The following is a 61,000-nucleotide window of genomic DNA, read 5'->3' as shown; positions in this document are numbered from 1 at the left end:
CCCGCTGAGCCTCACGCCCCCACCTGAACCCTCCGCAGAAGTCCCTTGGGAGTATTTGACAAAGGCTGGAAGTGCTGCGGAAGTCCTCAGGAAGGAAGGGCAGGAGACAATCTTATGTTGCTCAACAACAATTTCTGCCAATTAAGGAATCATACTGAGGACCACCTAAGTGTATACCTTCACTGCATAGTTAACCTGGGCTCTTAGCTGGGGGTCCCCCTACTATACGCATATATAAAAATGTTTACCTTGGTTAATATGTGCTTTAAGCCCAGACTTGCTTAATCAGCAGTGGGTATAGGTTAAAGTGAAACCCAGGCCCTAAAGTAGTCTCTAACCTGCCTGCTCTGCAGCATGGACACCAGCTAAATCGCAAGGTAGAAAACTCAGGCTCCAATAGTCCTCCAATACTTTCCCATAATTCCAAGGACTCTACTTTGCTGCCCTTCTACCTACTACTCACTTCCTTTGAACCAGAAGTCACTTGCCACTTGACATACACTTAGTTGACATTTGAACATCTCGTTCCACGCAGCCTGCTCCATATGTGCTCAGCACTCAGACACTGCTTGAACAGAGATGACGCCCGGGAGATCATCGTCCCACTGGGAGGTTAGCTGGCAGAGGCTCACACCAGTGTTCTGGTGGACTACTGGTATGAGGTCAGTAGGGTCCACAATTTGGAGTGATGTACCTTACTGGTCTGGGTGATCCCCCAAACCTCACAGTGCCTGAAATCACCACCTGTCTGATAACATCACCAACAGCCTGTCAAAGAAAGGGATTAAGCTAATGGTGATTCAGTAGAGGGAGAGAAAAAACTTGAAATCCACATACCACAAGGCAAAAGACAACAGCAAGTCTGGAAACTCACTGTCAACCTGCTCCTGCTACAAGGAGTAGGACCAAGTGCTCAACACCACCCCAACCACACAACTCACTGTTGTGCCTGACGGGCTTTAGAGACTGAAGATGTTTATTTTTGGACTGCAGCCAGAGACCCATGGCAGCAGATAGGCATCCTCTGCCTGGAATCCACAGACCTGGTTTGCAGAAGGGGCCAGGGAACAGACCAGCGAAGAAACAGCAGTATAGCCACAGCTGGGTCAGAGGCCACTGCCATCTTTGCTATTGTTTGGGGGAAATTACAGCACGTGTGGGAAGGTTTTGCTGTGCTATGACCAATGCAATTATTGTTATGGAAGATATTATGTGCTGCGGGACAGCCTTTACTTCAATTGAGCACTGAAGCGATGCCATTTCCCGGGCCCTCCTTCCCTTCAGGACCACAAACAATCAAAAATGGATTCTAAGAAAATTTAAACATGCAACTAGTGATTTATTCTAGCTGGGATTTAATGAATTACTGCTAACAATTTATTCAAAAATGGGATTACAAAGTAAACAATGCTTGAAGATGCATGGATGTGTACGAATCAAGCTTCACTCTTTTTCTTATATGGGAACTAGCACTAAAACACAGTCATCTTAGATTATAAATCCCATTGTATAACCTGGGGCTGCATTAAGTGCAGAGCACTTCCAAGTCTCCTAGTACTGACAAATCCGCTGTCTGGGGGAGTGGAAGTGAGAGCTGAGAGGACATCTGTTGTAAACAAGCTTCTGCATCCTAATTCAGCATCTTGTTTATGTTGGCCCACATTTTTATCCATTGACTGATTAGGCTTGAGAACTCTTAGAACACGGGAAATACAAGACAGTCCATGAGATTCCTGGGCAATGTAATCCATGCCTCCTGCACCCTCCAATCTTACTAGTCCTCTCCAGACATCAATTTTCTGGTCAGTCACCAGTTAACAAAACATCTCCTAACATATATACATGGTCTTCTACCAGAGGTCTTGAAAAATTGTTCCCTCTTCCAGTTTTGTAATCTCCATCCAATTAACATCTTCCAAAGCCACCACTGCTTGAAACAAGGTTAAAACCATCATTGGTAAAAGATCCCTGGCTTGTACCGCAGGCCAAAACATGTCTTGCATTTATTATTTAATAAAACATATGAAATATTTACCACGGTCTTGGCACGCTGGTGACCCGAGATGCGGGGCTTCTGACCAGGTGACTGGAGAGAGACAATAAAGGCATACTACCCAAGCAGAAAAAAGTTGCAAACTGATGTCCTTTTTTTCTTCTCCGGACAAACAAACAAAACCAAACCCCAAAACAACTCTTTCATTGCCTTTGCAGGCATTCTACCTTGTTTGGACCAAGGCACCCACCCAGGCCTCTTGGGAGAGGACCCTCAACCAGTAGAGGAAAAGAAAAAGGATCAGGGACAATCAACTGCAGGACATGCAGAAGGATACTGACTGCAGGTTGGACCAGCACCTAGAGATCCAGAGGCAAATGATGGAACACAGGAAGAGGGAGGCGATAATGGTGGCAGAGTACTTCAAGCACAACAGGGTGTTGTGGGAGCAGAACTGACAGCAGCAGAGGGAACTGAGCATCTCTGCCTGTTAGCCAGAAAGCAACAGACCCCCAGCACCTGAACGTATGGACTTTCCTCTATGTTACCACGTTCTGAAGCCAGCACAGTCACTAGAAAATTCTGGAGGAGATGTATGGACTGAGCCAACTGATGCATTAGTGGAATGGAAGTGTACCTGGGCAGATGTAACCCGTTCACTCTACCTGACATGCAACGGCTACACTGGGGTTTGCAATTCTATTACCAGTGACACTGCACCGACTGGAGTTATTGTTGGTTTAATTTGCATGCTGCGGTCTTCATTTTTATTAACATTTATACTATGTCATGGCAGCTGAAATGCTTGTGTTTTTAGCTATTTCTTTGCACAATTAATCAGTGTGCGAGTGCTTGGGAAACAAAAAAGAGACAGGAAATATCCTTTCAATAAAGTCTCAAATAACTGATGGCGAATCACCTTGCTCCACATTTCCCCATGGAAAGCCAGGAGGTGGTCACACAGCGTAGCCATTGCTCTTCTAGACCCAGCCCAATTATCAGAAGGGCACTTTCTGGTTGTCTGTACCATGCTTGTAAACCAGCACTGTCTTCCACCAAGTCCTGGTAAAAGTTCTCCCCCTTATTTACACATACACTGTGCAGTGCACTGCACACCCCAATAACATGAATGGCACTGGACACACTGACATCCAAACAGATCTGCAGGCAGTGCCTTCTTGTCCAAACAGGTGAACACCCGATCTCCTGAGCACCCTAGCGTCATACACTCTGTAAGTGCATCCCCTTTTGGGGTTCACGAACCTCCCTCTATGGTTGTCCATAATGAGTGAGTAGCATCTTTTCTGGGTGACATATTCATGTGCACTTGTGGGGTGACCTGACGGGGACACAGACAATGGCCACGTGTCATTAATGGCCCCAGCACAGTTCAGGAACCCCATCTCCCAAAGCCAGCTATTATTTTGGGGACATTAGCAATTGTCATCACACCTGGGTAGGGCCCTACCAAATTCACAGCCATGAAAAACATGCCACGAACCGTGAAATCTGGTCTCCCCCCGTGAAATCTGGTCTTTTGTGTGCTTTTAGCCTATACTATACAGGTATTATGGGGGAGACCAGCGTTTCTCAAATCGGGGATCCTGACCCAAAATGGAGTTGCAGGGGGGTCACAAGGTTATTTTAGGAGGGTCACGGTATTGTCACCCTTACTTCTGTGCTGCTGCCTTCAGAGCTGGACAGACGAAGAGTGGTGGCTGTTGGCCAGATGCCCAGCTCTGAAGGCGGTGCCCCAGCAGCAACAGCACAGGAGTGGCAATACTATACCATGCCACCCTTATTTCTGTGCTGCTGTTGGCAGAGGCTCTGCTTTCAGAGCTGGGCTCCTAGCCAGCAGCCACTGTTCTCCAGCTGCCCAGCTCTGAAGGCAGCGCTGCCACCCACCGCAGCGCATAAGTAAGGGTAGCAGTACCGTAACCCGCCTCTACAATAACCTTGTGCAGTGGTGAATTTAGAGTTAGTGGGGCCCTGTGCACAGCTTCATTTTCGGGAGCCCCTCTTCAGGACCCAGCCAAGAAAAAGAACATTCTTTTTTTCTTCCTCCTCCTCCTATATTATAAGTAAAAGGAAGCAAATGAAAATAAAATGAGGTACCTTGATTGGGGTGGGAGTTGGGGTGCAGGAGAATGTGCAGGGCTCAGGCTCGGGGAGGGAGTTTCGGTGCAGGCTCTGGGCTGGGGCAGGGGGTTGGGGTGTGAGAGGGGTCAGGTGGCCAGCGCTTACCTTGGGCGGCGCAGCTCCCAAAGCGACCGGCACACCCCTCTGGCAGCAGCTCCTAGGCGAGGAGAGGGGCAGGGGGTCTCTGTGCACCGCTGCCCGCAGGTGCCGCCCCCACAGCTCTCACTGGCTGCAGTTCCCAGCCAATGGGAGCTGCAGAGTCGGCACTTGGGGCGGGGGCAATGCGCAGAGACACTCCCCCCCCAGGGCTGCAGGGACATGCCGGCTACTTCCAGGAGCGGCACGGCGCGGAGGGAGGGAGGCAGCGCAGAGAGGGAGCCGCCTTAGCCCTGCTGTGCTGCTGCTGGCATGTCTCTGCGCACCCCTTGGGGGGAGGGGGGCAGTGGGTCTCTGTGCACTGCCTGGGGCAGGGGCAGTACACGGAGCCGCTTCCCCCCGCATCAGGAGCACACAGAGACATGCCAGCAGCCAGACGCTTCCGGGAGCAGCGTGGGGTCCCCGGCCACGGAATGCAGGCAGTCGCCTGCCGGAGCTCTACTGCGCCACCAGCCGGGATTCAGGGGCAGGTTGTCAGATTAGATTTGTCTTGCATTTTGGGGGGCCCCTGTCATTGGGAGCCCCGTGCCACCGCACTGTTAGTTTCATGGTAAATCTGCCTCTGACCTTCTGACCACCCCACACCTCCTTTTTGAATCTAGAGCCCTACAATTACAACACTGTGAAATTTCAGATTTAAACAGCTGAAATCATGAAATTTACAATTTTAAAAATCCTATGACCGTGAAATTGATCAAAATGGACCCTGAATTTGCTAGGGCCCTACACATGGGTAAACCACAACAATAGCTGCCTCCCAAACCTCAACCGCCACTGCACCTACAGCTGACTTGACAACACCAAACTGGTTAGTCACTTACTGCGAGCAGTCTGGGGTAGCAAGCTTCCAGATGGCAATAGCAGCCTACTTCTGGACTGGCATAGCCTCCCTCATCAATGTGTCCTGGTGCTGGAGGGTCAGGGCAAGCCCCTCACATAAGACCATGAAGTTCTCCTTCCTCATGCAGTAGTTCTGGAGCCAGTGCTGGTCATCCCAAGGTCTGCAGGACGATGCAATCACACTACTCTGTGCTCGTGGCCCTGCTCCAGACCAACCGGTCAGCAAAGAGGAGATTCCACAGCTATTACAACCTGAATCAGCTGTCTCCACTTCATCACATTTTCATGCAGCCCTCCTCATCAAGGCATGTCACCCTGAGAAGTGGTGACAAGATGCTGCCAAAATGTCATCCATTGTGTCTCAAACACTCTGCTTCTACTTGCAGAAATGGGCATTGCATTAACTATGCCAAAAGTCCTGAGCTGGATCCATGCCTGGGCACCATCTAGAATGGAGGTTGCAGGCAGAAATGAGAAGTGTGCCAAGCCAGAAGTTCAGTAGTTAACTGTGTTGATAAGCTAAGATCATTTCAGCACAGGGGCCCAGGAAGGACAGACCATAACGTGAAACAATTCGTAGAGCAGCATAGCTTACTGCAGTGCTCAGAATCATGGAACATGCCCCCTGAAACCCTAGCACCTAACCCAGGTTACTGCAGCAGCAGTGTGAATGCTGCTCCATGGGTATGACTTGAGTGTGGCTTTGCAGCACACATGCTCGCAGCTGGGCTTGGTTAGCCCAGGTTCCTGGGGCGGCGAGTTATATGGGCCCATGGTGCCAGTGAGCCATGAAATTCAGGGCCCAGGGGCCCGGCTCCACCAATGTTCGGGGCCTGGTCTCTCCCCCAGCCCCACCTGCTGCCACTGCGTGCCTGCCCCAGAGTGTTCCTGCTTGTCCTGGGCAGTGGGCAGGGAGCCACCACCTGCGGAGGGAGGAGGCGCACATGTGATGGCAGCCCTCCCCCCCACCCGGCACCTACCACAGGGGAGGCGAAGGGGCTTCCTGGACATGAAAGCAGCCCGGCCCCTAGGAGCATGTGCGGTGACTGTGCCGGGTGAGTATGCTGCCGGGGGGGAGAGGGCTGGGGGACTGTGGAGTCCTCCTCCTCTCTGGCCCCAGCCCCGGGGCAGCCTGCCTGTGCCCCAAACTCCTCATCACAGCCCCACCCCAGAGCCTGCATGCCCAGCCAGAGCCCTCACCCCCCACTGCACCCCAACCCTCTGCCTAGCCCTGAGCCCCCTCCTGCACCCTTTACCTCTCATCCCCGGCCCCACCCCACAGCCCTCACTCCCCACCCCACATTGTGCAATATAGGGAAACTGTGAAACACTTACTGTTTCCAGTCCATTTTTACATTATTTTAAAATATATATATCAGCTTACAAGGCAGGTGGGGGGGGGCAGGGGGGAGAGAGAGAGAGAGAGAGAGGGGAGACTTGGACCTGTTCTGGGCACCACCAAAAATTATACAAACCTGTCACCCCTGCAGGTTCCCACACCCAGGTAAATTCTGCAGTTAAGATATATCATAAATAAACCAGACCCACCATCCTTCTAGCTGATAGATGGAGTGTGATGAAGAATCTCAAAGTGCTAGATGTGTGAAGTAGAGGAAAATACAACATGATGGTGATCAGGAATACACCTCTACCCCGATAAAACGCTGTCCTCGGGAGCCAAAAAATCTTACCGCATTATAGGTGAAACCGCGTTATATTGTACTTGCTTTGATCCGCTGGAGTGCGCATCCCCGCCCCCCCCAGAGCACTGCTTTACCGCGTTATATCCGAATTCATGTTATATCGGGTCACGTTATATCGAGGTAGAGGTATATTTGGGAAACAAGACAAAATGACTGAAAAAAAAGATAACTACCACAGAATCCCCTTTGGAGGCACAGTAGCTACACATGCCAAGAGAGCTCATAAAAGGTGCATTAGTGGATCCACTGTCCTTAAATCTATTATTAGTAGAGACTGCTACTCATACAAGGACTAAGTTTTCTCCTCAACTACTAGGACAAAACTAATCCATTAAAAAAAAGTCTAATTAGCAATTAACTCCTCTCTCTGCCAGTTAATGTGAGCTGACTAGTGTTGGACGTGTGACTAGATTTAACAGCATCAGTCTTTTACAGGTGATGTTTTGGCACACAGAAGTTTTTGTCTGAGCTGTCTCCATGCCTTGGTGACACATCCAATTCAATAATTTTTTCCTTCCTCACTGTAGATGACTTGTAAATGAGAACCAAAATATATTTAACAGGGACATTACTGCCCCCCAAATGTAGATTTTGTAAAATAAGGTTTTACAAAGCACAATATTAAAATAAATGCTATTAGGCTTTACAAAATTCCATTGAATACAGTTGGTTTGGATTTATTCTGCAGCATTTACAACCTAAAAAAGTGCAGCATTTCTAGGGCATAAGAACCAGAAAATGAAGATGGCCAGTCTGTTTACTTCTTTTTTGCCTACATTATTTTGCTTAGTTCAGGCATTAACAAAGAGCAAAACCGGCCAGAAGTGAAATGAAAAACATTTATAATCTCAGGAGTTATAAATGAGACAGGTGAGGATTTTTTTTTTTTTTACCCTGACAGTTCTTTTTAACTGATGTGACACAGTTCCTCCTCTATCTTGGTGGGTCCTGCGCTTATTGGCGGATTTTCTTGCCTCAGAGATTCACCATGTGGGTTGGGGAACAGCCCAGAGACCTTCCCCTCTGGAAGAACCCACAATCCAGGTCAATTGGGAGGTTTGGGGGGAACCCGGGCCCGCCCTCTACTCCGGGTTCCAGCCCAGGGCTCTGTGGACTGCAGCTGTCTATAGTGCCTCCTGTAACAGCTGCATGACAGCTACAACTCCCTGAGCTACTTCCCCATGGCTTCCTCCAAACACCTTCCTTATTCTCACCACAGGACCTTCCTCCTGGTGTCTGATAACGCTTGTGCTCCTCAGTCCTCCAGCAGCACACCCTCTTGCTCCCAGCTCCTCACACCCCCACCACAAACTGAAGTGAGCTCCTTTTTGAAACCCAGGTGCCCTGATTAGCCTGCCTTAATTGATTCTAGCAGCTTCTTCTTAATTGGCTCCAGGTGTCCTAATTAGCCTGCCTGCCTTAACTGGTTCTAGCAGGTTCCTGATTACTCTAGTGCAGCCCCTTCTCTGGTCACTCAGGGAACAGAAAACTACTCATCCAGTGACCAGTATATTTGCCCTCTACCAGACTCCTGTACCCCACTGGTCTGGGTCTGTCACACTGAATATAAGCACTGAGAACCAGTAAGATACCAGAACACTAGTTTCAATTCCTTGCATGCTGAATGGTCCAGAAAATAACTAAGTAGTACAGGGATTAGCAATAAAGTTTTTTTTTTTTTAAGCTCTAAACCACTAGTGTATGTCCAGCACAGGTCAATAAGGATAAAAAATAATCAAACAGTTTTTTAGTTGCTCATGTAAAATGAATCTGTGATCTCTGTTTACAGTACAATTCTTAGTCTTAGCAAAGGGTTGAATGAATTAGATAAATGTTTATCAGGGATGGTCTAGACAGTATTTGGTCCTGTATGAGGGCAGGGGACTGGATTCAATGACCTCTCGAGGTCCCTTCCAGTCCTAGAATCTATGAATTCTTCGGCAACCATCAAGCTTTTTCCTCACTACTGGTAAAGTTTAGGGTGATGATTTTTATTTATTTATTTTTAAACAGCAATCTCATCTCTCCAAAGCAAAAAGATTTCTTCTCCTTAGAGGAATGCCTGAGAAAACAGATAAATCTTGCTTTGCAGAGTACCTTGAAGACTGCACTGGAGCGCCACTGGACTCAGGGTGGATGTGGAACATGCAGATTTTAGAGTCAAGGACACTCTGAGGAGCATACCCTGCATTAAGCACCTAGATGTACAATTCTGTAGTCTGTTAACTCGATTGCCCTGCTAATCTCATCTACCATACGAACAGAAAATTTCCCCAGCCATCCTCAAAAAATGTAACTAAATGTATTCTCTTAAACAATAAAAGGAGATGCAAGTATATTAATGTGCTTTAGCGGCAGACATCTAGTATTCTTAAACAACTGCTTTATGTCAGGAATATAATCTCAAATCTACAGATTCTTTACTCGAGGGGGTAAATAATTCAGCTGAAAGCACATTTTTGCTTGTTACCCAAGACCACACCTTTTTTGCACAGAACATTTTATGAAGCTCCCTCCAGACAAAAGTTTTTAATTAGAAGTGTGTCAGAAAACCGTGCCTCAAGCTGTCTAAAATTTTCAAGCATTACTCTTTGGATCTCAAGGTACAAACTATTTCTTGAAATTTAGAAAAAGAACATTAAAAGCAGTACCTGTATCTGGATTAGTAATGACAGACAGAAACACAGCCTGAAACTATTAGTTTCATCTGGGCAGGAAGGAATCTCAGTGTAGAAATTTCTAGCTGGAGCTGTTTTCAACAAGACAATTAAACATTGTCCCACTATAAAGTGTAAGCTGTCTGTGCTGATCACTGCAACATAGTATTCAGGAGGGGAAAAGTTGTATCAGTGCTGCAAATATTTGAATAAAATATGGATTTTTTAAAAAACATGTGGAGTATAAAACACTCTAGTGCTAGACGTGTGAAGTAGAGGGAAATACAATAGGATAGTGATGAGGAATATTTGGGAAACAAAACAAAATGACTGAAAAAAAGATAACTACCACAGAATCCCCTTTAGAGGCACAGTAGCTACACATGCCAAGAAAGCTTATAAAAGGTGCATTAGTCCATCCACTCTCCTTAAATCTATTATTAGTAGAGACTGCTACTCATACAAGGACTAAAAACTCTAGTACCAAAGACTACGTGAAAGTAGTTGGAGTGTCCTGATTTTAATTCATGAAACTTAATTTTCAAGCTGTAAATCTCAAATCTCTGAAAACAGCATGTCTTTACAAATTAAACAACTTTATTACGATATGGAAATATTTCCCCACTAATTTAAGTCTGTTTTTTAAATTTAGCTCTCATAACCTAGGCAGCTGCCCTCGTTTTTTAAAGTAGCAACTGATAAAGTAGGACAGGACAGGGATACCAAATAGAAATGCTGATTTGGTTAGGTGAGTAGCAAAGCACTTTTACTGTACATCTGATATCTCCCTTCCATCTCAAGATATATGCATAACAGGGTATTTCCAGCAAATATTTTTCCTGTTTTATTTCTGAACATGAAAGTAAAAAATGCTACTGTGAAAGAATCTATCGTTTAAGTTTACAGAAATTACGAACTACTTCTCTTCAGACCTTGCACTTAAAATATCAAAGCAAGGCAGTTAATGGCAAGGAACAATAAAAATTCAAGTCAGAGCACTAACAAATCTGATCTAAACATTTCTGCAAACATTGAAAGAAATACATTTACTAACATTGCAATGATCACAGCTCATAAAACTTATAAACATGACTTCTGATTCAGAATGTTTTGTTTGGAGTTTGTGACCATTTAACTGTAAGGTTGCATTCATATTCAGGTGTCTAAACAGGTTGGATAATTAGTTTACCCTGGAGACTATTCTCCCATTAACAAGCTAAGCATTTATAGTCATAAAACTCTTGTCAGCATTATATGCAGTTAAAACCCACACACGTTGATGGGACAACAGACCCCCTTTGTCTACAAAGGTCTCTATCTGCCACAGAAATACAACTCCGTTCAGAGGTGCTGCAAAGGTCTAGATTTTCTACACACATATCCAGCGCAACTCCTTGTAAATAAGCCATGTGATGCAAATGTAACCAAAAATGTTAACAATATCGTGCTAAATGCCTGCAACAGAATAATAAGGCCAATGAGTTGCTTTTATGATTAAACAAAAACTACAGTTAAAGTGAAAAATAAATAAATAAATACAGGTAAAGTGAGGCAACTGTATATTTGGGTATTTAGGTGCTAAATGATTATATAGAGGGAGAGCAATGAAAGCATCCCTCTGTATATAGTTCGTTAAGTATACAAAGTAAAAAAGTTTTTAGGTATTATAATCTTGGATATTACTTGAAACACTAGTAGGCAAACATTTCAAGTAGAACTGTGATTAAGACGATGTCCCTTGAAATGTGTTTTCTTTTAATTTAATTCGGTGTCTTCTTGATAACACTGACATTTCTGCAGACTCACCATTTTGTTGCAATTCCTACACATTGTATTTGCCAAGACTAAAGACAAGCAGTTATTTCTGATTTAAAAAAAAAAAAAAAAAACCACAGGATTAAGGGCTGTGAAATGCAGCCAGAGATCTGATTCCTATATAGTCTGCACCTGTGACATGGTCATGATTCAATGGTTGAAATTAAGCAGCAGCATGACAGGGACACACAGTGTTGAAGCAATACATACTTTTCTACACTTCCCTGCTTTACCATCATGTGAAAAATGCCAGTTACTGGACACTTGAGAAGGCTGAAGTTACTTGTGAACTTGGGATGCAAAAAAACTCACCAAGCTTCCTCAACCAAAACCACGCTGAGATGCCAGAGACTGGCTCCGTGTAACAAACTCTTGACAATCAATGTAATTACAAATTGCATTTGAAAAAATGAACACTCACATTAAGATTTCAAAGCCAAGCTAGGAAATGAAGAATTGAGGTTGCCAATGCAACCTTAATTTGAGCCTCTTTTGCATGTGCATTACGATACAGTCTTTAGTTAAATGATCACTAGCATGTTTGCCACAGGACCCTTGCTTCATTCATTTCACAGGATGGACAGTGCTCAATGAATGGGTTGCTATCTAATATTTATTTTTATCTTTATCATTCAATGTGCGCCCTCTTGCCATATTTACAGCACTCTCTTCAGACACTGCTCTAAAGACTGAACTGCTAATTTCCTCATGGGCTTATTTATGGTGTTCATCACCATAGGATCTGAGTGTTTCACAAACACTAATGAATTTAGCTTCACAATTCCCCCGTGAGGTATTGTGGTATTAATATCCCCATTTTAAGGATGGGTAACTGAGGCAGAGAGAGACTAAGATCAAAAATGAGCTTTAATTTTGGGTGTCTGACGTGAGTGTCCAGTAGCTGGAATGCATCTACCAATCAGACTTATGCCCTGATTCTTCACAATATTTTGCAGTTGGCACTTTTTTGGTTCAGAGCACAGGTCCCATTGACTTCAGTTACCCTTATGAGTGTTCAGCACTTCTGTAAACTGGCCCCAGCATCTGAAGGTGGGCACCCAGAAAGAGAGAAACACACAATTAGTAACTCCCTGTAAAAAAAAAAGTTTGGTTTCAGTGACTTTCCTAGAATCATACACAACCCTAATTTATTCCCTGAGCACTATCCATCCTGTGTACTGAATAAGGCAGAGTGTCAGAGTGTCTTGTGGGGGGGAAGGGGCGGAGCATATATCATACTGCATATGCAGAAGGGGTTGGACCTTAATTAATCCCCTTGTGCATATGCATAAGGGGATGCAGTCTTAATTCTAGCTCTTCCTAGTTTGAGTTCTTGATTTTGCAACAGTAACGTTCTTTGAACATATTGATCCCCATGTCAGTCATCAGCACAGTTGAAACCTTTAGATCTATACCACAGATCTCTGCCTCTTGTGCCAACAGAGCAACTGATGGCAGTAGGTTCCCATCTTATATGTGGGATGGGGGCCATCCTCTAAAGCGAGATCACATTTTGCCAGGGAGTTTCACAGCTATTTCCTGACAGCTAGGGACTGTTGAGAATGTAAAAGGAAAAATACCCTACTAAATCAAAAAATGGAGCATATTTCAGAGGAAAGATTAAGGATTATAAAGTATACATTTGTTAAAATCTTTTACTATTTGGCAAGTTTTATTCAATTAAACTAGTTGTGAACAGTCAGACAAGCATATGGGCCCAGCCTTCCTCTGTTCATGGAGAGGTTACCGCAATACAGTTCTTCAGAAGGAGCTGATGTAAATCAAAGTGCTCTGTTGGCAAACACAAGCACTTTCTTCTATGAAGAAGTGCAATGAGTGCCACAGGATATCAAACTAATTTAGTTTTCTACATAAGAATTTCTCCTCATTTGGCGAAGGTAGGAATCTACGATAGACGTTTTCTTGGAGTGCTTCATGAGGCAAATTTTCTCTTTTTTTCTGCAGTCCCATTTCTGTAGGTCTCACTACACTTAAAATGCCTTTGAAGAATTAACTGTAGCTACTGCCAGGTAGTGACAGAAGGAAAGTGCTATTCAAGCGAGGTCCAGAGCAAAAATACCCATATTCTTGGCATGCCTATGGATTAAGATCCTTAGCAGACAATATTTATTGAAAGTTTTATTGCTGTGCTCCTGGACTTGAAAGATAATATTTAGGTATGTATCATTTACAACCTACATAATTTATACAATGCACTTAGGAGTAAACTTAGCAGAAGGCCAAATCCCAGTCAAACTCAGAGTTGTCCTATTTTACTAAACTGACTATGAGAATTGTTCAGAAGAAGAGATTAGAGAACAGAGACTATAGAAGTAAAAGTTAATTTTCCATATGATCCCGATAACCAAGGCAAAAGAAACGACCTTGAAGGAGTGATATAGGTCTTTCTGCACTAAGGAATCCACTGTTACATGTGCTTTTTGCATGTATCCTATATTAAGAGTGTGTTTTCTAGAACCACACATATCAGGAGATTTTAAGAATGATTTTTGGGGGGGGGGGGAGGGGCGGGGAAATCAGAGAATTCTCTTGTTTTGCAATTACTCCATGCGCTATTTGTCAAAACTGTTTCAATGCAACTCTCATGACTGCATGCTTTGGCTGTTTTTACTACTATTAATGCCACAAATGCTCATTATCAGATCTTATTCTTAATTTTCTGATGTTTTATTATCTGCTGGGATATTCTATTTTCCGATCAATAGGTAGACATCCATTTTAGCATCTAGGCGAACTGGCAAGAGTGCTTTACAACAACATTTATCTGATTACACTTTTTGGACTTAAGTACCATCTCCACACCAATTACACACAAATCTCTACCTGTCCACTCCTGACCTGTATCCTTCCAATCCCACATCTGGACCTGACTTCAGGGCCAGATTAAGAAAGTTTGGGATCCTAGACACATCATGACACTGCACCCCATCCCCCCGCCCAATGGCTCTGCTCTTTGCTTGATATGATATTAACAGGGGGTCCCCTTCCTTTCCAAAGGGGCAGGGGGCAGCAGAATGGTGCCCTCTTCTCTTTTTCATGAGAGGCAAAGGCTCTCCGCCCTGCCGGAGAAGCAGAAAGGCAGAAGTGGCAGCAAGGGAGACCCCAGCAGGTCAGCGTCAGAGTCAGGAATAGAGCCCAGATTATCTGAGTGACAGACCACTGTTCTCAGCAGGTCTGTTCTCAGTTCCCCATCCAGAGGGAAGGGCTTCTCCAAATGCTAGCTCGGAAGGGGGCCACAGGAAAGGAGAGGAGCTCTGACCCCACCCCCCAAGGACAAGCCCCCCTCCTCCCCGCCAGATCTCACAAGAGGGGAAGGGAAATCAGAAACCCCCAGAACAGTAACCCTTCCCCAGATCTTGGTTCCCACATAGGGAGGAACAGAAAGAGGGGGGCAGATCACCCAAGCATAAGGCCTTCCAACCCACTCACATGAGACAGACAGGGAGAAGGACTCACACACCTCCAGGGCCGCCCCTCCCCCAGATCCCAGTACACCTATGGGAGGGGAGAATATGGGGTTGACAGGTGGCCTCCATTCCAATCCCTCCCACTGACCCTGTCACCCCTGCCCCCCATGTCAACCCCCAGTGCCCCTCTGTTCCCACTCCCTTAATCCCCACCACCTCTGCCAGGCTAACCCCCGCCCCCAGACTTCCCCACTAACACCCTTTTATTCACACACACCCCCACTGCTGCCTCAAATTCTTCTCTCCCTATTCCCCTGATTCCTCTGCTCCCTAATTCCCACTCCCCTCCCAGCAAGAACTAACATGTGTAATTTTTTTCCCTTTTTCAAAAAGAAGTGGAGCACGTTCTGAACTTTCTGCTATACTCAGATTATATTTCCCCAAAGTAAAATAAAACACCCTACCACAGAGGCAGATTGTAGCAAGATGCCCCCTTTTTTTTACTTCAGATTTCTACCATGGGTTGGATTTGAATTCTCAGTGCCTAGGTGGTGCACAGATTTGATGACTATAGCATTCCCTCAGAGCTAGGTAGAGTCCTGTGACTCATAAGTGCCTTTCATCACTCTTGGGCTCTCTGCTCACACCTCAGTGATTGCACTGAGAGTGTGAGTAGAGAGCCCAAGAGTGATGAAAGGCACTTATGTTGGCTTCCAAGCATTAGGTTATGTATGAAGCTAAACTCTCTTTTGAATATCATTTTCAGTTTTGGTCAAGTGACTCCAAATTCGGATTGCTAACCCTACACCGCATCTCCTTGAGGCACAGCAAATTTCAAAAATAAATCCCAATGACCACGTGGGAACTTGGAGCATTTAGAAGAATCTACCTTTAAACAAAAAGCTGTTCTTAACCCCACTATATACTGTGCCAACTATTTAGGCCAATGTATGGAATAAGTGGAACTCTGGCTTCTAGACCTCTATGCATTCCTCCAGATCACATGACCTCTAGGCGAGCACTAGCTCCACTTTATGTATTTTAATTAGGCCATGTCTACACTAGCGAGCTTACAATGGCATAGCTGTACCGATGCAGTTGTGACACTGTAAGATCGCTCAGGTAGCCACTATGCCAACAGGAGAGAGCTCTCCTGTCGACATAATAAAACTGCTTCCACAAATGGCAGAACCTATGTTGGTTTGAGAAGCTCTCCCGCCAACAAAGTGCTGTCCACACCGGCACCTCTGTCAGTGTAATTTATGTCACTCAGGGGGGTGTTTTTTCACACCCCTGAGTGAACTAAGTTATACCGACAAAAGTTGTAATCTAGACATGGCCTTAGTCTGTCCCCACGTGAAAGCTGACTGAACCGTCATACTGCACATCTCTATGCCATGTACTAGTTGGGGACTTTGTATACCACAGCAGGTCCGAGAGCTTTCTAAGGCATGCAAAGCAGCTGTTTCATGTGGAGACCCTCAGGTGTGCACAATACCATTGTACATTTCTGGACTCTCACATCCAGCTAGTGCTGATTTCTTAAGACAGCATGTGACACTAAGAATTTCACAGGGATCATAACATACACAAGTTGGTTTAATATCTAAATTCCAACAGGAAAACACTCAAAAGTAGTCAAGGATACCAATCTTCTCCAAGACAGATTAAAACAAACACAGGGTTTCAAGGCCAAGCTGTTTGGGGGCTATAATAAATCAAAACACTCCAAACAATTAAAATCATCTCCCAAACGCGGTCAGAGTTGCCTCAACGTCTCCAGAAAAATTCTACCATGATGTGTAAAAAACAAGTCTGATGTTTAAGGCAGACTGTTCTAGCTTTGGCAAAACTAGAGCATCTAAAAATCAGATTTAGACTTATAATGGAAAACAATTTTCTCCAACTAGACACAGAGGATAAGAGATGTTCTACATTTACAAAAGGTAAGTTGTAAATACTGTTCTAGAGTGAAGAAAGCTTGTAGTGGGGAAGGAACTCGAGATCAAAATATTTTATGCTTGTGTAACTCAAAGCAAGCTTACAAGTGTGTAGAGAAAAGCATCTAGAAATAAACTGTACATTTTAAATTACTAACCAATTAAGATCATTTGTCTCGGATCATTTGCAATTCCTGACAAATCTGGGTTTGCTGACAACATCATATATCCCACAAGGCTGGGGTGAAGGAAAGCCACAGACCTATTATGGCGATGAGATATGTAACCTACAAGGTTAGAACTGCTTGTTAGGAAATTGTCTACAGCCCCTTGAATTGTGATCACTGAAGGCATTTCCTTAATTCACAGGATTTCTTAGATGAAAGAATCACTTTGTATAAAACATGTGGCTTCATGTATACTAAAAGGAGAGATTCAGCACCACTGTGGAGGATTTGAAGGGTACCAGAATTACGTATGTTCTGTTAGTCAAAGAAATAGACCTGTTTCAATGGCATAGTATGCTAGTTCAGAGACCATATCTTAGTTAAGACAGAGTTTTTCCTTATTTGGTCCAAGTTGTTTCCTTTTTAATTCCAAATGCAAGTTCCTACTGGGTCAAGCCCCAAGCAACATTCACTCTTGAAGTTTAAATCAAAGAGCAAATCAATTTAAGGAAGAAACCAACCATTACAATAATAAACAGAAATAATCCATGGCCTATGTACGTTTCCCAAAACATTATCTGGGTCTATCTAAGTATAAATATAGCCTCTAAGGGAATGTCTACACTGCCATTAAAACCTTGCGGCAGGCCAGCTGACTTGGGCTCACTGTGCTTGGGTGAAGGGACTATTTAACTGCGGTCTAGACGTTCGAGCTCAGGCTCAGAGCTCATGCTGCAGCATAAGCTTGAATGTCTACCCCGCTAGGCCAGCCACAGGTGTCTAATTACACTGTAGACATACCAGAGCCACTGCCTTCCCGGTCTGCATATCCTCTCCATCCCTGCTCTTTAAGCAGGGCAAACACCAACTAGCCAGCAGTGGAGAAAGAGCCACACCCATTAAACTTTCACTACTATGGATGGCTTTCTCTACACTATCACTTTTGTTGGTCCGGGAGGGAGGGGCGTGTTGCGGGGGGGGGAGAGAGATATGTTTTTCCACATACAGCTTAAGTTTCACTGACAAAAGTGCTGGTGTGGACAGCGCTATGTCAGGAGGAGAGGCTCTCCTGTCAACATAACTAACATTGCTCAGATGGGGTGGTTTAAATTATATACAAGAGCGGCTACACAGGAGAGCTTTCAGCGGTACAGCTGTGCCACTGTAAGGTCTGTAGTGTAGATATAGCCTAGGTCATGCCTTCAGTTATCTGCTCTGTACTTAATTAGATGGTTGTCAGTCATCATTACCTCACTCGCACTCACCCAAGTGGTTTGTACCCTATCAGCTGCCTGACTGATTAAGAGCAGGTTCAATAGGCAACGATCAATTGATTCTCTCTGCTAAACTGATTATTTATCATATTTAATCTGGCCCAACTTTTTTTGCTTAGTTGTTTGATCAGCACTTAATCAACTGATTGTCTTGCTAATTAATCAAATTACCTGCCATTACATTGACCTTGTTACTTGATTTGTTTCCTCTCTGCATTTTTAGCTTTGTACCTGTTCTCCCCACACTTCGACTGTAAGCTTCTTGGGGCAGTAACCATGTCTTTTTAAAATATCTGTGTTAAGTGCCATGCAAAATGATGGTGCTACAAAAATGTAATACTTGCATTTCTTCAGCTGTTAAATTCCACAGCCATACAAAGTTTTACTTTCTTTTACAAAGAGACTGCTATCTAGCAAAAACTGCTGAATGTTCAACTAAGGACAAATCAATGAAATCTACCTGAACTTGTTTCAAACCGCATATTAGAAGAACACATTCTAATATACCAGAAAATTTGAAAGATCATGATCCAGAGGTGAATTTTTGCACTGAACTACTTTGGGTTTGACACAGTGCTCTGATGTTCTACTGATTGTGGGAACAACACATACATGGTATGAATATAAAACCTTCAGTAAAGGAAGAGTACCTTCATTTGGACACTGTAGTTAGTTGACTTATGAGAAATTGAGAGTAAAAAAAAAATTAGAATAAAAATCATCCCAACTATATTTAACTTTACAACATAAATGAAGAGTGATTATATTTTCAACTAGAAGGTAAATACTAAAATAACTATGTATTTGAATCTAATTCTTCCAAATTAAAGGATGTGGAGGCATTAGTATGCAACATTTGTCCCTTCCATACTTTCAATAGGGGATATTGACTTTTTTCACAGATTCATAGATTCTAAGGCCAAAAGGGACCATTCTGATCATCTACTCTGACCTCCTGTACGACACGGGCCATAGAACTTCCCTAAAATAATTCCTAGACCGTATCTTTTAGAAAAACATCCAATCTTGATTTAAAAATTGTCAGTGATGGAGAAACCATCACAGCCCTTGGTAAATTCTTTCAGTGGTTACTCTGTTAAAAATTTACACCTTATTTCTAATGTGAATTTGTCGCTAGCTTCAACTTCCAGTCACTGGATTGTGTTATATCTTTTTCTGCTAGATTGAAGAGCCCATTATTAAACGTTTGTTCCCTGTGTAGATTCTTATATACTGTAATTAAGTCACCCCTTAACCTTCTCTTTGTTAAACTAAATAGAATGAGCTTCTTGTGCTTAATCCATGTTGATTGCAGAATTTTGATGCACTCTCCACAGGCTTTATGAGAAGCTATAAAAATCAGTTCACAATAACCAGTGATAACACAGACAAGCATTTTGCCAAGGGAGAGCAAGTTTGGATTCTCCTTAATTAACTCAAACTCTTGGGACTAGATCAGTTTTGGATTATTTCACATTATTTCTTTAAATGTTTGAATTCAGAGTTCCAAAGAAACACACACTTCTTATAAGCAGAAATCCACTTTCAACTAAATGAATGAATACCACATTTCTATATTTTTCTGTACATAACTGCATATTCCCCTTAAGAAAAAGTTACACAGCCTTTACAAACTGGGTACATGAGAAACAAAGAGTACAATACAATTCAAAGACACCAGGAAAAGAAACAATGGTTCAACCATGTATAAAAGTTGCAAAACGGTCATGCAGTATAACTTAGGGCTTGTCAAACCTACAATGCTATAGTGGCACAGCTGTGCTGCTGCACCACTGCACTGTTTCAGTGTAGAAACTACCTACACCGATGGGAGGGATTCTCCTGTCGGTATAGGTCATCCATCTCCCCGAGAGGCAGTAGCTATGTTGACAGAAGAATTCCTCTGTCGACCTAGTGCGGTCTACTCTACACCAGCGTGTAGATGCACCAGCAAGCAGTGTGTGGATTTTTCGTGCTCCTGAGAGATGTAGCTATATCGATGTAGACCAGGCCTGACTGTAGATCAGTTTGGCAGCAGCCATCCTCATATAACAAGGCATGATGAACATTTAAAAAAAAAATCAAGTCTAATCATATAAATTGTGAACGTGCCATGAAGATTTCATGAGCTATCCAGACATTCAACCATACTAATGTTACTTCTACTTATTCATACCATATGGGTTTCTGCAAGAGCTTTTTTGTGTTTAGTCAGAAGCAGGGTTACATCATTTTGTCAGTTTCATCACTTTATAGCTCAATATATTCACACGTCCACTTATAATCCAAATAAATGACAATATAGTATTTAGTAATTCCATGTAGATAAAGGAAAACTGCTGTGTTTCATTTTAATACCTTAGGGTTACATTTTCCTTTACAATGCATATTACTGGCTATTCCACTCCCCCGGCATGTGTCAAAATCCCTCAGTGAGTTCATCAGGAGTTTCAACAACACAGGAAGAGTCGAACAGATACCAGGAAAAGCACTGCATGCATTAAAGAAGGAATTTAGCTCTTAGATTGTTAAGGAGGAAGTCTGGATGGTTCACATTAAGGGGATGTGGAGCTTTTTGACTCCAGAACAATCTGTATCCAGTCCTAATCTGTAGTGACTCATAGTTACAACCCTCTTAATGGCCTATAAGAAGCTAGTTCATTCCAGTTTTTAGTGGACCTATATCCATATTAGAATACACACGTAAAAGCCATAAACCTCACACCATTACCCTAATAAGCACTCTTAGTAACAATCTCAGCACAGAGACCAAGGACTGAGTAAGCATAAAACTGAACTAACTTTTCCCGCTGGCCCTCTAGGTCAGGGCTAACCAGTTGGGGCAGTCATGCTTCTACTGCTGGACCTGCAGAAAACCTATGGCTATCAATCCAAAATCTGTCTGAAATCTGACAATCATGATTTTCAAAATGGTTTCTACAAATACACGTTACTGTCTGGTATCTCTGCAACAGTGAATGCTGGTCCTGTCTCAGGGCTTGTCTACACTTAAAATCTACAGTGGCTCAGCTGTACCACGGTAGTGTTTCAGCATAGACACTACCTATGCCGGTGGGAGGATTTCTCGCGTTGGCACAGGTAATCTACCTCCCCGAAAGGCAACCTACCATGGTCTACACAGGGACTTAGAATGGCTTAACAATGCCACTAGGGGTATGGATTTTTCACATCCCTGACAGACAGTTAAACCGACCTAATTTTCTAGACCAGGCCTCGCACTCCACTACCATTTTACTGCTTTTCCCAGCAGCAAACTAGTCTGCAGTGCTAACAGTTTTGGATGAAATGCTTCTCAGCATTTGAGAATGAATAAGAAAGAGCTGAAGCTTCATCTACTTTAAGTTAAGTTCTAGAAAGATTTGCAGAGAAAATAGATACTGTTCGTGTTATGCCCTATTAAAATAGAATTTGCCCTAGAACAGCTTTGAAAAATGTCCTGCTTCTCCTGTGCATATTCAGCAGCTGAATATTTCCTTAGTCATAGAGCAAATATAACTCCCTGGTTCATTAGCCATTTTTATTTTATTCGTTTTTTTTTTCAAATCCGTTTACATTTTTCATAATATAAATCATAAATATTAAAATAAAGTAGCTTGTCTTCTTTATAAGCAAGTTCAGCAAATCCTATCTTTTACCAGCTTCATTTGTTAAGTCTTAAAATGCTTTCCAATTCTGGGGCAGCTTAAAGTTTTGGGAGCCTTTATACAACTATCCAAAAAACACCTCATAAGAAGTGTAATGTCCCTTTAAAAGAGTTATTTGTATTACAGCATGATTATGTCACTGTCTGTTTTGTGGATAATTTCTTATTTCACTTTATAAATGCAAGTGTTATTGTAATTGTTTTCCTCTGTTCCTCCCCTCCCAAATCTCAACATATCATAACACTACACAACGTAATCTTTTGCACTTTAAAAATCCAACATCTTGCTTGGAAACAGCTTTGAAAAGTTGGCATCTGGCCAACTTGCAACTGATACTAGTTTAAATACCTTCCCAGCAAAGTTGCACATTAACTTCAAAATACTCTGGGATCAGCCATTAAAATGTTTTTGTTTCAGTTACAACACTAATGAAAACCAAATGTCTGAATATATTTTAAGCTGGTCTAATGCACTAGGGATTTCACTTAAAAGAGAAAGGTCTGAATCAACTTCCATTTACCCAAATGAACACAGATTAGTCAGTACTACACTATGCAGATATATGGCCAACACTTGGAGTAAGATTAAATAATTATAAAGAACATTTCAACCACAGATTAAATGAAGAAAGTCTGAGTAATTGGCTGAATTTGATTCTTCTCCTAAATCTTTTAGTTACAGTCTGCTAAAGCTATTGAGCTGCAAGCTTACAAAATCCCATTTACAGGTGGATTCAGGACCCTAAACCTCTGCTTTGCTAATGTCTAAGCCAGTGGTTCCCAAACTTGTTCCGCCGCTTGTGCAGGGAAAGCCCCTGGTGGACCGGGCCAGTTTGTTTACCTGCCATGTCGCAGATTCAGCCAATCGTGGCTCCCAGTGGCCGCGGTTCGCTGCTCCAGGCCAATTGGAGCTGCTGGAATCGGCGACCAGTATGTCCCTCGGCCCACACCGCTTCCAGCAGCTCCCACTGGCCTGGAGCAGCGAACCGCGGCCACTGGGAGCCGCGATCGGCCGAACCTGTGGACGTAGCAGGTAAACAAACCGGCCTGGTCTGCCAGGGGCTTTCCCTGCACAAGCAGTGGAACAAGTTTGGGAACCACTGGTCTAAGCCTTTGCAAAATACATATTTTCACCTATCCAGGTAAGGAACATCTACTGATCTTGCTCTGTAAATTTAAGCAAACCCTAAATATTTGCTTTCACAACAAAGACCTAACAGCTTTGAAGGAACCTATACATTCTACCAGAAAAAAAAAATTGTCTAAGCTGACCTCTTTATAGGAATGATTTCAAATACTGAATTTTAAGAAGTCCGACAGCGAGGACAACCATAAAATTAGGATGTACCCCTAAAAGAGTGATTTTATGTACTGGATTATGAACCAGTAAAAGGAAAAGAAACAATTTTAACTTTAGGATTCTGGACTTGTGAGTTTCTACCAGAACTTCTTCAAAATAATTATTTTGACAAGTTCCTATTAAGTGTTTAAAGGGTAGAGGGTAGTCTTGTGGTTAAGGCATAGGACTGGATTTAGGAGATTCATTTCCTTGCTTTGCCAGTGACTTCCTGATGACCTTGGCATATCACTTTATATCCAAAACTCAGTACTCTGTGTGTAAAATAAAGTTAATTCTTCCCTACTTCAGAAAGGTTTTATGAGGATTAATGTTTAAGAATCTCAGATATCATGGTGAAGAGGGCTTCGTAAACAGATTACCCAATTTACTTAAGGCCATACCCATATTTCTGAATATCAGTCCTCTCAGGCTACAGCAGAATTTCTCATCGTTGTCCAAATTACTTCCAATCTAATTCTACCTTTGAATTTTTACTTTAAATTAATGTATTTGTTGCATTCATTTCTTCAAGGTCATTCCCCGCAGCCAAAAGAGAACTCTTTAATCCCCCCAAAAGAGAACTGTTTAATTGTCCAGTGATTGTTATTATTGCAGTCTTGTGGCTAATTAAAGAGAGCATTAGACTGAGAATACAGAGTTAGCTTCTAGCATGTTCATCATATTTTGATGTGCCACACCTTTATCGAAGCCTCAAGAGTTACCAGGTTTGAAGAGACATTTTAAATAACAATGAAATTAAACATAAGCTATAGGAATAAAGAAGAAAAATTCAGTCCTGAGTAACACTACAGAAGGTCACATGCATAAAAGAATTCTCTTTCTTTAGCAAAATGAACCGCTCTGTCGTTGAAACTAATTAAAAAACCCAGACCTTTAAAAAGTCAACTAATTAATGAAGAGCTACATTTCCATTAACTTTTTAAAAAATAGTCAAGTAATTTAAAAAAGAAGAGTACTTCTCACCATTGTATCAATGCATCTCCAAAAGTCAACCTAAAAATTGCATTCCGTAAACAATGAATACTTTGTGTAGGAGATTTAGCACAAGCTATGAAATGCAAGTTACAAAATAGCTTTTTTTAGCCAAGAATCAAGACAACCTGTTGACAATTTATTTCTTTAATAATTAAATTAGAAATTCTAACCTATTTCAATGCAAGCTATAATGATAATTGGATATGAATCGTAAAGCAATTTTTTTTCCCTGAAGAAATACATTGTAGAAAACCCTGCAGTAAATACTTTACACTTCTCTGAAAGAACCAAAAACTCAGCACAAGCTATCCCAGGACTTATACCAATATCTAATTTTTCATGACATGCTCTGACAACTTTGTTGACTATGGTCCATATTTCAGAAGTTTAGTACATAGACCACCTGTTTCCGACTAGCATTCAAACTGTTTCTATTGTACAATCAACAACAGCTGCTGAAGGGTCTAAAATATCAAGGATTAGGAATGGACAATTATTAATGGCTATATTATACTAAGATAGGTCAAAAAAATTTCTGCTAAAGATGCATTTCACAAATGCATCAATACTTTCTGTAAACATATATGTACATTTCACACTGCTTTCTTCATTTTGTTCTTAAGACCACTTACTGTAATTCAAACTTTAGGGTTGTTTTACCTGCAAGCACAGCAAATAGTAGTGCCACTCTGATTGTGCGAGGGACAGCAGAGGAGGTGAGTTGTGCAGAACCCTGCATGTAAGCTTCCAGATCACTGCATGGTTAAGAAGTTCTTAACAGGGGATTTTCAAATTCTCGTGTGTGTAAATTAATACTTGTTAGTCATCCAAGAGGCTGTAGAATATCTTACTGTTGGAACATTTTTGTGGAGAGATTAAAAAGTCTGCAGCGACAACAGGAACTGTCTCACCCAAGCAGAGATGCTAAGCATGCACATTCCAAGCCAAGAAGGAAACCAAAGATGCAGGCAAGTGAAAGTTGACAATTTAATCAAGTAAAATCTGGAAAGTAGAATCTGGCAAGAATTAAAGCAAGAATTTTGATGTCATTTATCAAGTGGTTAATTGTTTAAAAATAAAGTTTAAGACCTAACTAGTGCTTTGCTTAAAACGCAAAGCATATTTATAAACTGATATATTCCCATCAGACTTTCAGAAGTGTGATGAACCATAAGGGCTTGTCTCCAGGTCAAATTTGTTGTGGATCAACTTGAAATGTTTCTCATTAAAACATCTTACAGCCATATGCAAAATGTTTTGTTACAAATCTTGCTCTTTAATGCATGTTATAAAACCCACTTTGGAGGTGGGTTTACTTAGATGCAGGAGGAGCTTAATAGCTCCACAGCAAAATATATGTGGATACATCTGCATCCTGTACCATGTGTTGCACATCTATCAAGTCCTCCCACCAGTATCCCATACTGCTTTGCTGTCTACCTTGGTCTCCTATAGACCTCATTCTGCTCTGGGGTCATTCTGACCGGATGTCACCTCACTGTTTAAAAGGTCATCCTGAGCCAGGTGCCATCCTTTGTGATTCCATCATGAGGAGTTCATACATAGCAGTGTTATTCTTGTAATAACTCTCTAGTAATACCTCATGCTGCTGTTTGGTGATCCCATACTATGATTCTGGCTTTTTAGACCTCTTGGGATAGGAGCTTTATCTAGCCCGGCTGGCTGGCAGTAAGCCGATATGCAAGCATCATGGCAACTGTTCAGTCAGGAGCACAACCAGAACACTTTCCAGTGCTGCAGTATAACAGAGGAGCTCCAGCTGGGACTACAGACATTCAAAGTACTATTTGTCTGAATAGAGAGTGGCACAGTCTGATCTTACTATGCGGACTTTGACTGTTCTTTGCTACATGTGTCACCATTGTACCAGTGTTTGTTGTGAACAGTCTGACTGATCCACAATGACCTAGGTGAACCCTGAGCCAGTCAGTCATGAAGGTCCCACCACCTCTATTTAGAGCAGAAGGATGAGTCTGAACCATAAACAGAGACCCATACTGTGGATAGCATCAATTCCTGGAAGTATTAAAATGATACCTCAAAAGACAACACAATGAGAGGGCAAGTTACATATGTTGGGTACTGCAAGGATGTCTCCATGTTGGCATAACTTTTCACTGATTCATGGGCTTTTAAACTCCATCCCCAATGCTTAACGCAAAGGTGGTACTGGAGACTGCACAAACTCATTTATAGTAATAAAATACCCACAGAAACACTGTGTAACCTTCCTATCTCCTGTCCCATACCCCCATCGCAGGGCTTATTAGTCTTTCCCCCTCCACACAGTCACCTCCCCTTCCTTCACAAAAACAGTGGAATTGCATAGCTTAACAAGAAAGGAGATTCTTACTGAAAATTATCTTTTTTATTTATTTTTTATTTTTCAGCATGTCAGCAGGATCAGGAAGAGAAGAAAAAGACACAAAGCACCTTGGACTATGGAGAGGCAGACTATGTTCCTAGAGCAGATGGCCTACTAACTTTGCACAGCAGTGCAGCAGCTCAATAAAATTTTAAAATGCTTATAAAGTTCATCTTCATTTATTATTTGTATTATTTACAAAAATAATCTGAAAGTGTGTTTTCATTCATGTTTGAATCTTAGACCTTCCTTTCTATTGCAAAGCATCCAGTTAAAACCACCTAACTGGTACAGTAATTCCATCAAAACAAGTACTATACTAAAAGCATTGCTTTACAAACTGCACATACAATGCATTAAGAACAAAGAAATATGTGTAGTAATGTTATGACATGCCTTACACAACATACGCATTTCTCATGAGTAGGAGCAAAACATATCCATCACAATTATTCTACACATCGGCCTCCTCCCTCGCTGTTCAAAATGTTCACCACGTGTGCACATCCCACTCCCATCATGTGCAATGCTCTCCCTTGCTCTCACAAAGATTATATCTGGTTGCTGTGTTTTGTACAATCAGAAGATGTCCCTCATCAGCATCCAGACTTGACATCAGGATCCTCCATCTACTTTTCAGTCTTCCAAATGCACATTCCAGTGTCTTTCTGCAACTACTCAGGGTATAACTAAGCAGTTCCTTTTGCCTCTCCAGTGACAGGCTTCCTAGGCCAGGAGAGCAGAGAGTAAACTATCTCCTAGAATGACTGGAGGAATGGCAATGTCATTAATGTTCATATAGACCATCAGTGCAAAAGTTCCATTTGTCATTACATGAAAGTGTCCAAACCTTCTAAAAATCATGGTGTCGTAGACATTTCCAGACGACCCCACATACATATTAGTGAATGTTCCACACTGATCAACCAAGCCATGCAGCACCACGGAGAAATAATCCTTTCTGTTGATGAACCCTGAAGCCTGATGTGGGAGGCAAAGAATGGGCACATGGGTCCCATCAATGTCCCCTATGCAATTAAGAAACCCCAATCATGCAAAGCCATTAATAGCTACCTGCACATTGCCTAGAATTATGACCTAGAAGGACACCACCTTGATTGTGGTGCACACCTCCATGGCAACAGCCTGATGTTTGATCCACCAACATCAAACTGGCTACTAACTGATCAGTAGCAGCCAGGGGTGAAAAGCTTCCAGATGGCAATAGCCACATGCTTCTCTATGCTGAGGGAAGCTCTCATGTACATGGTCTACCACTGCAGCTCCAGGGGCAAGCTCTGCACAAAGTTCTAGGAAAGTGGCTTTTGACATCTTGAAGTTATGCCACCACTGCTGGTCATCTCAGGTCTTTCCCACCAGTCAGTACTACATGGCAAAACCAAAAAAGCAGTGTTCTGAGTGAGCCAAGGAAGTGTGATTATTTTCAGTCTCCTCCTTCTCAGGTTCCCTTATTATTCTGGTTGTACAGCCATTGCACAACTTGAGATGATATACCAGCAGTCTTTATATGTATGACAACAAGGATTGCAGTGCTCAACAACACTTCCTCCATGCTGTCTGACAGTGCTTTAAAAGTGTCACTGGATCAGAGAAACAAGGAGGCTGATGCGGTGAAACAAGATGAAAAATAAAAGTTATTCTGTTTGACCACAAACCCCAGAATTCCATTGCTTTCTGGTACAAAAAACTCAAAATGTAGAGTGCAAAAAAAAAAAAAAAATCCCAGAAGGCATGAAACAGCGTGGCAGAACAATGATGCGATGTCTGACCAGAATGCTGAGTGCTCATTGCAAAATAGTACTGTAAATGGCCACAAAGATATGAAGCAACATTAACTATTTACTCCGGGGGGGATTCTGTGCCAAAAAGTTAAAAATTCTGCCAAATTCTGCATATTTTATTTGTCAAAACAACACTATATAATCATGCCAGTTTCAATTATTTTGGTAATTTATTTCAAAATACCTGTCAGCAAGTATGTCTGTAACAATACAGACGCACACAAAACCTCCCCCAGGAGTAGAGAGTTAAAGAAACCCCTATGACAACCCAGTACCTATTTCTCTGCCCCCTGTTCCCCCCCAGAGCCCAGCTGTGCCCCCCCAGCCCAGACACCTGCACCTCCACCCACCCCAGAACCCAGCCATACCCCTTCTCCCCCAGAGCCCAGCTGCAGGCCCCCCCAGCCTAGACACCCACACCCCTCCTCCCCCAGAGCCCATCTGCGGGCTCCCCCCCAGCCCAGACACCTACACCGCTCCCCCCCCAGAACCCAGACATGGGGCACCCAGACACTTGCATCCCTCTCCCACAGAGTCCAGGGATCAAGAGGGAGAAACAGCCTGATACTAGGTCCCGGGCTTGCGTGGAGTTTCCTGCATGCTGCTTTTCTTTCTTCAGGGCAGGCCAGGAATTGCAGCTGTCAGGAACCCTCCAACTCCCTCTACCTTCCCCCAGCAGCGTCTTCAATTTGCGAGCTGGACTCTGAAGGGTCCCGCTGCCCCTAGTGGCTGCCAGCAGCTCTGCAGCCCATTTCGGGGGAGGGAGGAAGGGAATTCTGCGTGCACATTAATTTCTGTGCAAATTCTGCATGTGCAGTGGTGCAGAATTCCCCCAAGAGTAATTTAACTTGATTGCAGGATAACAATGCAGGGTGTAGAAATTAATTGTGCAACAGTTGTTGCGAATCACTTAACATGGATAAACAAAATCTGCACCAAGTTAAAAATGTAGACATACTCTCAGTTGCTTTCTCTCTTCTGTAGCCCTCCTGCATTCTAAACATAGTTAGAAGCTGCAATAGTCATAACAAAAGGCCATTTTTGTTTTTTTCAGAAGGTTCCAGGTCACATTTACTAAAAATCTAGAAGTTATCTTGCACTTACTGCTAACAGTTGTGTCACTGTGCTCACAACAATCCAATCAATTTAATTTGTTTGTATAGTTTAGCTTTTCTCCTCCATCAAAGCCAGAAGATAGAATTTCAATATTGAACTTAATGTAAAAACATTTAGCAGCTGTTTTATCTCCCAAAGGGAGCAAAAGGAGAACGACAGCGAACAGGTGAAATTTTCTAGTGTTGATACATGTGAACACCTTGTCACATCTTACAAAGAACAATTCGTGCTGCAAGAACATTGAAAACTTTTTACAGTGTCACACACATTAAGAAGTTGAGCCTGGGTTATTGTGACTTTTTAGCCAGATGCCAATCATCTCTACCCTCACTACAGACACCAGTTAAAGGAACTTCAAACTTCTAGCTACACTTCTACCAATAGAAGTAGCAAGTGTCATTAAGAAGCTAAGTTGGTTGCAGCATGAAACTAGTACTCCTCCATCCCAAACATGTCACCTCTAAAACACACTTGCTGTCCACCACTCTAAGGAAAGGAAGACCCAATACATTTCTTAATTGTGTAATAAGTTTGAACAGTAACTATACAAGACAATAAAAGCCACAGAGACTCAGTGTACCGTAGTATGATTCTACAACTACCCCACCTCCCCAAAAAGATTCTGTGCACCCAAAACCATTACAAAGTCACTTCTAAGTTTCAGTTCTCTGAAAACCTGAAGACATACTAACAAAACACTCAGATAGTTTTAACTAGACAAAAGGTCCTTGATTAATGATCCCACCCCACTGCGTGAATGTCTTCAATTCCCATTAAGGAAGTTTAACTGCGCTTCGTATGCCAACGCTTAACATTTAGAATGGGACTGGGAAAATACTTATTTTGTACATTCCCTGTAGGATGCCAATATGAAGCATTTTGGGTTAAATGAGTAGTCTTCCCAAAGGTTAGTCTAGTTAAATAGGTCACTGCACTGACTCAGGGAGAGAGGGGAGGGGGAAAAAGCACAACAGAACTAAGAACGGCCATACTGGGTCAGACCAATGGTCCGTCTAGCCCAGTATCCTGTCTTCCAACAGTTGCTAGTGCCAAAGTCTTCAGAGAGAATGAACAAAACAGGGCAACTTTCAAGTGATCCATCCCCTGTTGTCCAGTCCCAGCTTCTGGCAGTTGGAGGCTTAGGGATATCTAAGGGCAAGAGGTTACATTCCCAGACCTTCCTGGCTAATAGCCATTTCTGGATCTATACTCCATGAACATATCTAATTATTTTTTTAAACAAGCCCCGGTATACCTTTAGCATTCACAAAAGCCTTGGCAATGAGTTCCACTGGTTGGCTGTGCGTTGTGTGAAGAAGTATTTCCTTGTTTGTTTTAAACGTGCTCCCTATTAATGTCACTGGGTGACCCCTGGTTCTTTTGTTGTGTGAAAGGGTAAATAACACTTCCTTATTAAATTTTCTCCACACCAGTCAACATTTGATAGACCTCTGTCATATTCTCCTTAGTTGTCTCTTTTCTAAGCTTAACAGTCACAGTCTCTCTCCCCGCCCATCGGGAAGCTGTTCCATACCCCTATTCATTTTTGTTGCCCTTCTCTATACCTGTTTCAATTCTAATATATATTTTTTGAGATATGGCAACCAGAAACGAACACAATATTTAAGGCGTGGGTGTACCATGGATTTATATAGTGGCACTGTGATATTTTCTGTCTTATCTATTCCTTTCCTAATGGTTCCTAACATTCTATTGGCTTTTTTGACTGCTGCTGTAGTTTGAGCAGATGTTTTCAGAGAACTATCCTTAATGACTCCAAGATCTCTTTCTTGAGTGGTAACAGCTAATTTAGAACCATCATTTTGTATGTATAGCTCGGATTATGTTTTCCAATGTTCATTACTTTGAATTATCAACAATGAATTTCATCTGCCCTTTTGTTGCCTAGTCTCCCAGTTTTGCGAGATCCCTTTGTAACTCTTCTCAGGCAGCTTTAGACTTAACTGTCTTAAATAATTTTGTATCATCTGCAAACTTTGCCACCTCACTGTTTACCCCCCTTTCCAGATCATTTATGAGAATGTTAAATGGCATTGGTCCCAGGACAGATCCTTGGGAGACCCTGCTATTTACCTCTCTCCATTATGAGAGCTGACCATTTATTCCTACCCTTTGTTTCCTATCTTTTAACCAGTTACTGAGCCAGGAAAGGACCTTCCCTCTTATCCCACAACTGTTTACTTTGCTTAAGAGCCTTTGGTGAAGGACCCTGTCAAAGGCTCTTTGAAAGTCCAAGTGCACTAGATCAATGGGATCCCCCTTGTCCACAAGCTTGTTGACACCCTGGAAGAATTCTAATAGATTGGGGAGGTATGGATTTCCCTTTACAAAAGCCATGTTGACTCTTCCCCAACATAGAGTGTTCATCTATTGTTGAAACTATAGTGAACAACAGACTATCAAACTGCCTGGTATTGAAGTTAGGCTTTTCAGCTTGTAATTGCCACATCACTCTGCAGTAGTTTTTAAAAATTGGGCTTACATTAGTTATCCTCCGAGAGTCCTCGGGTACAAGGGGCTGATTTTAGGGATAGGTTACATACCACAGTTAGTAGATCTGCAATTTCATATTTGAATTCATTCACAACTCTTGGCTGAATACCATCTGGTCCTGGCGACTTATTACAGTTTAATATATCAAGCTGTTTCAAAACCTCCTCTACTGACACCTCAATCTGGGACAGTTCCTCAGATCTGTCACTTTAAAATGGTTCAGGTGTGAGAATCTCCCTCACATCCTCTGCAGTGAAAACGGATTAATAGAATTTGTTTAGCTTTTCCACAGTGGTTTTGTCTTCCTTGAGCGCTCTTTTAGCGCTTCTTCATCCAGTGATCCCCACTAATTGTCTGGCAGGCTTTCTGCTTTTGATGGAATTAAAACATTTTGCTGTTAGTTTGTGTTTTTTGCTAGTTGCTCTTCACATTCTTTTTGGCCTGCCTAATTATATTTTTATACACCTCTACCCCGATACAACGCTGTCCTCGGGAGCCAAAAAAAAAAAAAAAATCTTACAGCATTATAGGTGAAACCGCGCTATATCAAACTTGCTTTGATCTGCCAGAGTGCGCAGTCCCGCCCCCCCCAGAGCACTGCTTTACCACGTTCTATCTGAATTCATGTTATATCGGGTCGCGTTATATCGGGGTAGCGGTATACTTGACTTGCCAGAGTTTATGCTCCTTTCTACTTTCCTCAGTACAATTTGACTTCCAATTTTTAAAGGACGTCTTTTTGCCTTTAACTGCCTCTTTTACTTTGTTGGTTAGCCATGGTGGCTTTTTTTTTAAAAATTTGGGATATACATTTAGCTTGAAGGCAATTCATTCTTGTGACTGTTCCTTTTAATTTATGTTCAATTAGCATCATCATTTTTGTGTAGTTCGCCTTTCTGAAGTTAAATGCTATTGTGGTGGGTTTCATTAGTATTTTGCCCCTACAAGGGGGAATTTAATTACGTGATGGTTGCTTTTAATAAGCAGTTCAGCTACAGTCACCTCTTGGATCAGCTCCTGTGCTGCACTTAGGACTCTCCCCTTGTGGGTTCCAGGAGCGACTGCTCTAAGAAGCAGTAATGAACAATGTCTAGAAATTTTATTTCGTGTCCTTCTATCTTGCATCCCTTCCTCAAGTGACATATATCCAATCAATATGGGGATAGTTGAAATCCCACATTAATGTTGGGGTTTCTGTTTTTGTAGCCTGTCTAATCTCCCTGAGCATTTCACAATCACCATACTGATCAGGTGGTCAGTAGTATATTCCTTCCGCTATATTCTAATTATTTAAGCATGGAATTTCTATCCACAGAGATTCAATGATCTAGTTTGATTAATTTAAGATTTTTGCTACGTTTGACTCTATGATTTCTTTCACAGGTAATGCCACTCCCCCCCTGAGTATGATCTATTCTGTCATTCCCACATATTTTGTACCCTGGAATCACCATGTCCCATTGAGTATCATCATTTCACCAAGTTTCTGTGATGCCTATTATATCAATATTCTCATTCACAACCAGGCACTCAAGTTCACCCATCTTAGTATTTAGACTTCTAGCATTTGTGAATAAGCAATTATAAAGTTTGTCAATATTTAGTTGTCTGCCTTCATGTGATGTAATTGAAGGAGATTCTTTCATTTGACTGTTTCGCTTCATTTCCCATCTGTACTTTATCAGTTTCTATCCTCTCCTCTTTTCTAGAGTATTCCCTTTAATAAATCCTCCCTTAAGGGATGTCTTTGTCCCAACAGTGTGCTCCTCCACTCCTGCTTTCCCCCAGCCCTTAGTTTAAAAAGTGCTCTACAAACTTTTTAATTTTACATGCCAGCAACCTGATTCCATTTTGATTTAGGTGGAGCCAACCCTTCCTGTATAGGCACCTCCTTTCCCAAAAGGTTCCCCAGTTCCTGACAAACTTAAATCCCTCCTCTGAATACCTGTCTTATCCACACATTGAGACCCTGCAGTTGTTTGTGTGTCTAACTGGTCCTGCAGATGGAACTGGGAGCATTGCAGAAAATGCTACAATAGAGGTCCTGGACTTTAATCTCTTACCTAGCAGATTAAATTTGGCCTCCAGCACCTCTTTCCTACCTTTCCCTATTATCGGTGCCTACATGTACCACAACCACTGGCTTCTCTCCAGCATTGCCCATATGTCTATATAGATGTCTCAAGAGGTCTGCACCCACCAGACAATTCACCGTGTGGCTCTCCTCATCATCACAAACCCAACTATCTAATATTTCTAATAATTTAATCCCCCATGATTATTAACGGTCTCTTCCTAATAACTGGGGTTCCTTCCCCTAGATGGGTATCCTCAGTGCAAGAGGATATCATGACATCTGGAAGGAGGGTCCCAACTATGCGATCATTTCCCTGCGCTACAGCTTCATGTTCTCCTTCCCCAACACTGTCATCCTCAACTGTGTCCCTGAAAGTTTCATCCGTCTACCTCTGTCTTCCTTAGTTCCTCCAGCTTAGCTACTCTGGTCTCCAGGGCCTGTACTCAGTCTCTGAGGTTCATGAGCTGATTGCACCAAATGTACATATTTGCCATGTGCCCACAGGCAGGTAATCGATCATAAATGCTGCATTCAATACAACAAACTGGATAGCCCCCAGTCTGCTGCTGGACTTCTGCCCGAGTTATTTTTACTCTTGCAGGGGTTTTTGTTTGTTCGTGCTACGATTTGTTTGTTTGTTTGTTTTGGGGGGGCATCACTGGCCTAAGTTTAGAGTATGTTTGTTAGGTCTATCTGGCTCTCACACTCCTTCTCTAAACTCCCCTGTTTCCTAGCTCCTCTGGGTGCTTAGAAGCTGGTTTTTTAAATCCCTGTTCTCCCTGATTTAGCCCCGCCCTCAAGGATAGCAGACTAGAGCCTCATTAGGAAGCTTTCAGCCTAGCCTAGCAGGAATCTAGGCTCAGCACACAGCCCCCCAAAAGAGACCACACTATAAAATTCAATCAAGCAGGCACATGGCAAGAAAGCACATAACAAAAAACTAAGACAACAAACTCACTCCAAGGATCACATAGTTGCTCCTCTTTCACCTGGAGCACTCCTTCACAAAACTCCCATTTGTTGCTCCTGTTTGCTAGCTAACTGTCATGTATTGCTTCTAGCCCAATCAGGTAGTGCATGGGTGCAGACCCTGGACTTTCAAAAGACCCATTTTTTCCTCAACTGAGAGTACAAAGACATCTGCAACCAACTAAATTATTCCAAATACTCAAATATGGGCTTATTCCTTTCATGCAAAAGGTACCCCTGAAAAAAGGGAGGCAACTATAGAAGAGTCAGATTAATAATACAAATTAAAAATACCTCCAAAATATTGGATCTGTGCCCAAGCTGGCTCACTGAAGCAGTTTATCTGGTTTTCTGGCTTAGATAAGGAGTCACCATGGGAACTATAAAATGAAGAGGGACTAAAAGGGGGAAATAAAATTTATAAAGCGACAATGAAATTCTCTTCAGCATAACAGACTGATTTGATTTTTTTTCATTTCTATAACAGCTCTGTCACTTTAACAATCTGATAGATCCATAGGAATTGTGTTACAGGAACCACAAGAACCCTCGCACAACCATTTTCCTATTATCAGTTGCTCCAAGCAGGGTTTGTTCAATTAACTAACACCACTGTGGGGAGGGGGAAGCAGATTTGAATGCAAGCCACAGTGGAAGTCTATATTTAAAAACATTTGGACAAAGAAAGCTACATAGACAGTAACAGGCATGCTTGAATTTGAAAACAAGGACTTCCTGCCCCTTTCAGGACCCTGCAAACACTGGAAGTTCAGCACTAAGACCTTGTCTACCTGGAAAAGTTTTAGCAGTTATATTGGTAAAACCACCACCCCAGACACTTCCTATTACAGTATACGAGTGGCTTTTTTTTTTTTTTTTTTTTAATTTAGCTTAAGTCCCTACCCAAGCAACAAGAGCTAAACCGAAAAAAGCAACTATTGCACATACAGGGGTTACACCAATACAACTATATCAGCTTAAATACACATCCTAACTTATACTGGTATGAATCTCACATGTAGACAAGCCCTAAATGTGACAGAACGGTAGCTCTTCAAATATTCTGTTGCAATCTTTACATAGATTTTTGTATATATTGCCATAGTCAGCCAACTGAAAATATGCACTGCATTCTGCAGAAGTTTTTTTTTTTTCAAAGTAACAAGGGAAATATCCTGGAGCAAATTTTTTTTTTTTTTTATCACCACCATTTAAAAAAAAAGCAAAAACAGGTAAAGATAATTAGAAAAACGTGTGCCATCATGGTAAATGTTACAACTGTAGTGGTTTTTAGCTAGCAAAACCTTAACTACCGGTACTCATTCTCTGCAACTAAAAAGCCAAAGAAGGAAGTCTCAAATATGCTTAGTCAGTCTCAAGTGAAGGGCTCTGGTTTTCACTATGTTAGATATTAATTCATTTTTTCTGCATAAAAAGGTTTATTGGGGGACTTCTAATCTTTAAAGAGCTGGACAAAATTAATTCTCAGGGCACCCATCTGAGGCATTAGCCACATTCTATAGGCGAAGAGAGGCAGATAAATTAAAGGACTTGCCTAAGGCCACTCAGTAATTTAAGATCAGAGTTGAGATTAGATTTCAGGGGGTTCTGTCTCCCAGGCCTAGTCTCCCTCCAGTGATCCATACTGTCTCTTATTTTTGCATCTTTTACTTTTAACTGTTAGTCCAAGATAAAAAGACCAGCATTTGCAAATTAAGAGATTGAGATATGAAATATAACAACTCCAAATAGAGCAATAAGTAAATCAGACTAGAACCTTGAAATTTGATAGATTGTACCCAACATAATTTGATAAGAGATGTGATTTTTCAAAGGCAGCTCTGGGGGTAAACTTGCTCTGGGGGTCTACAGTGCAGCAGCAATGTGTACCTCACTGATTGATCCCAAGATATCATTTGTTTGTGGCAACAGTTTCAGTAAAAGGTTCTTGTCCTGTCCTCCTAGCTGGAGGAAAGATGCAGTAGTTCTCTTTGAGAAGGAGGGAGTAGGAATACCAGATATATAATAAAGATGTGACACTTATTCAGATACCCGAGGCCCAACATCATCACAAGAGGAGAAAATGCATGATGAGGACCTGAGATTAACAATCACCACTGTATCCTTTTTATTTATATTTGTTGCAATGAGCCGTATTCTGATTCTATGTACAGTGAAATAGAAGAAAAGGCCTTGTGCTCAAAGAGTGCATCATAATGTGCCCATTGAATTCAGATATAGCGAACCTTGATTTAGAGTGAAGTCGGCCAGTGAAAAAAGAAAATTGATTTCAAGACAAAAGAGTCACTGAAACTTGAGATGTCTATTAAATACCTGTTTTATTGCATAATGAATTCCAGCATACAATATTTAAACCAGATCAAGATTAAACCTTAAATTTTCTGAAGAAGGGAACTTTCAGAATTCTGCATGACCTACCTTTAGATCAATGTCACAGCTCCGATCTCAGCTGAAATTGCTATTTCCCAACGTCGTAAAACACACCCTCTAAGATAGTTAAGAGTACAAAGCCAAGATCCTGTGCCAATTGCTTTTAGATACCTAAAAGGGAAAACAGTATACATTTAGTCATACAATTGTACACAAGAGGCCCTTGATTGTTACTTCTTATAGTACTAAAAAATTATATCTGAAGGTTTTTCCCCCTCCAAAGTATGCACAAAACCAGTCAGAATCTACAGGTATACAGTGACTCAAGTTGTGTGGGAAATGATTTTGCCATCCCGGGAAATTTTTTAATATTGCAAAAAGTTTTCCCTTTCCAAATTGGGACAAGATCAAAATCTTGAAAAATTTTAAACTGAAACTAAAAAAACCCCACAGTTCGTTCAAACATTATTTCATTTAAATACTTTTGAAATGTTTTGTTTGACTTTTATTATTATTTAAATTTCACTACAAATTAAATTTCAAAACAAAAGGTATTTCAAACGAAAAGATGGAACTTCTGCTTTGAAAGTGCCCAAAAAGGACAGAACACCAAACATTGAAAAACTTTTGACATGGAAATGTTTAGTTGAAGAATTCCCAACCAGCTCTACTTATGACAACTGTTCATCTGGTCATCTGCTTCGTAGTAAACTGAGTGCTCAACAGCATGCAGTCTTCATATGCGACCAGTCGACTTTGGTACAAGGAACTTGTTAAATAAAGTTGCTAAAAATATTTGGCCCTGCCTGAATACTGTAATAGTACATTTCTGTTCTACAACTCATACTAACTAAAGGACTGAGTTTAGGTTACATCACTAAACTGAACAGCATGGGTATCAGTTTCTAAATAATAACCGGCCTCCTGCGCAGGAGGAAGCATGTGCAGTCAGACTATAACATGGAAACATTATTAGTATTAATTAATAAATAACAATAATAAATAATAATAGCTAAAGTTACTTGATTTTAACTGACTGAAGATTTATGAATTAATAACCAATGCAGATTCAAATACATAAAGAAGGGCGAGGGGATGAGAAGTGGAAGAGTTAAAACTACAAAAAGGGAAAAAAATGCTGCATAATTTTCCTATTGAGTGAAACGGTGCAAGCAATACTGGTACAGGTTAGTCTTTTCCCATGTGTGTTAATTAAACATGAAACCAAAGCTCTTTCCTCCCACCCCCAACTGGGACAAGCTCAAATAAGGCAACTTCAAAATAATTAATGCCCAGTACGAAACAGTTACCTTTAGTTTCACAATTGAGATTACATTGTAACACAACACAGTTTTCTTTTGCATAATTTTATTATTGATACAACACTCGTCATACGAGTCCACAATAATAAAAGAAAGAAAATTTGTCACAGAAGTATGAAATAAAGGAAGACCTACACACAGTCAGTCTTGGTACTAAGTCTAGCTGGGGACCTTAGCAAAGCCACATAACCTTCTTGGTGACATAGTTCAGTCTTAAAAGAACTAGTCAACGTTAGTACCATTATCAGTTAATATAGTGAACTACTGAAGCAGCTGTTCACATAACCCTGCTTACAAAAAAAGAAAGAACAACACTGCAAGACAGAGTGAACAGACAGGAACTTTGTTGGCCAAGTTTATATACTGCTAAACATCACTGGACTCCCAGAGCAGAGAGATGTCTTAGGGCTTTCAACACTTAAAATGCTACAGCAGCACAGCTGCACCACTACAGTTGCAATGCTTCAGTTGTAAACACCGCTTACACTGACAAGAGGGTTCTCCCGTTGGTGTAGGTAATGCACGTCCCTGAGAGGCAGTAGCTAGGTCAACGGAAGAATTCTTCCATTTACTCAGCTCTGTCTACATGGGGATTTAGGTCATCTTAATGCCACTCAGAGGTATGGATTTTTCATGTCCCTGACCAACATAGTTAAACTGACCTAATTTTCTAGTGTAGACCAGGCATTAGTCTTGTCATCCCATCATCATAGCTTTAGCCTGGGCTTCTTACAGCACAAGAAGTCAAAGTCACAACTGCACCAGGAAGCTCTAGACAAACAATATATCCAGACCATCTCTCTTTAGGGCTAGTGGGGAAGAAGATAATTCCAAAAAGAAACCCTGAGATCATAAGCTCACAGATGCTATGTTACTTGTACATACTTGAATGATAGCCAAATACCAGCCCCACTGTTGAATTTTTCTGAAACTCAACCTATTATCTTTGTTGTTAAGTGTGTTGATCGGAAAAGTCAATATAAAAAGCATTGTGGTAATTTCTGCAAGGTAACTGTTTTTTAAAAGATAAAATGATACGGCTGAGAAAATACCAACAACTTTCTTTTCATTTTACTGACCATACACACACGCCCCCACTATAAGCAAAAGAACCCTTTAAAACAGCTGCTTAATTTCATGGTCAAGATATTTGGTTTGTAGAACTTGAAGGTATTCAAGGCAAAGATAAAACACAGTCACATCATCCCCTTATGGAAAGACCATGGAAAAGTCTATGTTTGGATGTATGTTGGCTGGACAAATGAACGTACTTAATCATTATTCAACACCACCACTCACAAAGCAAGTACCGGTAATTGTTTCTTCAAATTGTTTCCACAGTCTCTATCGCTTTTAACAGAAAACAAAATTACCAAGGTACCAAATTTAACCTTAAACTGACAATGTCCACTACTAACAGTAAATTAATGCAAAAAGCTAGGTTAATGCAACAGTTAAGTATCTACATCAGAAAATGTCTAGCTAAAGTTGTATGTTCATCATAGCATCTTGTAATTTTTTCTTCATTCTTGCATGCTTACATTACTTTTGTTGTCATAATTGACCATTCTATCTTTGTTGACTTAGGTCCACATGGAGCTCCTTGTAGGATCAGGGTCTCAGACTTTTTATATGATCAGGAACATCTCTAAACTAGGTATTTTAATAACTTTATCAGACTACCACAGAAACACACAATGAGCTGTACTAAAAATGTTAGTAAGTATAAAAATAAAAAAGTAATAAAATTAATAAAATAAAACATTTATGATTTTTGTTTTACCATGTTACTTGTGTAAAATGGTCATGGTGTATACGTCATGTACCCTAGTTTCAAAGGGTCTTAATAACATTAAAATATTATATTCTCCTAGTGTTTGATGCATTGACTTTATTGCTGACAGTTTCTATAATAAGTGAGAACGTGTTTATAGGGTTAGAATGAAATCTGTTCTGAATGGCAGAAATTCTCCTGGTACTTTTTCACAATGGTTTAGCATACTGTGTCTAAGAGAGAGTTATTTTAGTCCACATGCAAAGTTATCTGTAATTTTTCAAGTAAATCATACCAGTAGCAGCCTTAACTGAATTGCCTTACTTCTATTTGTCTCAAAACCTTAAAAAAAAAAAAAAAAAAAATTGGTCCCTGAGTGCTCCTATTATAAGTACCTACATGCCAAGTAGGTCCAGCGGTTAGGGTTCTAGCCTAGGACTTTGGGAAACCTGGGTTCAAGTCCCTGCTCTGCACAGATTTCCTGTGGGAGTTTAACTAAGGGCTAGCCTACACTAGAAGTGCTGTAGCTCATCTCGTGAAGATGTTCTATGCCGACAGCATAATAAATCCACCTGCGAGAGAGGTGGTAGCAGCTCGACCACCGACATAGCCCTGTCCGTACCAGTGCTTAGGTTGATGTAATTTATGTTGGTCAGAGGGGTGGCTTATTCACACCCCTGAGCAACGCAAGTTATACCGAAATTAAGTGATAGCGTAGACCTAGCCTTAATCTCTATGCCATGGTTCCCCATCTGTAAAACAGGGATAATACTTCTGTACCTCACAGGTGTCTCAAAGATAAATACACTGAAGATTGTGAGGTGCTCAAATATTATCATAATGAAAGCCATATAAGTATCTTAGATTAAAAAATCTATTAGATACATTTTTAAATTTGAGACATAAAATCTATCCAAAAGTTTATTTCAAGTCTAGAAACTTCTTCACTCTCTGAAACCGGAGGTGTCCGAGAACCCACCATACCTATTACAGTTGACAGTAATTTATGGCTGTGAACGTAATAAAAGACTTGAAGGGGGATTTTTAAAATCACATCTTCAATTTCAGCCTTGCCCTTCAGCACAGTTGTAATTTGAGATATACTATGCCCCTAACATTCCAGGTGAATTGAAGTTTTATGTGAACAGTTCCCATGCTTAATCTGCTTTGTCTAGTCTCACTGTTGATATTCCATCCCCTAACTAGAAATTTAATCAGGTACAAACATTTAACTATCAAACGATTTAAAGATACAGACAAATGCAGACTTTCCACATTTTCCAGTCCAGAAAAAAAATATTTTATGGCAAAAATAAATTAAAGTTTTTGATACAGTAAAGAGATGCAAAGTTAAATATGACATTACCATGGAATCCCTAGAGAAGTTTTTAAGGGTGAAAAGGATCTTTTAATTATGTTGGTGTCATGAGATTCTATGTACGTTGGATTTATAGCTTGAGTACACACAATTCTAAATGCAAAGAGGTTCAAATAGCTCCATGTCCATCTTTCTGAAAGTATTGTTTTTTAAAGTCCACTTATTGTTGGGACAAGTATGAGTAATAGGAAGATGATGGTACTGCGGGTACAGTTAGATGCCCTTGATCTTAGACAAGACACTTACCAACATTCTATTCAAACTCATCTGAGTGGTGAGCTTCCTACTTTGGGAATAGGGAGTGACAGGCATAGCACTAGCTGTGGCACCAGATACTTTAGAAATTAGCCCCATACTACAGTCAATAAGAGTGCATTCGTCTACTCTTGAGGTGCCAATGGCATAGAGGACTATTATGAAGTCCACATTAGAAGTGTGTTTGCAACCTCCTTGCCAATCTTAGATCAAGAATAAAAGCACTGGAAGTCTATATTGATTCTTGACAATCCAGGAGCAGCAATGACCTTGATTTCATAAATGTTATTTATGGCTAAAGATAAGAAAGCTCTCTTTGCTTGAATGCATGCTTAGCTAGGAATATAAATATTTTCTGACACAAGCGAGTAAAACTCATTCCATTAGGGCCAAAACTTCCTTCCCTACCATTTCACCTGCACATGGTGACCACTGACAAAAGTTATGAGAATAGAGGCAAGATGCATCCAGGTACTAACAATTTCAGCAAAGATTAACGAGTGTTCTGATTAATTGGTGCTCTACAATATTCAAGTCACACTTGAGTATTGCATATGCTGATTCTGTGCAAGACATAATTATGATCAAATCTGTTTTCTCTATTGTGTTGAATTAGTCTGATTTTATGGAAAACAATTGCCATCAATATTCTTTAGAGCAGCAGATCACGAGTAAACAGCTCTTATTTGGGCATGAAAGACAGAGAAAGACACACAGCTATACCTGGGTATCTGCGAGTGTATTAGAAACATTTCACTTTCTATATGTGCCTATGTTTTCTAACCACACAAGATTATAAAATATATGACGTGCGGCAAGACCTGTGCCCAGAGAGTAAACGTAGTAGAGCGGAGGGCTGATTTACTTCCATTTTCAGTCTCAGGATGAACATGCCAGTCTACCATTGCATTTGGCATTTTTAAGTTTAGATTAGTCACTTTTCCAGCAGACAGTAACCTAGTGGATCAGACACTCAATAGCTCTGCTAGCCTGGGCACATTGTGCCCATGATGGGCTCCTTCCGTCCTTCCATTCCCCTCACGGACACAGTGTGCTCAGGCTACCACTGCTCTCCATTCTGTTCTCCCCTCCCCCCGGTGGACAATCTGTGTGGCTCCTCCATTTCCCCCTTCCCATCTCTCTTACCCCCCACCCCCATATCAGAGTCACTGTGTATCTCCCATTTTCATCTCATTTCACCCACCTCTGGTTCCATGCCATTCCTGGGGACCCTGCTTTTCTCTATCCATCTCCACTTCCCACCCCCTTCATCTGCACCTCCCCCAACTCCAGCTCCCCACTGCTACATCTGTCTACCCATCCACCCCTGGGCTGCCTGCTTTCTTCATCATCATCATCACCATTCCCCCTGCTCCCACTCCTTTGCAGGTTCCAGCTCTGTTCCCTTTGGGATCCTGCTTCCACTGACAACACTTTCCCCCTCCGGATCCCTGCTCATATTACTCTCCCTCCCAGTAAGGCTTTCCTATTTCCGTTAGAGTCTAGGCTACGGACAATATCTCCACACAGGAAGTTAAGCTGCTGCCTCTGGTATGTGTAGGCAGCAGCAGGGGGCAGCAGAAAGATTCCTCTGCTTGCAGCACCAGGCTGCCTTGGCCCCCCAATTTTCCTGTCAATCAGGCTTTTCTGTGTTCCGATTTCCACAAAAAAATCAATAAGGTTGTGCCCATTGATGCCTAGAAATTTCCCTGACATTTCTGAATTGGTCAGACGCAGCATGACAGGCAAACAGGAGTCAGTGAGTTGAGCGTTAGACCACGCTTCACCTGGCTAGTAATTAAATTTCACTTGCCCAGATTAGATTTCTGTAGTCTAGGGATGTGTGGAAAAAAGGATTTTTCCTAGCTTGACCCTATCTCGTGGCTAATAGAAACTTACTCTTCTCAGATGGAATGTTTATCATTACCAGCTACATTTCTGATGACCATCACCATAGTTTTGGATACTTAGTCATTCATTTTACCTACACAAGATCAAAACAGACATCTCACTGGCCAAGCTTGCAAAGGCCTAATATTCAATTCAATGGCATTTCAGTGTTTGTCTGCCTGTAACACCATACCTTTTGAATGCCGCAGCCAATCAGTTCCCAAATTTCAGGCAACGTTACAGGCATCAATGAGCAGAACCCTATTGATTTGGGGGAAAATGGGAGACACATGGAGTCCTTGACATCAGAGTACTACAGCCAGGGGCTCAAGCACCTCTGCAGTTGTCTACAGAATAAACAACTGGTTGATGACCCCTATGGCTTCCAGAATAACAATATTCCTATATCATCTCGCTCTGCCTAGCCTCCCAAAGTGGACACCCTGAATGATTTCTCCCCCGGACAGAAAATATAATAATGGGTTGGAGGAGTGCACACAGCCTCTGGTATGGTGGAGAATAGGGAACCCTGCTATGGGGAGGGGAGGGGGACAGGATAATGGGGAGCACACAAACTATGGGAGGAGGGAAGCATGAAGGAAAAAGGGGAGAATATGGGTGCACAAAGAGCCCCTGCCATGTAGGGGGAGAATGGGAAACCCTGGAATGGATGAGGGGGGCATGGGGGACACTCAGAACCCTGATGGAGGGGAGATTGGGGGAACCTGGTACAGGGGATACGGAGAACATCCCCTGCCATGGGGAGAAAGCGGCGGCATAGGGGTGCTAGTATGGGGGAGAGTTGTGGACCTCTGTATGGGAGGAAAGGGTAATGGGGGGACACAGAGTCACAGACAGAGGTGAGATTGAGGGTAGTTGCAGGGAGTCCCTAGAAAAAGGGGGTGGGGGAATGAGAGATTGGCTCACAGGGAGTTTGTGGGGTAGTACGGAAGAATACAAAGAGCCCATCCTATGTGTAATAAGATCAGTCTACCCAACCCATGAAGCATGCAAACCTGCGACCCTAAGAGCACTCCAGTGCCAATTGGTACACTGTTGTCATGATATATACAAAAAAGCTCGCATGTAATAAATCACTGCTGGAAAACTAATAATTCACTGATCATTAATATTCTTGCATGATGTATGAACAGTAAACTCACAAAGGGCGTTATAGAGATGTGCTGCAAATAGGTTATTAAAACGTATTTACCAAGCCGTGCCTACCCCTGTTCCAAACAAAGGACTGTGTCTCTGATGTGAATTAAGCAAGATGTGACCAAAGAGAAAGAAAAGCGCATTTACATGCAAGATAAATAAAGTCATCAAGAGAGCAAGTGGGGAAAAATGACTATCTTGATGGGGGAGGGAGACTGCATCTTCCAGAAGCCTTCCTGCCTCTTGAAGCAGGGCCACTAAACTCTGGGAAGATATAAGGAGAGAGAAAAAGCCATTTTGGGCATCCATCACTTGAGGGACTAAAGGGGCCAGAGCTCTTCAAATCACAGAATGATTGATCCTTCAACTAAGGGGACTGAATATAGGTGAGAAACCTGTTTAGGAAAAGATTGTAACTTGCTGAAATTCAGTTTTAGTGTTAGATGCATATTTTTGCTTTTGTTTGTAACCTTTTCTATCCTTATTCCTTATACTTGTTGTCACTTAAACCTACAACATTCTGTTTAATAAATTTGTTTTACTTTTACTGTAAGCCAGTTCAGTACTTTGATTGAAATAAGAGCGTTTGACAAACCCCAGCTAAATTAATGAGTTGCTGTTTACTGTCTCTTTAAAGGAGCAGCAAATGTAACTTCTAAGAGTGTTCCAGGAGAGGGCTGGACACAACAGGGCAGATGGTTTTGGGGAAACTCAGGACTGAGGAATGGGGTCATGCTGCAAAAAGCAACTGGATGGTGGAAGCCAGGATGTGACCTACATCCTTGTAAGGCTGACTGTTGGTGTCCTGGCTGTGAGCCACAGTAGCATAGCATTTAAGGTATCCAGAATTGCAGGGCAGGTGGTGAAAACCCCTTAGTGGTCTGGTTGAACCCCAAAGCATCACAGCCCCCCTCTCTAAACTTGAATAAAGACTGTTAATCTTGGTTTTTTTAGCATATGGTTGTGGAATTAATACTTTCTCTAGTCTAAAGAAAGACTGAGGGCTCCGCTGTTGGCTTCATATTGCCCTTCTATAGTAGGGTTACCATACGTCCGGATTTCCCCGGACATGTCCTCCTTTTGTGTGCTAAAAATAGCGTCCGGGGGGAATTTGCAAAGCTCTCACAATGTCCGGGATTAGCAGAGAGTGGCTGGGAGGGCTGCAGGGAAGTCCCGGGCTGGACTCGGGAGCAGCTGTAGAGGAGCCGGATCCGCCCTGCATTCTGAGCCAGCAGCTGCCTTGCAGCCCAGTCCGGCAACACTGTGCAGGGCCAGACCGGGTTTTGTTGTGCAGGGCCAGACCGGGTTTTGTTGTGCTCGGGAGCTCAGCCACGTGTCCGGCTCGGCTGCACAGAGCCCAACTCTGTTCTGAGCAGCAGGGTAAGGAGGTCAGGGGGCAGGAAGGTTCTGGAGGTGGAGGTCAAGAAACAGGGGGGGCTTTTTGGGGGCAGTGGAGAAAGTTTTGGGCAGTCAGGGTACAGGTAGGGGGTAGGGTCCTGGGGGGCAGTTGGGGGGGGTCTTAGGAGGGGGCAGTTAGGGGACAAGGAGCGGGGGGGGGGTAGGGGGCTGGGAGTTCTGGGGGGGAGCTGTCAGGGGGCAGGAGTGGAGAGAGGGATCGGAGCAGTCAGGGGACAGGGAGCAGAGGGGTTTAGATGGGTTGGGAGTTCTGGGGGGAGCTGTCAGGGGGCAGGAGTGGGGAGAGGGATCGGAGCAGTCAGGGGACAAGGAGCGGGGGGGGAGCTGTCAGGGGGCAGGAGTGGGGAGAGGGATCGGAGCAGTCAGGGGACAGGGAGCAGAGGGGTTTAGATGGGTTGGGAGTTCTGGGGGGGGCTGTCAGGGGGCAGGAGTGCGGAGAGGGATCGGAGCAGTCAGGGGACAGGGAGCAGAGGGGTTTAGATGGGTTGGGAGTTCTGGGGGGGGGCTGTCAGTGGGTGGGGAGTGGTTGGATGGGGCGTGGGAGTCCCAGGGGTCTGTCTGGGGGTGGGGGTGTGGATAAAGGTTGGGGCAGTCAGGGGACAAGAGGCAGGGAGGCTTAGATAGTCCTGGGGGGCAGTTAGGGGCAGGGGTCCCAGGAGGGGGTAGTCAGGGGACAAGGAACGGGGGGAGGGTTGGGAGGTCAGGGGGGGGCGGGAAGTGGGAGGGGCAGGGGCGGGGCTAGGGAGGGGCTCCTCCCGTCCTCTTTTTTGCTCGCTGAAATATGGTAACCCTATTCTATAGGACAGATGGGAGGGGTTCAACAGTTAGGTGTGAAGTAGCACTTAATATATTAAGAGCTGTTCAGGATTTTATCCCATGTGCATCTTATCTAAGTAGCCTCTTTCCCTAAGAGTGAAATTTACTATATGTCATCAATGACTAAAGTGTAACTCAGATAGTTTTCAGATCCTCATTATTATTTCTACAAAATATCTCAAATATATTTTAGGCAAACTGATTAAAGTGAAATATTTAGCTTTTATAATAAAGTTTCCTCACTCCTCAGATATTTAACCGTTCATTTTGCATAATTCCATGTAATTTCAAAGCTGTGTCAGAGATAGCAAGCTAAAGTAAAAATAGCATTAACAGTCTTCCCAATTAGCATCTACAGTCACACCCTTTTCAGGTTACTATAACCACAAAATTTAGAATGTGCATCCATAAAATTCTGTACCAATTCTAGTCAAGAGACAATGTTAAATTGTAAGTGACAAAGGAATTAGAAGTGTATTAATTTACAGACTTCATGAGAAAGATCATTTAAGAGGGCAAACTATTAGAACCGAGAAGCCTCCAAAGCTTAAAAATAAGTTATGAAATATTTTACTTACTGCTGAAGAGGGATTCTGTCACGCAACTTTTTGATAATAAGCACTTAACATCTTCAAAGTGTTACACATGCAGTAGTAATTAATGCTTAGTTCGGAAATGCTTAAAAAAATTATTATAATCTTGTTGGAAATAGTCTTCTTAATCTACTCTTATGCTGCAAACTGAAAATTATCTGTTCATATAGGACTTAGCCAAAAAAGTGCTTTTATTCCCACTTATAGGTGCAGCAAAAGTTAAACACTATTACCAAAGAACAGCTGACATTATAAAAACTGGTCCCAGGCAAGCAAGTCACGCTAAATGTTAGAAATCCCATACGTTCACTGAACTAGAGAATAATAGCAGTTGCTAAACCAAATGAATGCTATTGATCAATTCAAAGAGAGATCTCTGTACTTTATTATTTTTGCATTTTATTGAAATGACCACTAAATTTAATGTTCAACAATATTAACAACTCAGATGTCTGATTAACTCTACAACCTTATCACAGTTTTAAGGGTTTGGCGGAAAAGGAATGCATACTACTCAGACCTACAGTTAACATATGAGAAACATTACTGAGAGTCATTCAGCAGCCTCCTCATGGGAAAGGGTAACATTATGAGAACTGTAAGTGTTTGCATATGTTGTTTTACCTTTGTTCTTTTATTGTCTTATTTCTCACCTCTTACATGTTAAGAGTATTGGGAACTACTAATTTGACTGCCTTCTCTTTCTTTCTAGGGCCCTCTGGGATCACCCCCTTCATTTCACTCTCTTTTGTTCCTGCTACAGTGACCCTCCCACCAGTCAAGGAGAGCCAGACATGCCATTCTCTGGGGACATTGATAGCCACCAAAGAGCTGGTCATGGCAGGGATTTGGAAAGGACAAGGTGAAAGAAGAGAAAGAGAGGGCAACGAAAACAGATACATAGTTCAATTTCTCTCCATTTCCCTCCCCACACCAACAGGCTCCCAACTCACTCTCAATCATCCAGGGAGCAGAAGCATAACCTTGATATTGAACTCACATTTCTTGTACACCTCTACCCCAATATAACGCTGTCCTCGGGAGCCAAAAAAAAAATCTTACTGCGTTATAGGTGAAACCGCGTTATATCGAACTTGCTTTGATCCGCCGGAGTGCGCAGCCCCGCCCCACTGGAGCACTTCTTTTACAGTGTTATATCCAAATTCAGGTTATTATATCTGGGTCGCATTATATCGGGGTAGAGGTGTATTAGGTAGAGCTGGCCAAAATTTAGGGGTTTTTATTCGCAGGAGATTTTGCTACTTACAAATTTGCTTTCCTTCTGATTTAGAATGAAACCAAATTTACCAAAATTTCCCATCAAAACCAAAGATCCCCAAAAATTTTATTTTAGAAACATTGAAATATGGTGTTCTTGAAACAAAACATGAAATTTATTTCTTGTCAATTTCACAGCTGCTATTCAGGCTCCCAGGGCTGCTTGCTGGAGTGAGGGGAGCCTGCCAGCACCCAGAGTCCCAGCTCTAGACGGGGCTCCAGGAGTTGGCAGGTTTTCTGCCATAGCTGCAGACCCTGAAACCTGCCTTTGTTTCAGCAAAAGTTTAGTCAAGTCTGTAGTAGATTCATCAAAACATTTCTCTACAATGAATTGGCATTTTCTGAATAAATGTTTTGCTGGAAAATTTCTGATCAGCTCTAGTATTAAGAGAGCTAAAAAAAATAAAAAAAACCCACTCACACCTTTTACATAAGTAATGGCTGTTGCTATGCTACAACAAAAATTTGAGCGTTTAAGGTAGAAATTAACAGCTAGGGGAGGAGAGGCATACATTCAAATACAATCACAGCTCATACAGTCTTTTAATTATCACATTGCAAAATGCAAAACCAAACTTAACTCTGCTCCCATAGCCACATCCAGTCTCAAAACTACAGATAAGAAATCCTGGCATCTTATTCTCCATATGGAAACAATATTTTCAACCCATCCATCAGAAAGTAGAAAGATTTCATATCATTCTCTTCATATACTCTCAAAGTCCCATTATACGATCCATATTTCACACCCTTATTGTATAGGACCTCACTTTCCACCTGTCCATCCACCTTCAACCAGCTCCTAGTCACCCGCCTCAGTGTAACATCATCCAGAGTGAGGACAACCTAAAGGGGATGTAGAGGTGATTATTATCCATCTCGCCCCAGATTCACCCCACTAACCCCTCCAAAACCACATAAGCACATCCAAGGCACAGCAAAGCCAGACCAGGAACATACTTTCCAACTCCATCCCTGCCCCAGCCACACATCATATGAAGCATAGACAACAAACCCACAGCACACACCACTTACCCAGTCTCGGAGAATCCTCGGGATGGAAGAATCTCAAGGAGGTAAAGGCAGAAATGCATGGAAAAAAAAGTTATCAGAGCCTCCCTAGACGAGGAACAATAACTGCTTTTTTTTTTAAATATATAATGTCCCCACAGCAATGACACCTGCATGGGACAGACTCAAGGACAGGACCCTTATCAACAGCAGAATGGCTGGCAAACCTGAGGGGGAGAAAGCTTATGATAAAAGGTTTGTGGCATCATTACAGAGCCCCCCCCCCCCCCCCCAAAAGCCCAAAATGCAGAGAGTTGGAAACAATATCTGAGGACTGAGAGATTGTTGCAATGGCAAAGGACAGCCTGGCCGTTGCCAGGGAAAGCACTGCCATGTCCAAAAATAGTATAGAAAGAGTGAGATGCAGAGGCAACTCCTGGGGGCAATACAAAGCCAAAATGCCCTACTGCAGTGCTCCCAGGCCATTCCCCTCTCAGGCCTGGTCTACACTACGAGTTTAGGTCGAATTTAGCAGCGTTAAATCGAATTAAGCCTGGACACGTCCACACGACGAAGCCCTTTTTTTCAACTTAAAGGGTCCTTTAAACCGGTTTCTTTACTCCACCTTCAATGAGGGGATTAGTGCTGAAATTGGCCTTTCCGGGTCGGATTTGGGGTAGTGTGGACGGAATTTGACGGTATTGCCCTCCAGGAGCTATCATTGTGACCGCTCTGGACAGCGCTCTCAACTCAGATGCACTGACCAGGTAGACAGGACAAACCCCACGAACGTTTGAATTTCATTTCCTGTTTGCCCAGCGTGGAAAGCACAGGTGACCACGCAGAGCTCATCAGCACAGGTAACCATGATGGAGTCCCAGGATCGCAAAAGAGCTCCAGCATGGACCGAACGGGAGGTACGGGATCTGCTTGCCATATGGGGAGACGAATCAGTGCTAGCTGAACTCCGTAGCAGTAAACAAATTGGCAAAATATTAGAAAAAGTCTCAAAGGCCATGAAGGACAGAGGCCGTAACAGGGACGCACAGCAGTGCCGCGTGAAAATTAAGGAGCTAAGGCAAGCCTACCACAAAGCCAGAGAGGCAAATGGAAGGTCCGGGGCAGATCCACATACTTGCCGCTTCTACGCGGAGTTGCATGCCATGCTGGGGGTGCAGCCACCACTACCCCAACCGTGTGCTTTGACTCCATCAATGGAGAAGCACGCAACAGGGAAGCGGGTTCGGGGTACAAGGAAGATGATGATGAAGACAATGAAGACAGCTCACAGCAAGGAAGCGGAGAAACCGGTTTCCCCAACAGCCAGGATATGTTTATCACCCTGGACCTGGAACCAGTAACCCCCAAACTCACCCAAGGCGTGCTCCCAGACCCTGAGGGCACACAAGGGACCTCTGGTGAGTGTACCTTTGTAAATATTACACACGGTTTAAAAGCAAGCATGTTTAATGATTAATTTGCCCTGGCAATCACGGCCAGTACAGCTACTGGAAAAGTCTGTTAACGTGTATGAGAATGGAGCGGAAATCCTCCAGGGACATCTCCAGAAAGCTCTCCTTGATGTACTCCCAAAGCCTTTGCAAAAGATTTCTGGGGAGGGCTGCCTTATCCCGTCCGCCATGGTAGGACACTTTACCACGCCAGGCCAGTAGCACGTAGTCTGGAATCATTGCATAACAAAGCATGGCAGCGTATGGTCCCGGTGTTTGCTGGCATGCAGACAACATCCATTCCTTATCTCTCTTTGTTATCCTCAGGAGAGTGATATCATTCACGGTCACCTGGTTGAAATGGGGTGATTTTATTAAGGGGACATTCAGAGGTGCCTGTTCCTGCTCGGCTGAACAGAAATATTCCCCGCTGTTAGCTACAAAAGGGGGGGGGGGGGGGGGAGGAGGGGCGAAGTTATCATCCCAGAGAATTGGGGGGGGGGGGGAGGAAGGGGGTTAGTTGGGTTTGTGCTGTATGTTAACCCAGAAACCGCAGCCCCTCCTTTTACATTGCAAACCCATTTTAAATGGCCAACCCAACGGGTGCTTGGTATGGGAAATGAGGGCGCTGCTGTTTGAAACCATTCCCACATGTTATAAAGGTTAAAAAAGCCAAAAGACTGTGGCTTACCAAGGCTCCCTGCAAGCCGAATTTTGTTGCCTGGCACTGCGTGAGTGATCTCTCACATCAAACCGGCAGGCCCTCAATATAAGAGGAAAATGCGACCTTGTAACGAAAGCACATGTGCTGTGTAATGTGAACAGCAAAATTTAACGTCAAAGAGTGTACCCATTGTTCTCTAAAACGTGTCTTTTTTAGCCACCTCTCCCTTCTCCTCCACCAGCTGCAAATGTTTCTCCTTCTCAGAGGCTAGTGAAGATTAGAAGGAGAAAACGGCAGACTCGGGATGATATGTTCTCGGAGCTCCAGATGTCCTCCCCCACTGACAGAGCACAGCAGAATGCATGGAGGCAGTCAATGTCAGAGTGCAAAAAAGCATAATATGAACGAGAGGAGAGACGGTGGGCTGAATCGCGGGCTGAAGAGGATAGGTGGCATCAGATTGCTGACAGAAGGCAAGAGTCGATGCTCCGGCTGCTGAAGCATCAAACTGATATGTTCCAGCGTATGGCTGAGCTGCAGGAAAGGCAGCAGGAGCAGAGACCGCCGCTACAGCCCCTGTGTAACCAACAGCCCTCCTCCCCAAGTTCCATAGCCTCCTCACCCAGACGCCCAAGAACGCGGTGGGGGGGGGCCTCCGGCCACTCCACCCCAGATGATTGCCCAAGCATCAGAAGGCTGGCCTTCAATAAGAGTTAAAGTTTTAAAGTTTTAAACTGCAGTGTGTCCTTGTCCTTCACTCCTCTTCCACCGCTCCCGGGCTACCTTGGCAGTTATCCCCCTAGCTGCGTGATGAATTAATAAAGAATGTATTAATGTGAAGTAACAATGACTTTATTGCCTCTGCAAGCGGTGCTCGAAGGGGGGAGGGGAGGGTGGTTAGCTTACAGGGAAGTAGAGTGAACCGGGGGTGTGTGGGAGGTTCATCAAGGAGAAACAAACAGAAGTTTCACACCGTAGCCTGGCCAGTCACAAAACTGGTTTTCAAAGCTTCTCTGATGCATACTCTTCTAACCGCCCTGGTCTCTGGCTGCGCCTAATCAGCGGCGAGGCGATTTGCCTCAACCTCCCACCCCGCCATAAATGTCTCCCCCCTTACTCTCACAGATATTGTGGAGTTCACAACAAGCAGCAATAACAATTGGAATATTGGTTTCGCCGAGGTCTAGCCGAGTCAGTAAACTGCGCCACAGCGCTTTTAAACATCCAAATGCACATTCTACCACCATTCTGCACTTGCTCAGCCTATAGTTGAACAGGTCCTGACTACTGTACAGGCTGCCTGTGTACGGTTTCATGAGCCATGGCATTAAGGGTAGGCTGGGTCCCCAAGGATAACGATAGGCATTTCAATATCCCCAACGCTTATTTTCTGGTCCAGGAAGAAAGTCCCTTCCTCCAGCTTTTGAAACAGACCAGAGTTCCTGAAGACGCGAGCATCATGTACCTTTCCCGGCCATCCCACGTTGATGTTAGAGAAACGTCTCTTGTGATCCACCAGGGCTTGCAGCAGCGTTGAAAAGTACCCTTTTCGGTTTATGTACTTGGTGGCTTGGTGCTCCGGTGACAAGATAGACGGAACCCATATCCCTATCGCCCCCCCCCCCCCCCAAACAGTTAGGGAATCCCATTGCAGCAAAGCCATCTACTATGACCTGCACGTTTCCCAGAGTCACCACCCTTGATAGCAGCAGGTCTTTGATTGCGTTGGCTACTTGGATCACAGCAGCCCCCACAGTAGATTTGCCCACTCCAAATTGATTTCCGACTGACTGGTAGCTGTCTGGCGTTGCAAGCTTCCACAGGGCTATCGCCACTCGCTTCTCAACTGTGAGGGCTGCTCTCATCCTGGTATTCTGGCGCTTCAGGGCAGGGGAAAGCAAGTCACAAAGTTCCATGAAAGTGCCCTTACGCATGCGGAAGTTTCGCAGCCACTGGGAATCGTCCCACACCTGCAACACGATGCGGTTCCACTAGTCTGTGCTTGTTTCCCAGGCCCAGAATCGGCATTCCACGGCATGAACCTGGCCCCAGTAACACCATGATTTGCACATTGCTGGGGCCCGTACTTTGTGAGAGATCTATGTCCATGTCAATTTCTTCATCACTCTCGTCGCCGCGCTGCAATCGCCTCCTCGCCTGGTTTTGCTTTGGCATGTTCTGGCTCTGCATATACTCCAGGACAATGTGCATGGTGTTCATAGTGCTCATAATTGCCGCGGTGATCTGAGCAGGCTCCATGACCCCAGTGCTATGGCGTCTGGGCTGAAAAAAGGCGCAAAACTATTGTCTGACAGAGGGAGGGAGGGGCGAGTGACGACGTGGCTTACAGGGAATTAAAATCAACAATGGTGGCTGTGCATCAGGGAGAAACACAAACAACTGTCACACACAATGGCCCCCACAAAGATTGAACTCACAACCCTGGGTTTAGCAGGCCGTTGATTTCACGGAGGGAGGGGGAAGCAAATGAATACAGAACAAATCTGGTCCATCTATCCTTTACATCTTAGGCTAGCAGCAGATGGTGCAGCATGACTGATAGCCATCGGCATCTTCTGGGTGCTTGGCAGAAATGCTGCATTACAATTGCTAGCCATCATCGTCAAGACAGTGCAATAGGACTGCTGGCAGGACTGAGTCGCCAGGAGACAAAACATGTCTGCCCAGGCGCCTCTGACCGAACTCACTGAGGAGTACGACAACGATGGATGCCAATCTTAATACACCATCGACTGCCAAAAGGCAAGGAGCTGCTGCTGTATAGCAATGCAGTCCCACGTCTGCCAGCACCCAGATAGCCAATGACGGCTACCAGTCATACTGCTCAATCTCCTGCTAAAAGGCAATTAGCTGCTGCTATGTAGCTATGCAGTACCACGTCTGCAGGTACCCAGATGACATATGGTGACGGTGAGCTGAGCGGGCTCCATGCTTGCCGTGGTATGTCGTCTGCACAGGTAACCCAGGAAAAAAGGCACGAAATGACTGTCTGCCGTTGCTCTCACGGGGCGGGGGGGGAGGCCTGACGACATGTACCCAGAATCCCCCGCGACACTGTTTTTGCCCCATCAGGCATTGGGATCTCAACCCAGAATTCAAATGGGCGGCGGAGACTGCGGGATAGCTACCCACAGTGCAATGCTCCGGAAGCCGATGCTAGCCTCGGTACTGTGGACACGGTCCGCCGACTTAATGCCCTTAGCGCATTTTATGTGGGGACACACACAATCGACTGTATAAAAACCGGCTTCTATAAATTCGACCTAATTTCGTAGTGTAGACATACCCTCAGACCCAAGCTGAGGGCGCTGAGAACAATGGCAATTGGGATCCCAGCTCATTTGAGCCCTCTATTGCCCCTTGTAACTTCAAACATCAGCATGCCACACCAGAAGGCCCACAAACCTGAAGAGGTTGAGCAAAGACATATACTCACCTGTAAATTTAACCCTTGCCCCTTTGTGTTGTGCCCGCATTGCACTGTTGCACTTGACTGTTTTGTTTCACTGGTGATATAATGAAAGGGTTCTTTGTAGTTAGATAATAGATTGCTGTTTAATATATGTCATAATTAAAAGCTGTTTTTCAGCTTTGTTTCAGTTGAATGTTCGCTTCTGCTTATTATATAATAGATTAATAAAAACCTTCATATGGAGTTGACGACAGTTCATTTTACACAGAAAGTTATGTTGGCATTAATTGATAGGGCTTTACAAACACATGCAGGCAAAGACAATAGGTGCAATAGGGGCTGCTGGCTCTGTTGCGCTTCCACCACCCATAAACTACACTGAACTGAACAAAAGACTTCAAACACCCCTCCTCTCCAGGAGTTAGTAGCTGGATGTACAGCTGCACAATTCAGGCCCAAGCCTCCAAATAACAGCAACAGGCATCCCTGATAATACTGTCCCGGCTGTTTGCATTTTGTATTGGATGCTTTGCTGGTTGCTCAAATCACGGAGCAAGTCTCTGCACCTCAGCCTCCCACCCTTCTCCTTTACTCTCACAAATATTGTGCAAAATACAACATGATGCTATAATCGCTTATGTGTTTTTCTTTTGCTTCCAACCTATTCAACAAATAGCACTAACTCCCTTTGAAACAATGTAAAACTTTAGAGCCTACAAGTCCAATCAGTCCTATTTCTTGTTCAGCCAATCACTCGGACAAACACATTTGTTTACATTTTCAAAACATAATGCTGTCTGCTTCTTGTTTAGAAGGTCATCTGAAAGTGAGAACAGGCATTCACATGGCACTGTTGTAGCCGGAGTCGCAAGCTATTTACATGCCAGATACGCTAAAGATTCATGTGTCCCTTGATGCTTCAACCACCATTCCAGAGGATGTGTCCATGCTGATGACAGGTTCTGCTCAATAACAATCCAAAGCAGTGCGGACCAATGCATGTTCGTTTTCAGCATCGAGTCAGATGCCACCAGCACAAGGTTGATTTTCTTTTTATTGGTGGCTTGGGTTCTGTAGTTTCCACATCAGAGTGTTGCTCTTTTAAGACTTCCGAAAGCATGCTCCACACCTCATCCCTCTCAGATTTTGGAAGGCACTTCAGATTCTTAAGTCTTGGGTCGAGTGCTGTAGCTAACTTTAAAAATTGCACATTGGTATCTTCTTTGCATTTTGTCAAATTTGCAGTGAAAGTGTTCTTAAAACGAACGACATGCTGGGTCATCACCCGAGACTGCTAGAACATGAAATATATGGCAGAACGTGGGTAAAACAGAGCAGGAGACGTACAATTCCAGCATAGGAAATTATGCCTGGTGAAGAAGGGAGCTCTTGGCGTTGTCTAATTTCTGGGAATTTTTAATCCAATACAGTTCCCATGAAAAGAGAACTGCTCGCTGGTTTACGTTTCATATTGTTGTTAAGTAGTTGGCCACCTCCTGGAAATCAGCCTTTCCAACACACACTACTGGGCATATATGCCAATAATTATTCCATGCAGTGGTGTTGTAGCCGTGTTGGTCCCAGGATATTAGAGACACAAGATGGGGTGGGTAATAAAAAAAAGAGGGGAAAAAAAGGGCGGGGGAGGTGGTTTGAGCATTGGTCTGCTAAACCCAGGGTTCTGAGTTCAATCCTTGAAGGGGCCACTTGGGGATCTAGGGCAAAATCAGTACTTGGTCCTGCTAGTGAAGGCAGGGGGCTGGACTCGATGACCTTTCAAGGTCCCTTCCAGTTCTAGGAGATGGGATATCTCCATTAAAAAAAAAAAAAAAAATCTCCCCCAAGGAGTTCAGTCACAAATTTAATTAATGCATTTTTTTAACGAGTGTCATCAGCATGGAAGCATGTTCTCTGGAACGATGGTCAAAGCATGAAGAAGCACATGAATTTTTAGCACATCTGGCACATCAATATCTTGCAACACCAGCTATAACAGTGCCATGTGAATGCCTGTTCTCATTTTCAGGTGCATTGTAATTAAGAAATGGGCAGCATTATCTCCCATAAATATAAACAAGCTTGTTTCTCTTAGTGATTGGCTGAACAAGAAGTAGGATTAAGTGGACTTATAGACTAAAGTTTTACACTGTTTTGTTTTTGAGTGCAGTTACATAATAAAAAGAACCTACATTTGTAAGTTGCGCTTTCATGATAAAGAGATTGCACTACAGTACTTGTATGAGGTGAATTGAAAAATACTATTTCTTTTGTTTACAAATATTTGCACTGTAAAAATGATAATAAAAAATAATACAAGTGAGCACTGTACACTTTGTATTCTGTGTTGTAACTGAAACAGATTATATTTAAAAATGTAGAAAAACATCCCTAAATATTTAATACATTTCAATTGGTATTCTATTGTTTAACAGTGCGATCAATCGCAATTAAATTTTTTGAGTTAATCGCATGAGTTAACTGCGATTAATTGACAGCCCTAATTTAAAGTGAAGCATGTGTGAGAGTACTGTAGTCTCATTGACCACCCAGGTGCTTAGAGTGTTAGCATTTGCTGGTCTAGTGCTTGTAGCAGTATTTTTGCCATAACTAAAGATGTTAACCGGTTTTACAACTTGTATCTAGAACAGCAGTGCAGTGTTTTAGAGAAAAATGACATATACCTAAAGGCTAATATAAGATCCCATCCCTGCCAAGAGTCCAGGAACAATAGGAATCCTAGCACCCTTTCCCTTCCTCTTCTCAGCAGAGGAAGGAAGGGAGAACAGGTTGTTCTTTCCATCAGGACATCATCCTTTAACAGTGCCCCTACTCCATCTTTCATGTTTGCTCCTAACTAGCAGGTGCCTGAAGTTTTTCAAGCCCTGCTTTTACACATGAGAAGGTGTCATGAGAAACTATTATACAAGAGAAGAGATATGATGTGTCCCTAAATGAAGCAGCCTGCCAAATTATACAGTTTCTAATTCATTCATGCAGCCTCACAACCACATTGTCTCCTGAAATATAAACTGGGGGAAAGGATCAGGAGGTAGTCGTGTTAGTCTGTATCCACAACTTGTTTTGGGGGGAAAAGGAGAGTAACTTTTCAAAAAATAACCAGCATCCAAAAGCATGTTCAAGTCTCATCAGATTTCAGTACTATCCACGTTATATGAATGCTAAAGACTAAATTCTTAATTTACACACATATTTAGGAAGGAATGCAAAAATCAAGTCACTTCTTATGCATGGCTTTTTAGGGACAGCCTTGGTTCTTTCTTCTATTCATTTAGCACTGCTTTAAACATAGTAATATTTGCTGTGTCCTATCTTAGGTCCAGGTGGTTGTCAGGTAAGTTCCTCCCTCCCCATCACCTGACAAGTACTAAGTATTCAGTACTTCACACATACACAAGAGGTCTCCATCGCTCCCATCAGTGACTAACTTGATGCTGGAATCACTGCAAAGATAGAAATATTATTTTTCCTACAGCAGTGACGGCCGCAATTAAAGTATCATTCAGAGGCATTGCTAATGTCTCCCAAACTAGAATTTCAACCTATTTGGGAAGAGGGTTACAAAAGGACGAGGAGACTAGGCAAACGACTGGAAAATCTTATCAATGGGATACTATCCACAGAAAATCTCTCTCAGAAGTACTTCTAAATCCATGACAAACCCAAGTACCCTAGTATTATTACCGGTTCTGAGATGGGGGAGAAAGGGAAAAGAGATCTGATAAGGCCAAGGCCACCCCTATTGCTACCCCAAGTCTTGAGGCACTTGCACCTACACATGAAACAGATACTCCAACACACACAGTGAAGGAGCCATGAAGCCAACAAAACACCACATATGCCGGTTTCAAGACACATCCACACCCGTTGCTTACACGCCGTTGCTACAAGAAACACCTGGGGTCGTGTCCGGGTTCCTGAGCCGGGACCAGCGCAGGGGGACGCTCTCAAGCCCAGCTCGGAGCCGAACTCGCGGTCACGGGGCGGGGTGCCCGGTCACGGCACAGCCACCCCTCAGCCCGGCTGCCCCCACGCAGGGCGGTGCAGGGACCGGGGCGGGGCACATCCCACAGCCGGGCAGCGAGTCACGCGCGGCGGACTAAGTCCCCCCCCGTGCCCACGAAACAGGAGCCAGGGGGGATCGGGCGGCTCGGCCAGGCCTACGCCGGGCAGGGCTCAGGACCAGGGACCAGCCCGCCACCGACCCGCCGCAGCGGGGCACCCGGCTCGGGCAGCCCTGGCCCCACCACGCCGAGGAGGCGAGGGCAGCCCCGCGAGACCCCGATCCCGCCCGAGAGGAGCCCCCAGGGTGGGAGTGCGGGGGTGACACCCCCCCGCCGGGCAATGCAGCCAGGGGGCGTCTCGCTCTCAGCCCCGCCGGGCGGGGGCGGGGTGCACCTGGCATCTGCCCGGTGCGGGGCCCCCCGGGGGGGGCGGGGCCCTCCTTTCTCTCTCTTACCCCCGCCCCACTCCGGGGTTGTCTCTGTGCGGCAGGAAGCGTTGAGCGGCCCCGGTAGCGTCCCCAGCGCGGCGCAGTTACCATGGGACGGGCGCCCGCTCGCTCTCCGGAAGTCACTGCCGGGAACGGGGAGGGAGAGATGCGGGGCGAGCCGCCATCTTGAGTGTGGCGCAGCGGGGCCTCTCGGCTCTGGCAGGCCCGGCCCGCCGGGGGCGTGTAGGGATTTGATGGCGCAGCCCGCCCGCCGCTCCTGCCCTGCGCTCCGCTCGGGGAAGGGGCCCAGCAGCGCGGACTCCCAGGCCCCGGGGCCCTACGCCTGAGCTCCAGGCGCCCCTGTCCGCATGCCCCGGAGGATAGGGAGCCGAAGGCCACAGGGCTGCGCTGCAGCAAAGGGCCATTGGCTGCAGTGGGTTGGTGAGGATGGAGGCTCAGCCCCACCCGCGCTAGCTGTGGCACAGGGCACAAGCCAGAGAGAGCAGCGTAGCCCCTGGGCCTTAACTCCCACCCTGCCTGGGCCCCACCCTGCCTGGGCCAGAGGGCAACTACAGACAGGCTCTTCTCACCCCTTCAGCCACCCTTCCCCCCCGTGAGAGTTGTGACCCTAACAGCATCCCCCTGCAAGCGGCTCCCTGGCATCTGGTTAGGGTGACCAGAGAGCAAGCGTGAAAAATCATTTTTTATTATTATTATTATTATTTGTGAGACAAATCTGGGGAGT

At 43.4% G+C, this 61,000-nt stretch overlaps 1 long non-coding RNA gene across 2 annotated transcripts; it reads right to left on the bottom strand.

Moving 5' to 3' along the window:
• Positions 1-25,717: 25,717 nt before the first annotated feature.
• Positions 25,718-59,692, bottom strand: LOC135978671 (uncharacterized). 2 transcript variants are annotated; one of them, XR_010596049.1, is made up of 3 exons: positions 49,828-57,834; positions 37,415-37,537; positions 25,718-35,373 (listed from the first exon to the last, which is right to left on the bottom strand). It is a non-coding gene; the product is annotated as an uncharacterized LOC135978671 (long non-coding RNA). The 2 variants fall into 2 exon arrangements; XR_010596048.1 differs by lacking the exon at positions 25,718-35,373 and having other exon boundaries at positions 35,720-37,537; positions 49,828-59,692.
• Between the last annotated feature and the right edge of the window lie 1,308 nt (positions 59,693-61,000).

This window comes from Chrysemys picta, unplaced genomic scaffold, assembly GCF_011386835.1.
Source record: "Chrysemys picta bellii isolate R12L10 unplaced genomic scaffold, ASM1138683v2 scaf382, whole genome shotgun sequence".
Classification (NCBI taxonomy): domain Eukaryota; kingdom Metazoa; phylum Chordata; order Testudines; family Emydidae; genus Chrysemys; species Chrysemys picta.
Note: the sequence above shows the minus strand (reverse complement) of the source record. Positions and strands in the feature narration are given on the sequence as shown.